A 69,849-nucleotide genomic window follows, 5' to 3' on the forward strand; every position below is an offset into this window, starting at 1 on the left:
ACAAATACTTTATCTGATTTGTCTTTTACTTTTCTCTATGTTTTCCTGAAAGTGCACTACTGGATCTAGCAGATCTAGTCCTATCAGATTTCTCTACTTGTACTCCAATTATGTAAGCGAGTTGTGTATAAATGATTTGCTCAGATCTTTTGTCGGAGATGACTTAAAATGCACCATTTTGTCTCGTATAATTTCAAAATTTTAGGGGAGGACCCCGAGCATCCAGTCTTTACTTGTGCTCCATTTCTTTGCAAGCGAGTAGTGTGCACATTCAACCGGATTTGCTCAGTTTTTTTGTCGGAGATTAATCAAAATGCATAAAAGCACAATTTCTTCGGTAGGACCCCTCTCCCTCTCTCCCTACTTGTACTACATTTATGCACGCGAGCAGTGTGTTCATTTGAATCGGAATTGCTCGGATTTTTTGTCGGAGATAGCTTAAATTGCATCATTTTATCTTGTATGATTTCAAAATTTCTTGGGAAGGACCCCGAACCCCCATCTCTACTTGTACTCCAGTTATGCAAGCAAGTTGTGTACTTATTCCAACCTGATTTGCTCAGATGTTTCGTCGGCGATAGCTAAAAATGCACCATCTTGTCCTTTATAATTTCAAAATTTCTCGAGGAACCCCCCGAACCCCCATGTCTACTGGTGCTCTAATTATGCAAGAGAGAAGAGTGTGTACATTGTACCTTGATTTGCTATGATGTTTCTCTAAAATGGCTAAAAAGCGTTTTGAATTGCATAATTTCACAATTTCTAGGGAGGACGGCTCCGAACCCCCACCTCGACTTGCTCTCCAGTTATGTAAGCAATTTGTGTGTACATTTCAACCTGATTTGCCCAGATAGTGTTGTCAAAAATGGTTTTAAATGGCTTTAAATGAACCATTTGCCTTGCAGAATTTCAATATTTCCCGGGGAGCTCCCCTGAACCCCCATCCCTTCCAGTACTCCAATTACTCACGCAAGTAGGATGTTCTTGTCAACCTGATTTGCTCATAATTTGTACGTTTGTAGACTGAAAATGACGTGTAGAATTTCATCTCAGGTTGAAGCCTTGAAACCCAACTTAACATATATGCCAGAATGAAGTAAAAATGTTTAAATTTAATGATTACTGTGTACCTAAGCTCATGACAGCACTTTTTCCGAAAAATTCTGCCTCGGTGTTTTTACAGGTCTGAAACATTGAAACTAGTGCGTTTCTATCCATGTAATTATGTAACGAATAATTTACTAGAATTTCTATAAACGAGTTTGCCCTAAATGTCTACATTATTTCTTTTCCCCAACCGTTAAAGTTTTTTTCTTCAGATATTTTCTTTTAATCTTTGTTGTTTTTTTTTTTACTGAAATTCAAGTATATGCTATATGGTACATTGTATTGGAAACGAAAAGTCTTTCTGCAGATAAATCTGATAGATTCGAAGCTTACTTATCATAATCATGTATTTAGAAAATGTCATACCTCTTTGGTTTATCCAAATTAAATTTCAAGTTCCTCAGTCCAGCCTCAGTAGCTTAATACCCTAAGAGCCCGTTTTACGGTATATATGTCACCTGAGCGCGGTGAAATGGTGCGTGAAGTTCAAGAAAAAATTCTAGTGTTGTCGTATCTTTGCATGTATCATGCAGTTAACGACTTCCTTATCATTTAAATAAACGTTTAATTAATTTACGTCAATATATTGATTAGATAAGTCAGTGTCTGGTCACATCACACGTTTGTTTGAATGACAACTAACAGGAAACTTGGAAAGACGCTCGAAAAATCCCACAAAGTACTGGCAGTAAAAACAGTTTGAACGTTACCAATAATAGCTTACAATATAAAACTATTTTAGCAGTATTTACGTGAATTTAGAAACGTATAAATGATAACTATTCGCGGTACATGCAATGTGGTATCTCGTTCACTTCTCTAAATCTGCCTTGGTTTTTTATTACGAGTTTTCTTAACAAAAAAGGAATGTCATACTCAACAGTGTCATTATAACAAAGAAAATATTTATCATCATTGCCTTTACCTCTTAAGAAAACTCTAAATGGCATGCAAGCTATTAAGTGCACTTTTAATAAAGTGCATACATCATCTATGTAAAATAAATATATACAAATAACATGTTTAGAAACTCACAAAACTAAAGAAGCTGTACACGTGCGTGTTTGTGAGTGTGCACATGTGCGTGCGTGCGCGCGCGCGCGTGTATGTGTGTGTGAGAGAGAGAGCGTTCGTGCGTCTGCGTGTGCATGCGTTATTTCAGTCTTACTATGAATAAACTAGATTTTTCCAAAGTTACAGAGGATTTGTACTTCATGACGGTTTATATCAAGCTTCATTATTAAGGCAATTTACCCTCGATACTACGTGAACAACGCCTTTCAATGTTGAATGGCAAATTAGTAAAAGCAACTAATTTTCATGTGTTTCTATAACATATAATCTGTTAGTAACTAAGTATAAGAACTATAGCCAGCATATCCTGATATCTTAAAATTTTCTTTTTACTTTATTGTCGTTCTGGAGGTCAGTCCCTTTAAAGCATTTAACAGCCATGAAATAATAGAAGGAAAATTGTTTTTCATGTAAGATAAAAATATCTTTCATTCTTGCTATGCCACTCTTGTGAAAATAATGATTTGACACCACACTGAAACAAACAAAATAATGTTGCCTGCCCAACATCACGTAAAAATTGTGTGCTGGTACATCATCACGTAACACGTTTACTGTACTTTTACCTATTTGTCGCATCATTCATCATCCTCATAAATTATGCGTTACATTGATGACGTTAAAGTAGCTCAGCCATCAATCACAAAGTTTACTTTGAATAGCCACGAATATCCAATTAGAAAGAGTATCATATTAAATTTGATATCCACTGCGCATCTTTCAGTGTAATAGTTTATTTTTAGATTCTAGAAAATCCTCATCAAATGAATTTAGCTTAACTAAATATATAAAACTAATTGCGTTTATAGAGCTACATTCACAGTCAAATGCCATGTACATCAGTCGTTTATTGTTGTTGGTTTTTTTCTCTTTTTTTTGTTTGTTTTATATTGTTTTGTTGTTGGTGCAGTACACACTTGTACCACGCTTTACTTGTCTTTTTGTCGTACGAAAGCCTAGCAAGAGCAAGGTCCTAGACTGGCTGCTGATGACAAGATAATATCTTCTCTGTTTCCAACAGAAACAAAGTCGCAAGTATATGAAGATCACACAACTATTATATAGGTAAAAAGAAAAATATCATGATAAAAGCATGAGTGAAAGTAGTGAGCTTCTTTATATATCTCAACATTGACTTAATTTATCTTACTTTATTAGCTCACCTTGAGCCTTTCTCAAGATAAGCTTTTGTGACCGCTCGATGTCCGTAGTCCGTAGTCCGTCGTGCGTCGTGTGTCAACAATTTATAAAAAAAAATCTTCTTCAAACCACTGGGCAGATTTACACCAAATTTCACAGGAATGATCCTTGGGTGGCCCCCTTTCAAACTTGCCCAAAGAATTTAAATCAATGCAAAACTCTGGTTGCCATGGCAACCGAAAGGAAAAACATTAAAAATCTTCTTGTCTGAAACATGTTGCATTGCCTAGTGGTCCTCTACCGAGATTATTCAAATTATATCCCTGAATTGAAAAGAGGCCCCACCCTGGGGGTCCCAAGTTTTACATAGACTTATATAGGAAAAATCTTTAAAAATCTTCTTGCGTGAAACTGCAAGGCCTAGGCTTTTGATATTAGGTATGTTGCATTGCCTAGTGGTCTACTACCAAAATTATTCAAATTATGCCCCTGGGGTGAAAAGAGGCCCTGCCCTGGGGGTCCTAAGTTTTACATAGACTTATATAGGAAAAAGCTTTATAAATCTTCTTGTCTGAGAGTTCAAGGCCTTTGATATTTTGTATGTTTCATTGCCTAGTTGATCTCTAACAATTGTTCGAATTATGACCCTGGGGTGAGAAGAGGCCCCGCCCCGGGGGTCACTTTTTTATACGAGTTATATAGGAAACAATACTTCAAAAATTATCAGTATGAAATGCTGGGCTGTAGTGCATTATTTTGTCTAAATTTCAATATATAGGAGTGGGTATCCCTGTCATTTTAGTGGGGTCAGGGGGCTCTCCCCTAGAAAATTGTGAAATACAGGATGGTGGCCTCTGGTGCATTTTTGGGTAATATTATTCCTTTGCCAAAATAGTTGGGTGCAACTTTATAAAGGTCACTTCTCAGCAAACTGGGGATGGGGGAAGGCACGGGCCCCCTGGGTCTGGCCCTGGAACCGAGCCATATTTTTAGATATAGACTGCGGCTTACCGTACGGTACGGGGAACAAACTTTAGATAAGACAAAGAAGCTCGGCTCTGAGAAATTATCTCCCTTTAAAATGTACACAAAACGGGTTTTCTCGTTTTGTTTTAGATTTCTTCCTGATTTTGCAAGAAGGATACAACAACCTCGTAAGATTTTTGGTGAGACTGATATAGCTATCATTCTATTTTATGTGCAAGTGAACATGACCTAGTTATAGTCCCAAAATCAACTTCGTTCCCATCAACTTCGTTCCCAGATCAATTCGTACCCGTTTTTGTGTTATGATATAAATTAAAAGAATTAGATAATAATTCAAGGCATCAATATCTGCAGTATGATACAATATGCAATAAAACTCAAATATGCGCGAAGGTGTGATTTCCTTCGGATAGCCACATCGTCCTCTCTATTCTTTTTATAACTAAAGTATTTTTACTTCATTCGATCACACGCAGTCATTTTATACTGGATATAGAACATAAAGGAGACTTACATAAAAGACTGAATTGCCACACTCTTACCACAATTCACCATATCGCTTTTTTTCATCATAGACAAATGTAATTTTAATTCTGTAACCCGCGCGGGATGTCAGTTCTGCGCTAATAGCAAATCCTGAATTTAAATATATTTAATTTATAAAACATATCATTTATGTACCTTTTAAAAATGTAGTAGAAATAGATAGAAACAAGAGTGGTTTCCGTCATAACGAGAATGAAAAATTATATGTTTTATCTGTGCAAGACGTATGTCCTGCGGTAATAGAAAGTTTTAGCATTACTCCGATAATTTCATATGCTATGTCAACTTTAATTTTGTTATTACAATTACAGACTAAAATTGTAGCTAGAATATAAAGTTACTTCTACATAATTCCCGGGATGACGGTCCTGCACTAATCGCAATTCCTGAAATGTCAACAATATACCAAATATATGTCATTTCTTACAATTATAATTGATTTTTTTTTCATGCTTTTATAATGCAAAATAAATAGAATAATGAGTAAATTCCATCAAAACGTGCACCAAAGTTTACATTTTGTAGCTGCGCAAAATGTGTGTCCTGCTCTAATAAAAAATCTGAAAATTACTCTGTTTACTAGAATATCTTTCAAAAACCATGTAAATTTTATCATTGTTTTACAGGCTGAATGTCTAGCTTTAGCCAAAATGAATATCTTGTTACATCTGTAACTGGCGCGGGATATCGGTCCTGCGCTAATAGCAAATCCTGAAATGATGCCGAAACTTCAAATATATAATTTTATTTCTAAAGCATTCTATTTAATATATACTTTTTTTCTAAGAAAAAAAAAGAAGAAACAAACTGTTCTAGTGGTAGAAAATAAATAGAAAAGGGAGTGATTTCTGTCATGAATAATACAAAATTTTACTTTTTTTCTCTGCGCAAGATATGTGTCCTGCGCAAATGGAAAATCCGGATATTACTCCGATAGCTTTAACATTGCTTTACGAGTCCAAACTAAAATTATAGTTTCTGCAAAGCAGAATATAACGTTACGTCTGTAACCTGCGCAGGATGTCAGTCCTGCGCTTATAGCTAGTTTGACCCTTATTATGCTGGACACGATTGATTCCGCCTTTGCTACTCGTTGAGTTGGTCGGCCTACACATGGTTAAACAGTTAAAATTATGGAAAGAAAACATATGGCATTTCCTTTGCGTATATAGTTGATTAATCGTGAACTTGTGATTCAATCAGTGTTATATTTCACATTAAGGGATAAAATAATTTTCAGTGTTTTTTTTTTTTAATTGGTGACGTAATACTACAATAAACATTTGTTAGCTATAAACTCTTGATAAACAGAAGAGAACAGAACATATCTTTTATTAGCTTTGTACATAATACATCAAAAAAATAGAATTGACATTTGCATAACATATAGTATTACATCAGGTCTGACTATATGGTAAAATTATAATTAATTTACAGATTATGAAAAGGATGATCATATAAAGCGCAAACTATATGGACAGGCGATCTATGAAAATGTATATATTATCTTGCTTTGATGATAAATCTTCTGTAGCGAATTCCTGTGAATGTTCAGTATTAGAAAATAGTGTTTATTTCCTTAACGTTTCATTCTAATATGCCTGCCTCTGTTAAAACACTCTCACGATAGAATGACGTCACGTTAACGTGCGTTGACGTCAAAGGTTTTGTTGCGACAAAGAAAAAGCGCTTGTATATTTATCTATTGTTTTAGATTAAGGGCATACTAGTATTGGAATCGAAATAATTTATTAATTTATAGCAAAACCATGTTTTAACACTCTTTATACACTCGGGCGTTCATACGTCGTACAAAAAAAAATCACTCGGGATGCGCCCTCATGCTATTATTACGCCCGACGTATAACAGCCCGTCGTACATTAACATACATAGACATACATCTGCGCAGATAACAAATGTAAAATTTTGTTCTCGTTATGACAGAAATCACTCTTTTTCTATTCATTTTTACAGTACTCATTTGAAAGTTACCTAAATAGTGTGTTTTATGAATGAAATATATTTGAAATACAGTGTAATTTCAAACTTTGCTATTAGCGCAGGACCGACCTCCCACGCAAGTTAAGGTGTAACATTATAGATCCATTTAGATTTGTAAAAAGAACTATAGTTTTAGTCTGTAATCGTAAATCAAAGTAAAAGTTAATATGATTTATAAAAGATATTCAAGTTATCAGAGTAATTTTCAGATTTATTATTAGCGCAGACACACATCTTGCGCAGATAAAAAATGTAATATTTCGTTCTCGTTATGACGGAAATCACTCTTTTTCTATTCATTTTTTACAGTATTTATTTGAAAGGTACATAAATAGTATGTTTTATGAATGAAATATATTTGAAATACAGTGTAATTTCAAACTTTGCTATTAGCGCAGGACCGACCTCCCACGCAAGTTACAGGTGTAACATTATAGATCCATTTAGATTTGTAAAAAAATCTACAGTTTTAGTCTGTAATCGTAAATCAAAGTAAAAGTTAAGTTAGTTAACATGATTTATAAAAGATTTTCAAGTTATCAGAGTAATGTCCAGATTTATTATTAGCGCAGACACACATCTTGCGCAGATAAAAAATGTAATATTTCGTTCTCGTTATGACAGAAATCACTCTTTTTCTATTCATTTTTTACAGTATTTATTTGAAAGTTACATAAATAGTATGTTTTATGAATGAAATATATTTGAAATACAGTGTAATTTCAAACTTTGCTATTAGGGCAGGACCGACCTCCCAAGCAAGTTACAGGTGTAGCATTATAGATCCATTTAGAAAAATAGTTTTAGTCTGTAATTGTAAATCAAAGTAAAAGTTAATATGATTTATAAAAGATATTCAAGTTATCAGAGTAATTTCCAGTTTTATTATTAGCGCAGACACACATCTTGCGCAGATAAAAAATGTAATATTTCGTTCTCGTTATGACAGAAATCACTCTTTTTCTAATCATTTTTTTTTTACAGTATTCATTTGAAAGTTACATAAATATTATGTTTTATGAATGAAATATATTTGAAATACAGTGTAATTTCAAACTTTGCTATTAGCGCAGGACCGACCTCCCACGCAAGTTACAGGTGTAACATTATGGATCCATTTAGATTTGTAAAAAACAACTATAGTTTTAGTCTGTAATCGTAAATCTAAGTAAAAGTTAATATGATTTATAAAAGATATTCAAGTTATCAGAGTAATTTCCAGATTTTCATTTAGCACAGGGCACCGAACACATATCTTGTGCAGCTACAAAATATAAAATTTCGTTTATGTTTTGATGAAAATTAGGTCTACTCTTTATTCAATCGATTTTGTACTATAAAATAATAATAATAATAATATAGATAAGATCTGTAAGAATTTTCTTTTAATTCTGTGACTTTTTTATTTCATCTTTTATCTTAGACATGTAGAGAGATATGCTCCCGTTGGTAAAAAGAATATTATTGTGAAATTTCAAGATATTTCAATATAACAAAAACAACATTTTGCTAAGTGTGTGCTCGGGTGAAGTAGAAAATTATAAAAATAGCCTAAAACATACCAGAGGACGACATGTGCAAGCGGTAAGAAATCACACCTTCACCCATGTTTGGGTTTTACTGCATCTTGTATAAGATCGGAGGTATTGAAACCTGGTGACCGACTGCCGTGAATTTACTGATGTAGAAACAAATTGATGACACATTATTTAAGTACCAAGATATTCAGCATTTGACATCTATATTTATTAATAAATTGACCAACTGCATGATTTATCAAACACGAAATGCAAATTTCTGATATATAAAGTTACATTTGTTATTTGCGCTGCGCATTTGGTAAATCGCGCAGGTTAAATTTATCCTGCGCAACGATTGGTAAATCGTTGCGCATATAACCAATGTACAAATATTTGTTATATGCGCTGCGCATTTGGTAAATAGCGCAGATTGGTTATTTGTGCTCAACATATACGTGAATGACGTCACAGAGAATGTAAAATGATTTTAAATCCAGCATTAAAATTTTTGCTGATGACACTAAGATTTATGCACCAGCAAGTGATTCTGATATTATGATACTCCAAGATGACTTTAATTCTGTCATGAAATGGGCTGAAACATGGGAATTGAAATTTAATGTTGATAAGTGTAGAGTTATCCATTATGGGCATGCAAATCCTCAAAACGGGTATAAAATGAGTAACAACAGTCTTAAAGTGGCACAGGAATAATGTCTTGGTGTTATGTTTGATAGGAGGAATTTATCTATATTCCACTGCATACAAACCCCCTTCAGGGACCTACTTATGCTTTCTCCTAAGCAGTCATTTTCTGACCATTGAATATAAAATATAGTGTGCCCCGAGTGGTTCAGGTCACTGACTTCAAATCACTTGCCCCTAACCGCTGTGGGTTAGCAGGGCTCCAGATAAGATGCGTATTAGCGTAAATTACGCTTTGAAATAATGCATATACGCATGTCTGATCACTTTTAAGCGTATAAAAACGTATATGAAATTACAGGAACATACGCAATGACTTTTTACTAGCGTAAACAAAATCTGAACCGTCTGGATGCTTTACGTAACACAGCACAGTCGGCATTAATTCTCCTACATTGAACATACACACGCATTGAATAATACTCTATAAACTTAGGTTAAACTATAATATTTATAAAACACTCAATGCGTGTGTAAATCAAATTGTTGGGAATTAATATTGATGGTACGGAAGTGTATTTTAAAGCGGTGTCAATTTAAAATATCAACTTTCGGTGTGGAGTAAACAACAAAAATGTCCCTTTCTAAGAATGAAAAAAGTGAACAAACACTCTAGGCATATTTTAAACCAACAAAAATGATCCCCAAAACATTAGTTAAAGATATATTGAATATTCTGTTGGATTCGGAAGCGAAGCCAAAGCAAGCCAATGGAGAAAAGCAAAAACTTGAATTCTGAATTGAAACTGAATTGCAAACAAATTCATTGGTGTTACACCCAATAAATATGTTATAAAACTGATTTCTGTATTTTTCATATTTACAAATTTTGAGGAGTAAAATTACTCGTAGTCAGTTTCAGATTTTACCATTTTTCTCATTCACAAAAATTATTATGAGTAAATACTCATAGGCCAAAAAAATTATCTGGAGCCCTGGGTTAGAGCCTCGCTCGGGTCATCATGTGAGGAAGATATCCAGCTAGGTGGTTCTACCCAGGTCCCCACTCTTGTCTGAAATAATGCCCGGAGGGGTACCTGGGGTCTTGTTAGGCCAATCTGCCATTCTTATGTAGCAAAAGGCTACAAACTATCAACAAGAAATGCTAAAAAAAAAGAAATAATGTGTTCGATCAATACATTAACAAACTATCCATGCCCTAAGAGTGATTTTGGTAAAGTTTTTGAAATCATCAATTTTATGTTCAAGATAATAAAAAGATTTACAGAGAATGACAATTTTCTTTGTATTACAGGTTAAATGCGTATTAAAGTATTGTTAAAACCCTTTCAGGCAACACATTTGAACTGATCACCTATCGTCTGTTGTTTTACTGCCTCTTTTTTTTTTTTCCCCTCCTCTTGTCAACATTTTTCTGCCCAGAATCTGAGTAACAAAAAATAAAAAAAATTCTGGCCTCATGTGAAACGCAACTCATACAGTTGGTTGATGACCAGTTGCCAGAGCCCTTGTTGCAAGCCAGCAGTAAGACCTTATTCTCCTTGATTTTAGCAAGGCTTTTGATAAAGTTAGTCACACTAAACTGCTTTACAAACTTCATGAGCATGGTATCTGAGGCTGCAGTCTTGACTGAATTCGCTCTTTCTTAATAGGCAGAACCCAGGTGTTTGTTTTCGAGGGCGAGAAATCTGTTGAAATTCCTGTGACATCTGGTGTGCCCCAAGGGTCTGTCCTGGGGCCACTCCGCTTCCTTCTATATATTAACGACTTACCTGATCATGTAAAATCCCAGGTCCGACTTTTTGCTGATGACACAGCTGTCTATCTTACTATCAATAATACAACTGATTGCAGTAAGTTACAACAAGATCTTGACACCCTACAGAAATGGGAAAGTAAATGGGAAATGCACTTCAACCCAAGTAAATGCCAGGTTCTTAACATCTCACAAAACAAACATACAATACAACATGATTATATATTGCATGGCCAGATCCTTGAAACCGTAACAAATGCTAAATACCTTGGTGTAGACCTAACAAACCACCTCTCCTTTAACACTCATATTAACAAAATCTGCACAACAGCAAACAGAACACTTGGTTTCATAAAACGTAACATCCAAACTAAAAACACAAAGGTTAAAGAAATAGCATATAAAGCTCTTGTCAGGCCTCGGGTAGAATACTCATCCACAGTCTGGTCACCCTACACTAAACTTAATATCAAGAAGATAGAAATGGTACAAAGAAGAGCAATCAGATGGATATATACAACAACTATTCCACATATGACAGTGTCTCAGCTATGCACAATTCTCTCGGTTTAAGATCTTTGGAGAACAGAAGAACTGATGCAAAATTGATAATGTTTTACAAAATTGTCCATTCACTAGTAGCTATTCCTGTCCCAGCATATTTTGAGAGACCAGGGAGACTGACTCGTCAAACACACACCCTGGCCTATAGACAAATCCATACAGTTTCCAGTTACTACAAATTTTCCTTTTTTCCAAGTACCCTGGCCTTGTGGAATAACCTCCCATCTGAAGTTGTTCTCCTGCCTACACGTACGCACTTTCAAGCAGGCAGTGTGCCAACATACATGCAATTAGTTGTAGCAAAGCGCATTTTTAACCTGATTTTACTAAGTACTCTTGTCTGTATATCTAACACATAACTTTTTATGCCCCCGAAAGGAGGCATATAGTTTTTGAACCGTCTGTCTGTCGGTCTGTCGGTCTGTCCGCATTTTTCGTGTCCAGTCCATATCTTTGTCATCGATGGATGGATTTTCAAATAACTTGGCATGAATGTGTACCACAGTAAGACGACATGTCGCGCGCAAGACCCAGGTCCGTAGCTCAATGGTCAAGGTCACACTTAGACATTAAAGGTTATTGCATTGATGGGCGTGTCCGGTCCATATCTTTGTCATCGATGGATGGATTTTCAAATAACTTGGCATGAATGTGTACCACAGTAAGACGATGTGTCGCGGGCAAGACCCAGGTCCGTAGCTCAAAGGTCAAGGTCACACTTAGACATTAAGGGATAGTGCATTGATGGACGTGTCCGGTCCATATCTTTGTCATCGATGGATGGATTTTCAAATAACTTGGCATGAATGTGTACCACAGTAAGACGACGTGTCGCGCGCAAGACCCAGGTCCGTATCTCAAAGGTCAAGGTCACACTGAGACATTAAGGGATAGTGCATTGATGGGCGTGTCCGGTCCATATCTTTGTCATCGATGGATGGATTTTCAAATAACTTGGCATGAATTTGTACCACAGTAAGACGACGTGTCATGCGCAAGACCCAGGTCCGTAGCTCAAAGGTCAAGGTCACACTTAGATGTTAAAGGTCTTTTTTCATGATAGTGCATTGATGGGCGTGTCCGGTCCATATCTTTGTCATTCATGCATGGATTTTAAAATAACTACGCATAAATGTGTGACACAGTAAGACGACGTGTCGCGCACAAGACCCAGCTCCGTAGGTCAAAGGTCCTAAACTCGAACATCGGCCATAACTATTCATTTAAAGTGCCATCGGGGGCATGTGTCATCCTATGGAGACAGCTCTTGTTTTCAGTCTCACTTTATCACTTTGACATCTCACTGTCAATACTTTTGTATAAATCTTTCTCTTGCACTGACTGCGCATCTAATAATACTCGAAAGGGGAGTTAAGCGAAGATAGATAGATAGATAGATAGAAAGATAACAAAAATAATGTAATGGACACATTTTCCATGCATGATCATCATGCAAACAACAAAAATGATTGGCACGACTGTTTTGGGAATAACGAAAATAATCAGCACGACCGTTGTACGCATAGCCTCGGCCATTTACATATTGAACAGGGAGTGTTGTTTCCCGTGATTTCCCCCTTTGATATTGCTACATAAGTTTTAGTCTAAATTTACCTTAAACTTGAATATAAATGTTTTACAGATACTAGCATATACTTGCAGGTGCTTATACTTCACTCAGCAGGCCATTTTCTCATCATTTTGGGAATGCCACCAACACTGGTACAATTTGGAAAATACCTCTGTAATTTTTCATAATTGGGAATAATGGAAACTTAACAAAATATACTTGATTTCCTTTTGAATAACATTTTAAAATGTGTGATGGTATGTTGATAAATGTTTACTGAATTTAATGAGTAAAAGTTAACAAAATAGCAAAACTATGTTATAAAAAATGTTATAAAAATCAGTGGGTATAACTATTGTTAGACTTAGAGCGGCAGCTGGAAAGTTTGAAAACGGCTTCTTTTCAGAATTTTGGACTGAAAGTCATTGCATGGAAAATGATGTAACTAAGAAATTGAATGGTCACTTTAACGTTTTTTATCCATAAACAAGATAATTATAGCCATCTTTTCGAATCACTTAATAAGCTTGCTTGCAGTGATTTAGAAATAATAAATTTGATGCAAACACTCTCTTCTTCTCCCTAAACTGTGTCTCCCCACCTCTCTAAATTCGCTTGAGGGAGAAAAGACTTCCGTCATAAAAGGTCTAGCTGTTTCCCTGCCATGCATAGGTAAAATGAAACACTGACAAACACAGGCTAAATAAAGTGTTACTACACATAACTTTATTTCTTTATAATTTTGTTTCAGTTGGAACATTTTGTTTAATTCGTATGGTTTGTACCCAACCTTTTATCCTGTACACACATTTACCGAAGTATGTGGGTTCATGTACCCACTTTCCAAAAAGTCGGTGGGAATGCTACATACCATAAAATTAGAAATTTTATTGAGGGATTTATTTTTGCTATTTTCAGTAATTATAGTTTAGTGAGAAAATGGATACTTGTGCTAGTGTTTTTATTGTAATAAATTATATTAGATAGAGGTATTACATTAAGAGTCTCACAACTTTGCCATTGACTGGGAAAATGCCTACCATGGTTGCAAATTTCACTTTTTAGCTGCATCAGAACATCTGATTTTACAGTATTGTATGCAAACCAGTTTACAAGATAAGATTCTTAAGATATAGAGTAACAGAGATTTATTTTTTGTTTCTTTTGTTTTACAGACATGTGACCTACCCAGAAAATATGAAGAGACTCGGCATAAAATATATACAATGTCTTTGTGAATAGATCAAAATGGCATTTCTTCTAGAAGCTCAGGAACAAAAAATAGAATATGTATACCCATTTATATGTGGGCTGTGTGGGTTTGGCTCCAGTAATATTGATATATTTCATCATCATTTTGAGACACATGGTGAGCTTGTACCTAGTAGTGTGTTCCATCTCTGTGAGCTGGAAAATACGAGGGATGATGAGGCAGAAAGTGAGTTGAATATAGGATCATACTGTTGTAAGACTTGTAACCACACTTTTCCAACAGTCTGTCATCTCCAGAAACACCTCGATGAGGACTCGAGCTCTGATAAATATATTATGGACCTTCAAACAAAAACCGCATATCCTCTCACAAGTCAGTGTGCATCTGTGCTTTCTCACTCTTTTCTAAGTGAAAGTAATCTCTGGAAAGACCAAATAAATCCAATAGACAAAAGTCTGTCAGGTAAATGGTCTTCGAACACAAAAAATACCAGAAATGCATCTCCAAAAAAAAATGTAAAATATGTGAGAGCTAGAAGTAGTGGTGGAAAGTCTGGACCCAAACAAACGCCTGAAAAAAGGCTTGATTTGCATTCATTTCAAGAATTACTCCACGAGGCTCAGTTAAACCAAAAAGCTGCAAATAATGTATACAGTACTATAGAAGATATAGATTATAGTAATGATTATGATGATGATGATGATGATGATGATGATGATGATAATTCAAATGTTGTTTCCCTCATACAAGAGGTGACAGTTGGACAGCATACTTCAAAAAAGTCAAAAACAAAGAAGACATCTAAACATACTAGGGAACCAAGAACTAAACTTGGTGAATGGATAAATTGTAAGTACTGTGGTCTTTCCTTTAGGAAGCAAACACAAAGATCAGAACATGAAGAAGAACATAAAACTGTCGAAGGTAATTTGAAGTATGCTGCAGAAAAACTATGCACATGTGAAAAGTGTGGATGTGTGATGCTGAAGTTAAAATTGCACCTTCATGCATGTCTATTCAGTAAGAGGATTAGACGACCCCGTGCAAAGGATGGGGAGCCAAAGAAGACTAGGGATGTTACAATCACTCCTTGTCCTTATTGCGACAAGAAAGTCAAAAAATACTTCTTATCAGTAAGTATTTTATATTAAGTTAGTTTGGCTCGATTGTAGAAAAAGTCTGAATCACTCAACTTCCTTGTACAGCACTTGACTTAGTTTTTCAAGACAATTTTTACAGGACCAGTCAGGCTTGATATTAGCTTGTCCGCAGCTCACTTTATCTTGCTTGTCTCAGTGTAACGTAAATGTATATTGATATCAAAATTGATGATATGGCTATAAGCAAGAATTAATATTTATGTTCAGTTAGAATTTCAATTTTACAAACATATACTTCAGATATTTAACCTTGACAACCGAGGTATCCACTTCAGATGTAGACACCTGTCAATCTACATCGTATTATGATATGATTGAAACTTTGCATTAAAAATATTTTTGTCAAAATATGTTTATGGATGTTGTGTCAAAAGATTTTTTCTTCAGATTGTACTTAAACATTTCAGCATCATATCAAGGAAGTTCATCAAGAACATGAGCCTGTGCCGTGTGAGATATGTGGAAAAATCTTCAGACATAAGTGTAAGAGCACAAAATTCCTATATAACATTTTGAACAAACAAGGTTTTAGAAATTTGAGATCCCATCCAAAAATGACTCTTGCCACCAACAGGCTTAAGGTTAATTATAGAATTTTTTGGTAAAAGATCTACCTCAGATTTTGCTCATGACAAGAGGCATTCCAGATTTCTTCATTGGCCCCTTTTAGGAGCAGAAAAGGTTCAACATGGAAATACCTTTAAACAGGTTCCTTTTATGAGCTTGTTGATGGATTTTCATCAAACTTGCTCTGTATCATCATTATAAGGTCCTTTCCCAATCTTTTTACAAATGGAGGCACTTAAAGAGCTTTTATTAGAAATACCTTTCAACAACTTTTTCTCATGGACCGCTTGCTGGATCTCTATCATTATAAGGTCCTCTCTGAAGCCTTGTCAAATTGAAGCACTTTCCCCATTTCAGGGGCCTCTAGAGCTAAAAATAGAAATTCTTTTAAACATGTTAAACAACTTCTCACAAACACCTTCATGGATTTTCATCAAACTTGGGCTGTAGCATCATTATAAGGTCCTCTCCTAATTTTGTTCAAATGGGAGCATTTGTCCCTTTTAGGGGTTGCTAAGCTTAACATGAAAAAACTTTTTCTCATAAACTGCTTGATGGATCTTAATCAAACTTGTTCTGTAGAATTTAAACATTTTCTGGTTGCCAAGAACTGGAACACTGGTTATCAGGCTTGCTTATCGCTGTGGTCTGTCTGTATGATTTCTGTATGCCTAGATATAATACCAGAGGGATGTGAGTTACCAGCCATTCCTTAACAAGGATCGCATTAAGGATATTTGTGTTTTTAGCTCGACTATTCGAAGAATAGGGGAGCTATCTTACTCGCCCCGGCATCGGCGTGAGCGTTAGCGTCACACAATGTTAGTTTGTGTACCACCCCAAATATTTTCAAAGTCCATTGAGATATTGCTTTCATATTTTGCATACTTGTTTACCATCATGACCCCAGTCTGTAAAAAGGGGGAGGCAACTCTATCAAGCATTTTGACTGAATTATGGCCCCTTGTCGACTTAGAATATGCTTATTGTAATGTTAAAGCTTTACTCATATATACTTATATTATACTATCAAGGACTGAGAATAGTCGAGTGCACTGCCCACTGACAGCTCTTGTTCCAGGAAAGCCCTATGTTGCAATTTAAATTTTACATAAATATTGTTACTTATAACAGCCATCACAGTGATCACATTTTGACCATCAAAATAACTCCACAACTTTACATGGGAGTAGCAGTTTGATGTTCCTTAAAATTATGTATATGTTTTCCAATTTGGGGTTTGTATATTGCTGCTCCACAGTAAATGGGCCAATTGTGTTAGCATCAGAGGTAAAAAATAAAGTTTCAGGTATCTGGTCACTTGTTGCCCTCTCCTAATTTAAAAATTGTTCAAATTATTACCCTGGGGTGAAAAGAGGCCCTGCCCAGGGGGTCCCTAGTTTAACATAGTCTTACATAGGGAAAAAAAAATCTTTTTGTCTAAAAGTTCAAGGCCTAGGCCTTTGATATTTGGTATGTAGCATTGCCTAATGGACTTCTAACAGGATTGTTCAAATTATGCCCCTGGGGTGAAAAGAGGCCCCGCCCTGTGGGATCACTTGTTATACGAGTTATATAGGAAAAAATACTTCAAAAATTATCAGATCATATTTCCTAGACTGTTCGATTATATTTACCTGATGTACGCAAGTGATGACGGGTCACCTTAATGTGACCTTGACCTACTTACCTACTTCCTTGTTTTTTTTAGCTCACCTGAGCAGTTTTTCTGATCGCTCGATGTCCGGCGTCCGTCGTCTGTCGTCTGGCGTCTGTCGTCTGTCAACATTTAGCTTGTGTATGCGATAGAGGCTGTATTTTTCAATTAACCTTCATGAATATTGGTCAGAATGATAACCTTGATAAAATCTAGGCCGAGTTCAAAAATGGGTCATCTCGGGTCAAAAACTAGGTCACTAGGTCAAATCAAAGAAAAACCTTGTGTATGTGATAGAGGCTGTATTTTTCAATCAATCTTCATGAATATTGGTCAGAATGATAACCTTGATGAAATCTAGGCCGAGTTTGAAAATGGGTCATGTCGGGTCAAAAACTAGGTCACTAGGTCAAATCAAAGAAAAACCTTGTGTATGCGATAGAGGCTGTATTTTTCAATTGATCTTCATGAATATTGGTCAGAATGATTGCCTTGATGAAATCTAGGCCTAGTTCGAAATTGGGTCATCTCGGGTCAAAAACTAGGTCATTAGGTCAAATCAAAGAAAAACCTTTTGTATGTGATAGAGGCTGTATTTTTCAACTGATTTTTATGAAATTTTGTCAGAATGATTACCTTGATGAAATCTAGGCCAGATTCGAAAATGGGTTATCTGGGGTCAAAAACTAGGTCGCTAGGTCAAATAAAACAAAACTTTGTGTATGCGATAGAGGCTGTATTTTTCAATTGATCTTCATGAATTTTGGTCAGAATGATTACCTTGATGAAATCTAGGTCAAGTTCAAAAATGGGTCATCTGGGATCAAAAACTAGGTCACTAGGTCAAATCAAAGAAAAACCTTGTGTATGGGATAGTGGATGTATTTTTCAACTGATCTTCATGAATTTTTGTCGGAATGATAACCTTGATGAAATCTAGGCCAAGATCGAAAATGGGTCATCTTGGGTCAAAAACTAGGTCACTAGGTCAAATCAAGGAAAAACCTTGTGTATACGAAAGAGGCTTTATTTTTCAACTGACCTTCATGAAATTTAGCCAGAATGATTACCTTGATAAAATCTAGGCCGAGTTCGAAAATGTATCATCTGGGGTCAAAAACTAGGTCACTAGGTCAAATCGAAGAAAAACATTGTGTATGCAATAGAGGATGTAGTTTTCAATTGATCTTCATGAAATTTGGTCTGAATGATTGCCTTGATGAAATCTAGGTTGAATTTGAATATGGGTTATCTGAGGTTAAAACTAGGTCACTAGGTCAAATTAAAGAAAAATCTTGTGTATGCGATAGAGACTGTTTTTTTTCAATTGATTTTTATGAAATTTGGTCAGGATGATTGCCTTAATGAAATCTAGGTCGAATTTGAATATGGGTCATCTGAGTTCAAAAACTAGGTCACTTGGTCAAATCAAAGAAAAAACTTGTGTATGTGATAGAGGCTGTATTTTTCAATTGATCTTCATGAATTTTGGTCAAAATGATTGCCTTGATAAAATCTAGGTCGAGTTTGAACATGGGTCATCTAGGGTCAAAAACTATGTCATATCTAAGAAAATGCTTGTTTTATCGCAAGAGACCAATTTTTTGGTCCAATCTTAATGAAAATTGGTCAGAATATTTGTTTCCATGAAATACTAGGTCAAACATGTTTTACACTGTTATGGTGTGTTTCTTAGGTGAGCGACCTAGGGCCATCTTGGCCCTCTTGTTTATGATACAGCCTTAAAATTTGGATGATATGTACAGTTTTGCATACCGATTTTAAAACTGACTTTCAGTGACCATGAATGTGACCTACAGACCTACTTTCTTGTCTTTGAAGCTTTAGCAAAGAAATTTGTTCAAGCAAGCAACTTAACTCAGGTGAGCAATATAGGGCCATCATGGCCCTCTTGTTTAAAAAATTGGCCCATATCCTGTGCAGCAGGCAATATATCAGTTATTTCAATCGGTCAACCGTGTCATGCATAAAGGATGAAAGATAAAGACAGAATTATAGGAAATCCCAATAATTAAGTGTGTGCATGTTTTGCATATAAGTAACATTATTCTATACCTATTTTATCTATCCAATCGCGAACGTTCATTTGCAACACGTGACTGTACAATATATTACGGTATTTGGATGCACGTGTGTACAAAAATCCTGTATTTTCTGTATTTGGACACACGTGCGTACAAAAAAACCTGTATTTTCTGTATTTGGACAGTTCAACAGTCCCATGTTAAACATACGATAAAGCCCAAAACGCATGAAAATGTTCCCAATGTTAATCTGATGAAGTAGGCGCTCTATGTACAGAGTTTGATTACGCGTCTTGAAATCTGGATTTAATTTGATTTTTTTTTTTGTTTAAAACACACAAAAACAATTCAAGGGATAACAACGTTATCTGATTTAGATATTAAAACGTTCTTTAATAATCAAAAACTTAAAAATACAGTAAAAAGGATCATCAGATGTTGGAATATTTGAAAAGTCGCTAATAGAAGCCGTTCCGGACGAAACCTAGAAATTGGTATCAGCCCTGACTGTCTGAATAGCTACCTCAGCAGTTTTTATTTAACGGTTAAGAAACAAAATGGAGATTATGAATGGCAGCGGAGGGCGGTCAGCATCCAAAACATGTCTGCTCTATAATTCAGTTTTTGTCGGATCTTCACCAAACTTGCTGACAATGTTTGTGGGCATTACATCCCGGCCAATTTCGATAACCAGCCGAATTGTACCAGGCACTCTTTGATTATAGTCCTTGAATTACTCGAAAAACGGGGAATTTAGCCTTGTCCGCTCTTTTAAGTCGAACAGTTTTCATCCGATCTTCACCAAACTTGCTGACAATGTTTGTGGGCATAATATCTCGGCCAAGTATTATTACCACCCAAATCGCCAAATGGCTGTTGTAGGGAGGTTGCGCCATATACTTTTTTAAATGATGATATGCAGAAAAAACAACATTCAATGAATTACATATATTACGTATGAAGTGAAATAAATATAGAATAAAAAGGTTATTTAAGGTATAACATTGTTCTGTATAATATATATTTGCACTCATACCAAGCTGGGAAAAACTAGAAAAGGCAGGAATACAGTATTCAGTGAAACATTTTTAATTTAAACTATTATTATAGTAAGATAAAATAGATATAGAATAAAAAGGTTATTTAACATTGTACTGTACAATACAGAGATATATTTGGACTCGTACCCAGCTGACCCAGCTGAGAAAACCATATTGAGTCCAAATATATCTCCGTATTGTACAGTACAATGTTAAATAACCTAATATTATACAGAAAGTACAGTGATGTTAATTTTATATCAGAAATTTTGGAAAAAAAAAAACACTTTTCTTTGGAATAGGTTCCTTTATTGATACCAAACAAACATGTCAAAAATACTGAATTATTTCTTTGATATATTTCAGATGCTCTCTATAAACATGGAATATTACACAAAGGTGAAAAGAGGTTTCCATGCAGCAAATGTGGAAAGCGATTTTACACCAGATCTAAACTGAAAAATCATATGATAATGCATGGTAATGCTCGAAACTACCAGTGTGAATTGTGTCCAGCAAATTATAAATATTTAAGAAATCTAAGGTTTCACAAAGAAAGAGTACATTCGGAGAGTAAGTACACATTTTGAATAGAAAAGACACATCTGAGAAATAGGTTGAATCTAGAATACGAAGACTATGGACAGCTATCTTACTTGACTCATGTTGATATCAGCATTCACATCTATGTCTGCACCTTGGTTTTAAGTTTTGGTGGACTTTCACTGTATCACTGGAATTACTTGATGGATTTGTTTTCAAGCTTAATATAGTTGTTGCCCATTATCATTCACAATTTTACACCAAGGATCATAACTTGCATACTAATATTGAATGGCCCCTTTTGTGTCTTTCCCCAAGTTTTTTGGGAGGCATTTATATTACCCTTGTCGATACAGCTGTCCATGCATCAGAATTTATGTCCTACATATCACAAAATGTATTTGATCTAGACTCGCCATCATTATTCAGCATGTGAAGTTGTGCACTTGGAGATGTATTTGGAATATCACTCAATAAGACAAGATTTATCACCCTTTATTTAGTAAGAATATGCATAAAGAGCTTTTTTAAAGTTTGTGTATTGCATATCTCAAAAATTTGTTGATTTTGGGTCATGAAAAATTATAGGAATGTTATGATGTTCACCTGGGCTTTTATCAGCTAGACCAGAGTTATAGCCATTGACTTTTAGAGTTCTGATGCACTTTTGTGCTGTCTCAGTTATTACAAAACAGATCAGATTCAGCCTTTAAAGATTTGTTCTGCATCATCTTCTTTCTGTATCAAGAAATATGCACGAGTTCTGCAGTGGAAATATTGCGCGACCTGAGGAATGCAATATTATTTTGCAAAAAATGAAGGCATATTTCTCGAAGCAAATCTAATAATCTTTTTATTACATATGCATCTACACTTTAAAACTATATATAAATGATACAAATTTGTTATTAAGCCTCTGTGAAAATGAAAATTGTCGTTAGAGGACTTTTAAACATGACGAAATTCATGAAACTGACGTCACCGACACCCCCCCCCCCCCCCACCCCTCCCCGATATGAAATTTGATCATCAGTATGGAAAAATATGGACATTTATGGTTTCATTGAACCTTAGCAGAGTTATCAAATGAGTATGTAATAATAAAACATATGACATGTTACACCATTCCAAAAGATGTCTTAAAATCACTTTGAAATGTACGGATCTCTAATCATCGGCAAGTATCTCGAAAACAAGCATGCAGATCTATAAATTTTATTTCACCATATTATAGACTCATATTATGGTCAAAATTTTTCAAATCAGTATAGCAAAAAAAAAAAAAAAAATCAGGTCTGCAACATCAGAAGACAGTAAGTAAAATGTAAGAGTCATTTGGTTGAATTTGAAAATTGGTTGAAATAAACATTTGGTTGAAAACTGTCAAAAGTTTTCTACATGGTAAGCTAAAACTCAAAAGAAAGTAAGGTTACTGATTTGCCAGAAGTAATGCTTTATTCATTGCAACATATTTTTGGAATTTGAAAATATAATTACAGAGGCAGAAGCAATATTCCTATGTGAATTATGTCCCAAATATTACAATTACAAGGATGGTCTTGGTCAGCATATGAGAAGAGTCCACAATATCTGGGCCACTCCTGAAGGTAAGTTATGCATACTGCAGACTTAATATTCCAGTAAGTTTAGGTGGCCTGCATGGCAGAGTGGTTAGGCAAACATTAATGAGCCACTCCATGAGAAAACCTACATAGTGCATTTGCGACCAGCATGGATCCAGACCAGCCTGCGCATCCCTTCACTTTCAAACCCTATTGCAATTAGAGAAACTGTTGATTAGAGAAACTGTTGGTGAACAGTATGGATCCTAACCAGACTGTGCAGATGGATCCATGCTGGTTGCAAATGCACTTTGTTGGTTTTCTCATGCAGCGGCTTAAATTTTATTTTCTTCTCAGTTAGTCAGTCACAGTGTCATTCTCGGTACGAAGTGTTGTTGTGATCCCAAACATGTGTGGAGTAATGCTGATACAAATTTGGTAGATGATACAGTGTTGAATTTTGATGTTATTTTTTCCACCTTTTTCTGCTGGCAGTAGAGCTCAGTGGCCCTTCTGGAATTTTGTTTGGCATAGATTTGAACCTTGGTAGTTCTGCAGTCAAAATATTGCATGACTTTAGGAATGCAATATTATGCCATGAAAGAACGAAAGCATATTTCACTGGTGGGCCACTGGTCTAGTGGTAACACGCTTGACTGCCAGTCCAGAGGTCCGGGGTTCGAATCCCAGTCCAGGAACTGGAAATTTCTGAGATGCTCCTGAGTGTTTCCCACCTGACTTAGAGGCCTGTACTGGTTCTTCCCAGGAAAGACAGCTTTGCGCGTATCGGTGCTATACACTGGGCACGTTAAAGAACCAGACTGTCTATTCGCAAAGAGCTTGGCTAAGTTAGCCGGACAGGACTGTATCTCGCTCTGTTCTCTCTGTCTGTTCTGGGGGCTTTCTCTCACTCTGTCCCTCTGGTCAGATCGCTCTGTGTCTGTACTAGTAGAGGATGAATTTCGCACCGTGTGGCTGCGTTTGGTACATGTATATGTAAAGCGCCTTTGAACATGTTTATATTGAAAAGGGCGCTGTATAAATCTGGTATAATAATAATAATAATAATGATAGAGCTGCTGACAGATAGCAAGCCAGCAGGAAAACATTCAGACATAAAAGTATATAAACTCTTGTAGAATTACATCTAGGGCTGACAGGTTAGTGATTTGGAAATAGTTGGTTTAAACATCTGTGCTTGAAGACATGTAGCCTAAATTACTTTGCCAGAAGACACACAGTCTAAACTGTTATATTTGAAAACATGCAGTCTATACAATTGTACCAGAAAACACATAGTAAAAATTATTGTGCCTGAAGACAAACAGTCAAAACAGCTGTGACCTAGGACCAGCAGCCTAAATATTCTGCCTGAGGACATGAAACCTAAACAGTTGTGCCTAAAGACACATCCAAAACAATTATGCCTGAGGACATGTGTGCCACAAGACACACAATCTAATCTGTTTAGCCTGAAGACACACAGCCTAAACATCTGTGCCTGAAGACATGCAGCGTAAAGACACATCTGACAGTTTTATTTTCCTACAGACAGAATGTCTTTAAACTTTGTGTACTGACTGAAAAACAAGTTTAAAAACAGAAATATATATGAAAAATCTGTACACTGGCAGAGATGTTTAAGCTGCAGAATTGTTTAGGCTGCATGTCCTCTGGCACAATTGCTCTGGCTGTGTGTCTTCGGGCACAGTTGTTTTTGTTGTGTGTTAAAGACATATCTGACAGTTTTCTATATGTATATAGGCAAAACATCTGTGCCTGAAGACATGCAGTCTAAACAAGTGTGTCTGAAGACACACAACCAAAACAACTGTGCCTGAAGACACAAAGCTAGAGCAATTTTGCCAGAGGACATGCAGCCTAAACAAGTGTGCCTGAAGACACACATCCAAAACAACTGTGTCTGAAGACACAAAACTATAGTGATTGTGTCAGAGGACATGCAACCTAAACAAGTGTGTCTGAAGTCACACAGCCAGGGCAGTTGTGCCAGAGGACATGCAGCCTAAACAAGTGTGTCTGAAGACACACAGCCAGGGCAGTTGTGCCAGAGGACATGCAGCCTAAACAAGTGTGTGTGAAGACACACAGTCAGGGCAGTTGTGCCAGAGGACATGCAGCCTAAACAAGTGTGTCTGAAGACACACTGCCAGGGCAGTTGTGCCAGAGGACATTCAGCCTAAACAAGTGTGTCTGAAGACACACAGCCAGGGCATTTGTGCCAGAGGACATGCAGCCTAAACAGGTGTGTCTGAAGACACACAGCCAGGGCAGTTGTGCCAGAAGACATGCAGCCTAAACAAGTGTGTCTGAAGACACACAGCCAGGGCAGTTGTGCCAGAAGACATGTAGCCTAAACAACCGTGTCTGAAGACACACAGCCAGGGCAGTTGTGCCAGAGGACTTGCAGCCTAAACAACCATGTCTGAAGACACACAGCCAGGGCAGTTGTGCCAGAGGACTTGCAGCCTTAACAAGTGTGTCTTCAGACACACAGCCAGAGCAGTTGTGCCAGAGGACATGCAGCCTAAACAAGTGTCTGAAGACACACAGTCAGAGCAGTTGTGCCAGAAGACATGCAGCCTAAACAAGTGTGTCTGAAGACACACAGCCATAGCAGTTGTGCCAGAAGACATGCAGCCTAAACAAGTGTGTCTGAAGACACACAGCCAGAGCAGTTGTGCCAGAAGACATGCAGCCTAAACAGCCGTGTCTGAAGTCACACAGCCAGAAGGCATGCAGCCTAAACAAGTGTGTCTGAAGTCACACAGTCAGAGCAGTTGTGCCAGAAGATATGCAGCCCAAACAACTGTGTCAGAAGTCACACAGCCAGAGCAGTTGTGCCAGAAGACATGCAGCTGAAACAACCATGTGAATATTTCACATCCAGCTTTAAGCATTATAGATGAACATTAACTTGCAGGGTTCCTCTTTTAGCTACTGGTTGAAGTGCTTTATCTCAAATCACTGCTCCTAAGGTAGTGGGTTCTCGTCTTGCTTGGGTCATCATTTGTGGATACCTTCAAGCTGGCTTGCAGAAGGTTGATGATTCTACTCAGATGCTTTTCTGTGCCTGAAATGATTCCCAGAAGGTCAACTTGGGTCTTTCTCCACCATCAGTCAGAGTAAACAGAGCTTTGAAACTCAAAATCCACCCCAAAACAGAAAACAGCACCAAACAGACAAACTGTTTCCTGCTTTTGAAATTTATTAAAAGCTAGTGGTTCAAAACAGTGTGTGTGTGTAAGGGGAAGGGAGTGGGGGGGGGGAGTGAGTGTGATATTTTTAGAAATATTTTGCATATTGTGACATGTATTTCTAAATTCTTAAAATTGTATACAAGTATACCCTGTTTTACTACATCTAACTGGTTTTATCTGACTGTTTTTTCTATAATACCTATACTTCTAGATCCAGACAATCCAAGAAAAGCACCAGAGAAATCTAAAGAAATTTACAACTGTGATATATGTGCAAAAGTATTGCATACAAAAAAGGGATTGACAAATCATTTGAAAAACCATAAAATTCCCGAGGGGGAGAAACTTCCATTCCTTTGTGATGAATGTCCACAGAGGTACTCGAGCAAGCTGGGTTTAAAGAGACATAAAGAAAGGCAACATACAGCAACAGGTATAGTTATTTAACATTTACCCTGCTGAATTTCTAAAATGGACTGGTCTGTCATTCAATTTGGGCAGAACCATTAATTATTTGAAGGGGTGTTCACTGAAAATTTACGGACTGAATAGCGAACAGTGCAGACCATGATCAGACTGCACGGATGTGCAGGCTGATCTTGGTCTGCACTGGTCGCAAAAGCAAAATCACTTGCAGCCAGCAGGCTAAAGGTTGAAGCAAATTGCTTATTAATACACAATTTTCCTGACAATGATTGTTTCATGAAAGTGACCTTTGGTCTTACATGTAGCTTTTAAAACGGAGTACATTGTCTGTATTCAGCAACACTTTGACTTTTTGTTTATAGCAAAAACTGACGAAAATTTGCTGTATCTAGAATGCAGCTTTATCACTAACTGTGCTGTTTTAAAAATGACCAAGCAAATAAGGAAAATGTAGCATTGTAAAGTATTAAGTTTCATACTTAGAAATGTTGATGACCGCTTTGTTAGCATCTAGGGTAGTGGTAGAGCACCGGCTTTGAGTGTGGGTGGTTGTGGGCTTACTCCCTAGCTTAGTCATACCAAAGACATGAAAAATAGTTAAGTAGCTTCCACTATTGGTGCTCAGCATTATGAGGATAGTTCTGGGTCAGCCCTGTGTCAGTATAGTGAGATTAAGTTGGGTATCATGTCATTTGTCTATTGCATTATATTCCTGTGAGGCAGCACTATAAAGTTGGGCATATGTTCACTGCTACAAGTAGACACTTTTATTTATATGACTAAAAAATTGTTGAAAAAGTCGCTTAACTCAAACTTATATCCACTATCACGTTGATAAATACAGACCCTTACAGAGTTGTAAACTGTCCTCCTTGTATAAGTATAAACACAGTGTTTTGAATGAAGAAAAATACTGAAGTTACTGAAATGAACATTTGTAAGAGACTTGCAATGTATCTTTAAACATTAAAATATGTTTAGTATGGTTAGTTTAAGTTTGATTCTTTTGTTTTGTTAATTCCTTTTTTACATTGTTAAAACTGATAGCAATAAAGAAATTTGTCTGCATTCATTTACTCAGATTGATTCATTGAGAATGCATAACATTTCTCTCAATATATTTCTTAGATTTTATCAAGGAGTATAAGTGTGAGCATTGTCCAAAGGTGTTTACAAGTCCTGATTCATTGCGGATGCATAAGAATAGAAACCACAAACCAGGAGACAACTGGCTTCTTTGTGGATGGAAAGCTTGTAGGCACAGGTTTAAAGAGCAGTCTGAGCTGGAAGAGCACCGTAAATGTCACAAAGGTAAACGATGATTTTTTAGCTCGACTTTTCGAAGAAAAATTAGAGCTATTGCACTCACTGCATCATCTGCATCGGTGTCTCCAAAACTGATGCAGACACTGGAAAAAACTCTGTATTTTTAGATTTAGGATAATATTCCTGCTTCTGGGTCAGCAGTTCGAATTGTCGGGCATTGGCTGTCTTACAGACAGTCTTGTTTATATGAGACCCCCATGTGCCCCACTGTGCGTTATTTCATTATAGGTGGGCACCTTGGTAGAACCACCAGCCCTCCATAAGCCAGCAGGATGGCTTACCCACATTAAGAATTCAACGCCACTGAGTGAAGCTCGAATTTACATCAGTGAGGGGCAAGTGATTTGGTGTCAACAACCTTAACCACTTGCTCACTGAGGCCCCGCAAAGTGAAAGATGTATCAAGTGTTAACATAAAATATCTATTGTTTAATATTAGACAGCTCTTGTTTTTATGCCCCCGAAGGGAGGCATATAGTTTTTGAACCGTCTGTCGGTCTGTCGGTCTGTCAGTCTGTCTGTCGGTCTGTCAGTCTGTCCGCAATTTTCCTGTCCGGTCCATATCTTTGTCATCGATGGATGGATTTTCAAATAACTTGGCATGAATGTGTACCACAGTAAGACGACGTGTCGCGCGCAAGACCCAGGTCCGTAGCTCAAAGGTCAAGGTCACACTTAGACATTAAAGGTCATTTTTCATGATAGTGCATTCGTGTCCGGTCCATATCTTTGTCATCCATGGATGGATTTTCAAATGACTTGGCATGAATGTGTACCACAGTAAGATGACGTGTCGCGCGCAAGACCCAGGTCCGTAGCTCAAAGGTCAAGGTCACACTTAGACGTTAAAGGTCATTTTTCATGATAGTGCATTCGTGTCCGGTCCATATCTTTGTCATCCATGGATGGATTTTCAAATAACTTGGCATGAATGTGTACCACAGTAAGACGACGTGTCATGCGCAAGACCCAGGTCCGTAGCTCAAAGGTCAAGGTCACACTTAGACGTTAAAGGTCATATTTCATGATAGTGCATTGATGGGCGTGTCCGGTCCATATCTTTGTCATTCATGCATGGATTTTGAAATTATTGGGCATGAATGTGTACTACAGTAAGACGACGTGTCGCGCGCAAGACCCAGGTCCGTAGGTCAAAGGTCCTAAACTCTAACATCGGCCATAACTATTCATTCAGAGTGCCATCAGGGGCATGTGTCATCCTATGGAGACAGCTCTTGTTGTTATGTATATTTTGTAGTCTGTACTTAATGTATTTACAAAGTATTTTATTAGATAAATTTGAAAAGAGTAAAGCATGTATGAGCAAAATAGGAATTGAATTGTAGCATTTAGGGCAGTTTCAAGGTAATCATGTCCACCTGGTAATATGAACATAAGCTAGAATTGTACACAGGTTAAACTATTGAAAAAATGACAATTTCTTTAGAATGGAAAACAGGTCTTACTGCGACCCTTGTATCCCTTTAGATTGAGGAATGATTTGTGTCTTGATCTTGCATACAAAGCCGAAATAACTGATTTGATGTTATAGACATTGGCTAGAAAATACCAAGATGAAAAGAGGAAAGTTATAGTTCACATGCTACAAGTTTGTATTGAAGGTGTTGGGAAAATATGATCTCTAGACTCTTGCTATTTTTAAGGACATGTCCTTATGATACCAACTGCTGTGGTATTGAAATTTTATATGGGGTACGCTAACAGATAGTGGATGTTTTGTTTGTAAAGCCGAAATTGATTGCTATACTAGAAAATGGCAAAATATGTTTGCTGTAAAACTGAAGGAAAAGAAAGTTTAGACCGCTAAGAAAGTTGGTTTTGTTTACTCCTATTCACATACAAATGTATTTTGTTTACAGATACTGTAGAGTTTATCTGCAAGGACTGTGGTAAAAGCTTTATGACATTGAGTGGCTTAGCACAACATAATCGAAGACTGCATCCAAAAATCGATAAACTTCCAGGTGAGACAATATAAGTTGAGTTTATGTTGCTAGTAATCGGGTACAGTTTCACAGACTCATACACACAATTTTTAGATCAACTATATGAAGTATATTGAGAGCTATCCTACTCGAATCGGTGTCCTTATCGATATCCGAGTTATCATCTATTCTGAATTCACAACTTGGTTAAAGTTTTGTTGCATTTTCTCTTTATCTCTGTAATTACTTGATGAAATTGCTTCAGATTTAAAATTCTGGTTTCCCATCACCTACATTATGTGACACTAGAGCCATAAGTCTCACACCAGTATTTCATAAAATGTCTCCCCTTTTAACTTAGAATTTCTGGTTAAAGTTGTGTTGCACTTGCACTCTATCTCTGTTATTAAATGGATTTAATTCAGACTTAAATTAGTTGTTTCACATCATTACTCGCGTCTCATGGCACAAAGTCCGTAACTTTGGCACCATGAATTATGCCCCTTTTTTTCCTAGGATTTTAGTTTAGTTTTGATGCATTTTCACTATATCTCATTTATTACATAAGGGATTTACTTCAAACTTAAAAGTAAAAGTAAGTGTTCCACATCCTCACCCACATCATATGACACAAGGGCCATAACTCTTGCAACAATATTTCAGAATTATCCCCCTGTTTTAGCTCACCTGAGCACAAAGTGTGATCACCCTGTGTCAGTCGTCTGTTATCGTTTGTTATGTGTCATTAATAATTTGACTGTTAACACTCTAGATGTCACAATTTTAGCCCAATCTTAATGAAACTTGGTTAGAATATTTGCCTCTATAAAATCTTGGACAAGTTTGTTATTGGGTCATCTGGAGTCAAAAACTAGATCTCTAGGTCATTTAATCGGACCTTGTTAACACCCTAGGGACTACATATTTTTACCTCACCTTTATGAAACCTTGTCAGAATGTTTGTCTCTATCAAATCTATGACAGATTTAAAACTGAGTTACTTCAGGTTAAAAACTAGGTCACCATGTCAGAGAATAGCAAAACCCTGTTTTTTAAAGACTGTTTTAATGTTGGCCAGAGCTAAAAGTAGAAAACACTTCTTCTAATGAACAACTTGATGAATCTGAACTAAACTTTGTTGCATCCTTGTATGGTCATTTCTCAGATTTATTTGACTGGTACTGTAAGACCCTTTTTAGAGTCCACTAGAGCTAAAAAAAGAAAAACCTAAGGATTTCTTCATGAACCACTTAATGGATATTTACCAAACTTGGTTTGTAGCACCCTTGTTAGGTTCTTTCAGGTTTGTTCAAGAAGTTATGCTAGGCCCCATTCAGAGTCTGCCAGAGATAGAAGGGGAGCAGGGATACAAAGTTTGACAAAAACTACTTTTTTCTCTGCCTTTTTGGCATAAATCTGATAAAAATTTCTAGAAAAATAAATTTGCTGAAATGTAACTATAGAAAGACAGAAGGTAAATTGCATCTGGTGTTCTGTTGATGAAAGATATTTCAATATCTTGCTGAAACAGATATCCTCAGTATAGTTTCTTAGATCTGAAATGTTATTTTCAGCAATGTATGGGATTTATATTAAGGACCTGTTGGAAGAAAGCTTTAAAAACCTTGTCATATCAGATGAGAATTGTCATTTTCTTACAGAAATTTTTTGAGAAAATGGAATGTATAATTTCAGCCATAAAATATACAAAAAAAAAAAGAAAAACGATCAAACACCCAAACTAAGATTTTAGTCTTCCATTACCATTTCAGAGGTTTCTGAAGTAGATCTACAAGGTCATATACAAGCAGCAAATCATGGTGATGACACTCCTGTAGATGCCAGTGTAAATGTTGATGATACAACTGCAGTAATGGATGCTTTATCTTCCCTGAAAGATCATTCATACATCAATGGAGATATCTTTACAGCAACTCCAGTTGTCTTTGAAGATTTTAATATGTCAGTACCAGTTGACGAAGGTAAGAAATCCTTATGATTTATTTTGAAACAAACATGAGAGATGTTTTACCAAACATATTTATACTAAAAGGCGAAACACTACAAAAATTTATACTAAAAGGTGAAACACTACCAAAAAAAAAAAATAGATATAGAATTTCTTTCTCTAATTTTCTTGAAGTTAGCTTTGAAGATATGCAGAAATTCTAAATTGATAACATTTCCCTGTTTTACTCTCATATTCATAGTATTCCCAGAATGTTGAAAATATTATTAATCAAACCTTGAAAAAGACTCACAATGTCTAGTAATTAGCATGCATACGTATGATATTTGAAAATGCTTCAATTTTTATTGTTCGTTTAAAGCAAAACTTCAGTTTTAATTGAACAAATAAACTTTTAAGAACATATTGACAAAAACATAGAATATACTTGATGTTTGAAACTATTTTGTTTTAGATGGTAAGACAGGGATAGATGCTGGAATGCTAAGTGAAGGTGTCACCTATATGGATGTGCTTCAAGAACCAAGCATTGCAGTTAGTGACCCATCTGCTCAAGAAAATTCTAATCAGAGGACAGATTCATGTACAGTTGTTAAGACTAGGGGGAAAGCTCTTCCTGAAAGGGAGTGTGTTTCTAAATTAAACGTTGTACACTTGAAAAAACATCAAAATCAAGGAACAGTTGATAACTCAACTAGTAAGACTATTTCAAATGTAAATGCTGGACAGAAAGCCGAAGTACTGACAACTTTGGTAATGAAACAAGTAAAGGGTACAGATGATAAAACAGTATGTGCTCCTAATGTGGTTGGTAAGAATACTGCTAAAAAAGCAGTGAAATTGTCTATAACATCTAATAAAAGTAACCCTGGTAAAGGACTAAAATATCCAGTAAAAATACTGCTGAGAAAGGTTTAGTTATCTCCATGAAATTGATAAGAATAAATGGGAATTTTGAAGTATCACATAATGTCCTTTTGGTTGGAAGTGAAAATGTTGCAGCAGATGCAAACCAGTGCAGGGGAAGAAACCCTTCCAGGCCTTTAAATTGTTAGCATTGTGGAAAAATGTGTGTATCATTCTGTTGGCTTTTGGACTAAATATTTCTCATTGTGTAACACACCAAGTACTGGTATATACAGGACTCTGAAGAAGTGAACACTATATCAAGCATAATGTGCTCACTTGATGTACATCAGCTTCTACTAAATATGTCTTATTGTTATGTTTTTATGTTTGATACTGTAAAATTTAATTTTTACTGGACATGAAATTTCATGGTTATGGTTAAAACAGCTATTTTCTGGGGATTTGTATTTGTGGATTTCAAATTTTGAAGAAAAAATGTTTGGTTATTTTGCTTTTTTGTTAGGCTTTAAGTATAAATGATTTCACAGTATTAATAGATTTTAGAAATGTTATGTGAATTAAACCTTTACCCTGCTAAATTTCTAAAGTGGACTGGTCTATTCAATTTGGGCAGTACAATTTATTATTAGAAGCGGGCGTGCAGGCTGATCTTGGTCTGCACTGGTTGCAAAGGTAGAATCACTTGCTGCCAGCAGGCTAAAGGTTAAATAAATACTTAACAGGTAGGGTATGATAACATTTACAATATTGAAGCCTGTTTGCTGTATTAATCTCTCTTATTTATTATTGACAAATAAAGAAATTTTATTTTGAGATTTAAGAAACTTAAAAGGTTTTGAATTTGAAAAAAAAATGACTTGAATGTCTTTTATAGTTACAAAAAAACGATATTATTTTTCAGGGTTTAACTACTTATTAGCTCAACTATACGAAGTATATATAGAGCTGTCCTACTCGCACCGACATAGGTGTCAGCATCCTACCACGTCCACTCCTAGGGTTAAAGATTTGATGCACTTTCTCTTTTTAGCTCACCTGAGCCAAAAGCTCATGGTGAACTTTTATGACCGCCCAATGTCCGTCGTACGTAGTGTGTTGTGTGTCCGTCAACATTTTCTAAAAAAATCTTCTTGAAAACAACTGGGCAGAATAGCATCAAACTTCACAGGAATGATCCTTGGGTGGCCCCCTTTCAAAATTATTCAAAGAATTGAATTCCATGCCCAACTCTAGTTGCCACGGCAACTGAAAGGAAAAACATTAAAAATCTTCTTGTCCAAAACCACAGGGCCTAGGGCTTTAATATCTGGTATGTAGCATCATCTAGTGGTCCTCTACCAGGAGTGTTCAAATTATCCCCCTAAGGTTAAATATGGTCCCGCCCCGGGGGTCACATGGTTTATATAGACTTATGTAGTGAAAACTGAAAATCGTCTTGTACAAAACCACATGGCCTAGGACTTTGATATTTGGTATGATGCGTTGCCTAGTAGTCTTCTACCAAAATTTTTCAAATTATGCCCCTTGGGTTTAAAGAGGCCCCACCCCAGGGTAACTTAATTATTATATGAGTTATATTGGAAAAATATTTTAAAAAATTATCTGATCCTATTTCAAAGACTGTTTAATTATAATTACCTGATGAACCCAAGTAATATGATGTCACTTGACTGTGACCTTGACCTGCTGACCTACTTTTTTGATTTTAAGATACAGCCTTGAAATCTTGATGACATACCCAGTTTTGCACATAGATCATAAAACTGAATTTCATTGACCATGAATGTGACCTACTGACTTTCATAATATTTTAGCATCAGTTTGACTTTTGAAACATGTAGCTTATATTACTCAGGTGAGCGATCCAGGGTCATCATGACCCTCTTGTTTCTCTTTCTCTGTAATTACTAGATGGATTTGCTTCACACTTAAAATAGTGATTCCGCATCGTCTGGTACAAGGGCCATAACTCTCTCACCAATATATTATGAATTATCCCCCTTTTTACTTAGAATAGAATTTCAGGTTAAAGTTTTGTACACTTTCACTCTATCTCAGTTATTACTACAAGGATTTAATTCAGTCTTAAATTGTAGTTGTTCCACATCGTCACTCATATCATATGATACAAGGTCCATAACTCTGGCACCGATTTTTGCATGAATTATGCCCCCTTTTTTTTCCTTAGAATTTTATGTTAATTTTAATGCAATTTCACTATGTCTCTGTTATTACAGAAGAGATTTGATTCAAACTTAAAACATTTGATCGACGTCATCACCCACATCATATGACACAAGGGTCATAACTCCGGCTTCAATTTTTCATGAGTTGTGCCCCCAATTTAATAGGATTTCTGGTTAATGTTGGTGCATTTTCGCTTTATCTTTGTTATTATGTCTCCCACCACACAGTGGTGTGGGAGACATATTGATTTACTCCAGTCTGCATGTGTGTGTGTGTGTATCTGTCTGTCACAAAGTTTGTCCGCACTCTAAGTCAAACATTTCACATCCAATCTTCACCAAACTTGAACAAAATGTGTTTGACCATAAGACCTCGGCCAAGTTCTATAACTAGCCAAATCAGTGCAGGCATATTGGAGTTACTGCCCAAAAATTACCGAAAAATTGGCCTTTTTACTCTTGTCTGCACTCGAAGTCGAACATTTGTCATCCGATCTTCACCAAACTTGAACAAAATGTGTTTGACCATAATACCTTGGCCAAGTTCGATAACTAGCCAAACTGGTTCAGGCAGTTTGGAGTAACGACCCTTGAATTACCGAAAAATCGGCCTTTTTGCTCTTGTCCGCAATCTAAGTCGAACATTTTCATCCGATCTTCACCAAATTTGAACAAAATGTGTTTGACCATAAGACCTCGGACAAGATCGATAATGAGCCAAATCGGGCGAGGCATTTTGGAGTTCTGGCCCTTGAATTGTAGTGAGTAAACGGTATATAAAGACTGACTTGCTATTTAGATGAGTAGGCAGTTGTGGGAGACATTCGCTTTTCTCAAAAGCAGCTCTAGTTTCTTAATGATTTTGATTTCGTAAGAATATCAATAATAAGTCAAGTTCGAGACCTTATCATCTGGGTAAAACAACTACTAGCCATAAATATTTTGTTGGCAGACGTATAGGGCGCCAGAAAATGTCAGCATCCTCATATAACATTGTTGCTATAGCAGCCTCGGGGATATACAGTTTTCAAACAAGCTACATCGGTGGGAATTTCATCGGGAAGTGTTCATAAACACTTAAAATTATCGAGTGTCGGCAAGGTAGGCTTTTCAAAGAAAAGTCCAAATGGTGCAATGTCGGAAAAAATTCTAAAAATCTATAAAAATGCATATGAAAGGAGGTGTAATGAACTTCTGACAGGAGATGAGACATTGGTATATTAATTCGAACCTCGGAGGTGTATAAACAAACAATGGTCTAGGAAAGGGCAAGAACAATCACTTCTCGCAAAATGAACTTAAAAAGTTGCAAATGGGTTCTTTAATTCCAAAGGTTCCGTTGAGCAAATACTCTGTGTACAGGCAGATCTATTACTGGAACGTTTTACAGGGACAAGGTTCTAAAATCGGTAAGAAAGCATTAAGTTAAGGAAGCGGCTAGGGGTCCACTGAAGCAAATTATGACTGGGCTTCGTTACTATTCCAGAAGCGCACTTTGTAGTGCAATATAATATACCAAGGAATAGCTACTCCGCAGCTTTAAGGGCATGAATAGCCCGGTTCAGTAAGGATAAATTTATTGAGGGACTGTTGTAAGCAATATGTTTAAATACAGGTTTTTCCACATTTTATATGGACAGTCTCAAAGTTTCTGAATTCCCCTCTTAAGTAATTATGATGAATACCCCCTACTGCCCGCCCAATTAGCGCAGACAGAACGCTTGCCTACAGAGCACAGAATAGTGAGTTCGATCCTCGGACGAGGTGTCTGTTCTCTGACGATTTGATAAAAGGCAAAGTGTATGAAGTCATTTCGTTCTCCACCTTTGATTCATGTGGAGAAATTGGCAATTTCTTGCCGAGAGCATGATAGTACTGGTACAGAATCAAGGGTCACTAGTTAGGTTAACTGACCGCCGTTACATAACTGAAATACTGTTTGGAAATGGCGCTAAACTCAAAACAAGCAAGCTAACTAACAAACAAAATACAGTTACTGTTTACACTTCCCAGTCTGTATTCCACAATCGAGCGTAATCTACATGTAGTTTTCGTTTATTCATCGCCGCACCCCTGCCAGGAACATGAACTGCGTAACTCTACGTTCACAGTACTATTCAAATCTCTTCTCTCATAAAACAGTTCTTATCTGGAACGCGGCCCCAAGTTATACATGTACAATCCAACCCCAATCATTGCGTGACTTCTTAGGTAAGTCACCGGTCCATAGTTTGTGCTGTTGACCGGTCTAAAATTCAAACTCAACTTACGCGCAGCTAAAGTAAAAAGAAAGAGTGGAATGAACTCTGTTTTTTCCTGATGACATGTAATGAATCACGTTGGTAGGTGTGAACTAAACCGCTGTAGACATTCTTTTAATCTTTTAACTCTTATCTTGTCATATATAAGACGGCCATATATTCATACAGGCGTTATCGGAACCACCAAGAACTTAATATAGATATATCAAGGACGAAATCCATGCGCTTTGCTAGTGCCATGATTCGACCTTATACTTCCCTGACTATCCTTATCTGATAAAGGGCTACAAAAAGGACAGTTACCGCCAAAATTAGTAAATATACAACTCATTCATTAACAAGCCAGTCAGTGCAGTGCATTTTAACACCGTCTAGTCTAAAATGTCATCCCGTTCAGTTACTTTTTTCGGCGACGCCGTCTAAATTCGTTTTCGCTACCTATGCCACGTGATTTAAGTTTGCAAATCATACTACTTGATAACGCATTATAGATAATTTATCAGAATGGAAGATTTATGCAACACGCTGCCTGATTGGACGAGAGTGTCAATTTCTTTCACTCTGTTGATTGTGCTACGCTGAGTGAAATGTAGATAAAGCGTTTATCCTAAACGACGCTGTTCACAGTTTTAAAGCTAACTTTGGCTCAGTATATTTAGCAAGAATATTGATATATCTCAAAATGATAAGTAAGTTTGATAAATATGATAAAAACCTGTTCAAATACCAACATATATCAAATTAAAGAAAGAGCTGGGTCAAATTATAGAAAAACGACGTCATACTCGGTTCAAAACTGGGTCATGTAGGGACAGGTGGGCGATTCAGGACCGTCATGGTCCTCTTGTTTGACCATGTAATTGTGTATAGCATCTGTTTGGACAACTATTTCATTTGTTTTTATCATAAAAGTTTAAGCCTTATGGGACTTATAACTGGTCGGGTACTAAAATAATGCCCGTACTACATGACTTTGTATTGCACGAAAACCCCGTGAACATTTGGTAAACATTGTGATGATTATAGGTTAGCTATGAGTGTCTAAACACACTCTTTCCTAAAACTTTCTGTGGGCGAGTAGCTTCAGAGTCACTAAAACAATACTGTCTTTAGGATATGAAACAGAATAGAATACATCTTTTGCTGAATATTCTAGGATATCCTTTAATAAAAAACAAGGATAAATATCCAACAGGGAAAGCCACGTTAAAAAAAACTCCCCAAACGTCCACTCAGCACGTGGACGCGCACAAGACCAACAAAGACACTCACATAAAGTAAACACACTAACACAAAACGAACACATAAAGAAACACAGTGGGGCACCGCCTTGGAATGGTCAGTGGCAAAACCACCACTGGGGAGCTTAAACTGGTATATGGTGCACCTAACCTCACTCTTACCACCACCATGTTCCAAAGTCACAGGACAGTATAAATAAAGGTTATCCCCACCAAACCCTAACATACGCAATGGCAACAGAAGGTATGTTATATAAAACACAAAAATGCTCTTGTATATTTATATATAAAATCATTCCTTTTGAACCTAAATCTTATTTTCTCAATGCCTTTGCAGAATATAGAGTTACAAGGGAAACATCCTTAATGACCCGAAGAAAAGGTTATGAACTGACATGGGCTATGAAGCACTAGAATATGTAATATTGAAAGAGAAGCGAGCAAAAAGTCTTGTGAGATTTTATTTAAGTTCAATGTTGGAACCGGTATACAAAAGTATTTCTTTTCTTTTCTGACAGCCCGCCCTTAATTTTCTGATGGTCATCCTGGTTGTAAAATGACTTAGGTAGGGGGCCAATAGCGTCTACCATGCACCCCACCACCACTAGACTTTTTTTTTTCATAGGTACCAAATTGTTCGGCAGGACCAACCCTTTCGAAATAAAAAATGTTCCCATGAAAAAACTCTTCAACTATATAACTTTATAAGATTTCACTGTTTCCATGGCAACCGTTCATTTTTACTGACCAAGATATGACTGATTATTCTCTAAATGGTAAATGGTCGTATTTTCGGTGTGTGTGTGTGTGTGTGGTGGTGGTGGGGGGGGGGGGGGGGTGCATGGTAGACCTCATTGGCCCCCGTACTAACTCACTTGCTGTGATTTATGTATTAACAGAACTTTAAAGAAGAACAAGAGGGCCATGATGGCCCTATATCGCTCACCTGAGTAGAGTTGCTTGCTTGAACAAAGCTAAAGCTTTAAGATCTAGGCCTTCTGGTTTATTTTTAGCAAATTTATGAAGATTTCCCTATGTACAATCAAGTAACCCCTGGTGCTGGGTCAATTTGATCCTGGGGGTCAAGATTTGAAAATTTTTTGTAGAGGTCCACTAGGCAATGCTACATGTCAAATATCTAAGCTCTAGGCCTTCTGGTTTATTTTTAGAAAAATTTGAAGATTTTTCTAAGTACAATCAAGTAACCCCATGGGACGGGGTCAATTTGATCCCGGGGGTCATGATTTGAACAAATTTTGTAGAAGTCTAATAGGCAATGCTACATATCAAATATCTAAGATTTTCCTATATAAAATCAAGTGACCCCTGGGGCAGGAGTCAATTTTGACCCCGGGGATCATGATTTGAACAAATTTTGTAGAGGTCCACCAGGCAATGCTACATGTCAAATATCTGAGCTCTAGGCCTTCTGATTTATTTTTAGAAAATTTTGAAGATTTTTCTATGTACAATCAAGTAACCCCATGGGACAGGGTCAGTTTGACCCCGGGGGGTCATGATTTGAATTTTTTTTGTAGAAGTCTATTAGGCAATGCTACATGTCAAATATCTAAGATCTAGGCCTACTGGTTTATTTTTAGAAATTTTTTGAAGATTTTCCTGTATAAAATCAAGTGACCCCTGGGGCGGGGTCAATTTTGAAGCCGGGGGTCATGATTTGAACAAATATTGTAGAGGTTCACTAGGCAATGATACATGTCAAATATCTAAGCTCTAGGCCTTCTGGTTTATTTTTTAATTTTTTTTTGAAGATTTTCCTATAGAAATCTATGTAAAATCAAGTGACCCCTGGGGCGGGGTCAATTTTTATCCCGGGGTCATGATTTGAGCAACTTTAGTAGAGGTCCACCAGGCAATGCTACATGTCAAATAACTAAGCTCTAGGGCTTCTGGTTTCTGAGAAGAAGATTTTTTAAGATTTTCCTATGTAAAATCAAGTGACCCCTGGGTCGGGGTCAATTTTGACCCCGGGGTCATGATTTGAACAAAATTGGTAGAGGTCCACTAGGCAATGCTTCACACCAAATATCTAAGCTCTAGGGCTTCTGGTTTTTGAGAGTAAGATTTTTTAAGTTTTTCCTTTTGGTTGCCATGGCAACCAGAGTTCTGCATGGAATTCAATTCTTTGAATAATTTTTAAAGAAGACCATCCAAGGAACATCCCTGTGAAGTTTCATCAAAATTGTCCTGTTGATTTAGGAGGAGATGTTGTTTAAAGGAAAGTGTGGACGGACGGACGGACGCCGGACGGTGAGCGATCACAATACCTCACCCTGAGCACTTTGTGCTCAGGTGAGCTAAAAAGCATTTTATTTTATTTCGTCTATTATTTAAAGAATATGGTATTCCGTCACTAGTAGATGGTGCGGATGGAAATATCTGGCCCTTGTATAACGACAGAGGCCCTCGACAGAGACTCGTTACCACCTAAACAGCTACTATTATTATCATTATTATTATACCAGATTTATATAGCGCCCTTTTTATGGTAAACACAGGGCGCGAAATTTCGCGAAATTACTAGAACAGTGGACAGAGCGATCTGACCAGAGGGACATAGTGATATAAAACCTCCAGAACAGATAGAGAGAAATCTTTTTAGATACAGACTTGTCCGGCTAACTTAGCCTAGCTCTTTGCGAATAGACAGTCTGGTTCTTTAACGCGCCTGGTGTATAGCACCGATACACGCGAAGCCGTTTTTCATGGGAAGAACCAGTACAGGCCTCTTAGTTAGGTGGGAGACACTCGAGAGCATCTCAGAAATTTTCAGTGCCTGGACCGGGATACAGCAAAGGCGCTTGAAGCTCTATCAGTAAATATATGCATTACTATATCCCACCCACCTAATATACTACTCTTCAAGAGATCTAACCTGCATATACTTTTTATTGATAGAGCTTCAAACACCTGTGGATACAGTTACACTCTAGCCAGACTTCAACCTGTGAAAGATAATAAATGTTCGGACTGCATCGCGGTTAGCCACTATCCGACACTACGAGTGGCAACTGTTGAATTCTGAGGAGACATAAGCTGTGATATGACAACTGAGTATTTTGGTTATACATGTGAGTTTTGATACGAACTAAAAGAAAATCTAATTGGATATTTACGCAAATACGCAGCCTATCTGTTGCTTGTCACTGGGGAAATTAATATCTGATGTCATGTAATAAAACACTTACTAAAAGGCTTGACAGTCAATAATCAAAACTATTATCGCCAATAGTTTTCCTGTTTAAACATATGGCGTCTTGCACGTGAAAAATAGGGCCAAACATATGACGCCAAAAACAAAATATTCAATATTAAAGTTATCTAGAAAAGGAGGACAAAAATGTGTCTTACCTCAGATGTTAGTATGAATTTTTGAAAGAATTTTGAAAATCGGCCTACTAATAAAAAAGTTAGAGGACACCCCTCTACTTTACACCCCTTCTTTTCTAGCCGGGCCCTAAAGCTGTTTCCTTTCCTGCTTTTTATGAATTATTTGATTTGAAAAAGACATGTTTAGTGTAACTTTTTCGATTGTTTAAAATGGGAGGTGATTGCAGTTCTAGCCTTTTACTTGTATCGTGGTTTTCTATATAATTTGTCTTTTACAGGGTACAGGAGACAGTGATCTGTTTCTTCATTTAATTTTCAATATTAAATAAGAAATCTTTACTTCTTTCTTGTCAGTCCGTCTGTTGTATATTTCAGAAAATAAAAGCATATTGTAATGTAGAAGTAAAGGTAAGTCAGCCCAGTTATAAAAAAACCTTTGAATTCATGTAACGCAGCAGCTCAAACCACTTTCTTATGATCGACATGCTACTGTTAATGTCTACGTATGTGTTGTACATTAGGTAATATGGTAAGGTAGATAATGTAAAAATCGAATCGGGTCAGACATCAATCAAACATTAGATATTACTTATTGATAGTTTGTAAATATGTTTTGAGCATGCGTTCATATAAACATACAATATGCAGCAACATTTTACATGCATTTTGACGATAAAAACATGGTGTATAGTTTACTTTGGGTATAGTTTAGGGTGTGCAAATGAATAGAACATTATTACTAAGCATCGAGTTTTTACTGTTGTCTTGTGTCAAAATGATGCAATGGCCAAACCCGGGTCAAAATCCCGGGAAAAGTGCAGTTTATGTGGGTAAAAAGTCCAAAACCGTCACTAACAGGATCGGACACGCCGTAATACATTGCAGTTGTATCCACCGCCCCGGCGTTGGAATCATTTTGGTCGATTATTTCATATTTTTGACAATTCGGCGATTACGAAGAAATAGTTTTTGTTTGATACGCTGTAATGCAAAGGTAATTAGGGGTCTTTTGTATAGAATACTGCAATTGTAATCGAACTTCTGCAGTAAACGGCAGCCCCTTATCAAACTGTACAGAACTGTTAATATTATTGGCAAGGAATTGCGCTGAACAAGTGTTTGTGGCTGGGAAAATACATATGCGGGCTCCTGCCTCACTTGTTGTTTCCAGCTAATCGTAAGAAAATAAGGTAAAACGCATTAGAAAACTTACCGATTACATTCACGCGGCCATATTTATCAACCGTTTCTGCGACGAATCCTCCACCGCATCTGCGAAAGTCAGTATGATATGGGCCACTTTAAAAAAGTAAAAAAAAAAAAAAAAATAAAAAATAAAAAATAATTGAAACTTAGCTTTTTTCTGAACATTCGTCTCGAGGACAGCGGTCAAACTAAAATTATAATGCTAAGACGGTCTGTAAACTTTGGATTTTATGCTGCCGGTATGTTCGTCCTGCAGAATTCAGTATTGTAATCAGCAGTGTTGAATAACCTCGTAATATACTTGAGACTGTGAATGCATTTTTAATCCGACACAGAACAATAGACTGCTTGTTTCTACGCAGAAATGCCTTAAGGAGTGATGTCAAATATAATGTCAGGGTTTGATATGATGGCGTCTCGGGACTCCATGCGTCCAAAGTTCAGTATCTTAAACAAATAATCTTATTTGTATTAAATAAAGCCCATTTTGAAGGACATAAGAACGAGGTAGAGGTATGTAATACAGCGATGATTTAAAGAGTATTGCCCTCGTGGTTGTTCTCTGCAGACCTTGAGCGGTCTTTAGAGATGGTACGTACCCAAATAAATCAAAGGGGGACAACTCTTAATTGATCAATAAACTGAAGCCAACATTAAACATTGATCAAAAGTGAAAGAAAAATCAGATAGGTCCTTTTTCAAACAACTTATCAGGCAGACAAAATATGACCTACATTTGTTTAAATCCCTTTTTATTCAATATACAATATGCACGCTTTTCTCATGACTTACACTGACAGTTATTTTGTGAGTTGTAGTGAGGTCCTGATAGAAAGTTTAGTAATGCATGAAGATTATATAGAATAATGCATACATTTCTTTGAAGAAAATTAACGACATTAAGAAACGTTATTAAGTTTTGATCTTTTAGCCAAAGTTGTTTATTTATTGTTCTCAATGGTGATACATTGGTTTACACAACATTTATCTATATCAAAATGTAATATGTATATATCCAACAATGAGAAATAACAAAAAAAGTTAAACTGGTAACACAAAAACGCATTGTCGTCAAATATAATTACAATGCTTTAAGGTAGTGGTTGTAATTACTACATGTTAAGGTAGCTGACAGGTAATGAATCTATGTAATGTATTTTAAGCTTTCTCAATTTAAACATTCTCTGGAGGGAACTAGCACGATCATATGCTTTCCTTGAAAATCGAATAAATGCTGAAAAAGCATATGGAGATTACTCTGTTTGATGATTTTCGTTACAGGTCAACTACCCTAAACAAACTAAAAGCTGTTTTATTTATTGTTGAAAACAAAGTAATCGGATAATTTCAGATATCAACATTAATTTAAAACTTAAACTGTTTACACAACTTGAAAAAAGGTTTTTGTTGGGGCCTCTCATTTACAAATATATCAACAATTATCACCTCAATTGAGTGCATTCATGAGTGGAAAATATTGATGGTATAGTGGACGCAACTTGACCCCGATGGTTGACCTTTGCATTATAATACATAATAAGGCACAACCTATTATTGAAAAGGAGTGTACGTAAAACACGAGCTGCACGAGAAAAAGGAAATATAATTTTGTGTAAATATAAATTAGTGTATTGGAAAGTTTTAACTGATCAAATGAAAGTATATATACTTTGATACTGCACTGTATACAAACTAATTCCATATAAATATACACGGCTACCCTAAACACCCTTGATTTCTATAATGAAATAACCGATATGAATAATCAGCCTAAGGTCAACCATCGCGGTCAAGTTGCGTCTACTATAAAATGGTGGAGGGGTTTGTTTACAATATAAAATCTTTAATAACTACTTTAAGGTACATTTTTGGTATGGTTTTGGTAAGCTTATAATAAAGAGCATGTCATTCTCTTTCACTCAGATTTTTATCAAGCGTTTTAGACTCTTGGATAGTCTTGGAATTTGACTTTATTAAAAGACAAAAGGAAGTTCAGTATAGGCTCTTTCAAAATGTTGAAAGTAGAGTAAACTTACCTTATACTCTATTGAATTTATTTAGCGGTGGGAGCTTTTGATATAGACTATAATTGGTTAAGTCCTAAAATCTTTGAAAAAACGGTTAATACAAGAGTTGTCCATTTTGCTTCAGATATTTTGAGAAAGTCATTTTTTAGATATCAAATATTTCTATTTTTGACATGGAGAAGAGGAAAACCATCAATATATTTAGAAAATTGGTGCACTTAGCTATCATTTCACTCTGAAAAAAACCTATAAAGATGAATTTGAATTTTTTAGGTACCATCTCTACGGTCTTCTGTGCATGTCCGGAAGTGATTATCAATCGGAGCGTATGGCAAAAGTACGCAAATTATTGCATGTTCGCACGCATTTAGTGTACAATTTGTATAATATACTGACTAAAGGTAAGGGTTAGGGTTACCACTGTTACAACATAATATATACATTAAAGATACTTATGAATCCAGTTTATACCGGACTCTGTAATTTATCACAGGCGCTCCAGGTCTTTTTAGCTCACCTGTCACATAGTGACAAGGTGAGCTTTTGTGATCACCCTTCGTCCGTCGTCCGTCGTCAGTCAGTCCGTGCGTGCGTGCGTCCGTGCGTCCGTCCACAATTTCTTGTCTGCACGATAGTGGTTTCAATTATGATTTTATTTTAACCAAACTTGCACACAACTTGTATCACCATAAGATCTCGATTCCTTTGTTGAACTGGCCAGATCCCTTTATGGGTTCCAGAGTTATGGCCCCTGAAAGGGCCAAAATTAGCTGTTTTGACCTTGTCTGCACAATAGCAGCTTTATTTAGGATTTGATTTTTACCAAACTGGCACACAACTTGTATCACCATAAGTCTTGGTTCCTTTCTTGAACTGGCCAGATTCCCTTATGGGTTCCAGAGTTATGGCCCCTGAAAGGGCCAGAATTAGCTATTTTGACCTTGTCTGCACAATAGCAGCTTTATCTATGATTTGATTTTAACCAAACTTGCACACAACTTGTATCACAATAAGATCTTGGTTCCTTTCTTGAACTGGCCAGATTCCATTATGGGTTCCAGAGTTATGGCCCCTGAAAGGGCCAGTATTAGCTATTTTGACCTTGTCTGCACAATAGCAGCTTCATTTATGATTTGAATTTAATCAAACTTGCACAAAACTTGTGTCACCATATGATCTTGATTCCTTAGTTGAACCGGCCAGATCCCATAATGGGTTCCAGAGTTATGGCCCCTGAAAGGGCCAAAATTAGCTATTTTGACCTTGTCTGCACAATAGCAGCTTCATTTATGATTCGATTTTAACCAAACTTGCACACAACTTGTATCACCACAAGATCTTGGTTCCTTTCTTGAACTGGCCAGATTTCGTCATGGGTTCCAGAGTTATGGCCCCTTAAAGGTCCAAAATTGGCTATTTTGGCTTTTGCAGCCATATAGAGACTTCATTTATGGTTTTATTTGATAAAAACTTCCAAAATAACTTTAACAACAATAATTCTTGGATTCCATGACAAATCAGATCCAAGCGTAGGTTAAGAGTTATTTTATATCTGATTACCTCCCCTGATTCTAATCAAAATGGATTTATATCAGTAAGTACTTATAGGACTTATTTGAAATTTCATTATTGTCATTAGTTGGACTGAGCCAATCAGGGTAGATAACTATGGACTGATTTTATGTCAAATTACCACCCTTTATTTCAAATTAAAATGGGTATATCTCCGTAACTTATGAAGATACTGATCTGAAATTTCATTTATGTCAACAGATTTATTTGGCAGATCCTTCTTTTGTTCACTTACAATATTTTTTTTTTAAATTACTTCCCTCTCACGTTACTATAAGGCTATATACCAATAAAAGAAATTGTTCTTTGTTTCATATAAAATTCAGCTACTTCAGACCAATTTTGTTACAGTTTCTAGATTTTCACTCTGTCGTAGACCTATTTTCCACAAGATATCCATACATTTGCTTCAAGAAAACGAAAAGAAAAAGGGGTGTTGAATAGTAGGCAGTGAAATGCAAGTCAACTGAAGTCAGGTACCCTCATATTGCCGCATTTCAGAAAGCGGTCCGCAGAATAAACACCCTACTTCCGTTTTCAAGTAAACAACTCGAAAACATGCGAGTATTAGCATGAAACGTGTCGTATTTTATGTAAAATTCATTCCACGAGTGAAATAATGCCCATTTGGCCCCCGATTTACGCCCTAATACGCGAAAAATGGAAAAATTAGGATCTATTTATTAGGGACTTCTTTCGACTACACCACGGAAGCACATTTTAGACCGAATTACTGCATTATAACCTATAAATAGCTTATTTTTAGTCACTTTTTTTTATTATTGGCCGTAGGGAAAAACTGAGACCACTTTTCTGTGGTACAACATGGATGGTACCTCCAATTTTTAGGTGTATTTTGACATATATGTACCTTGTAAGAATTTTTTTTTCTTTTTGGTTAAATTTCTTCCCTTTGCTGTTACTGTTCTTTGGACTTAGATATTTTTTCTGAGGACCTTCTTGTCCTCAAGTGCAATGATAACAGGTGAGCGATATAGGGCCATCATGGTCCTCTTGTTTCCAGGCCGGATCAAACTCGATGCAACGTGGCATGTGCCCCGTTAGATCTAGACCTGCCAAAATCCACTGAAACCAAATACAACCCTGTCACTGGTTGTAGATGAAGATAGGAATATCCGGTTTGAAGGTAATTGTTTTGATGTAACAAGGCTCTGCCAACTTAGTTATCATTTACAGCACAAATGTCATCTGGAATGATGTGTAACGGAGCCATACAGGTTTTGCCAGCATGGCTTAAATCACTGGAAAGGCCGGTGTGCAAATAGTACACTTGGAGCACTTGCACTGTAATGATAGTCTAGACTAAAAAACAAATGTAAAAGTTATACATAGGTTCCACTTTAGTTCTGGATAAGTAGGCCTATGTTTGGGGGATATTACCTCCATACCCAGATTGTGCCCAACACCCTTACTTGTCGGATATACGTCTTGTAAACTGCCGGGGACCGCTAAAATGCATTTTACCCACACTTCACTACGTTGTTTTGATGCGGCAATGCACGAGCTTTAAATGTACATGAATGCCTGCCGTAAGTCTTGCTTTAAATCTTTATAAATTTGCACACACCAGCAACTGTTATAATCTGACTTGCACAAGACAGATGAAATTACGTGATATACATGTAGGCTATGCCTTTAGAAAAGAGTTTCTATTAAACTGATTGAGTAGTACAAGTAACGCGTACTCTATCTACGAAGAAACATTTTGGCTTCAGAACTGTCACATTCCCCTGAGTAATCACAGGGCCTATACCTTATATCATACTTTATTCTAATATGAGTAAATAGTACATAAAGTAGGTTCAATTCTATAGTGACTTGTTCTTATCTAATGCACGCAATGATTTAGAAAACAGGCCATGTTTTAGTTTAAATTGCTTATGTGTTGTTTGCGACAAAAAGCTACGTACTGCCTCGAATAAAAAAGTTTCAAACGAAGAAGACGTGACTACTGATTGTTGTCTTTATACATATATGTATTAGATCTATATATTGACCAGTTCTGAAATTTGTTCTGGAGAAGAATTTGGTATTGCTGGTCTGTAACTAAGCCTGATATCTAAATTAATTTCCCAGTGACAGTTTAAGACGTTCGAGTATGTACAACCTATAATATGAACAGGTTGCCAAGTCATTTGGAACTCTTAAAAACAGGGTCGTCTTATCGGTTATTTTCACAAAGAAGCTTCGATATTTGAAGGCACTCAAACGTATGTTATTTTAAGTTTTGTGTCATTCATATAGTTGCGGATCGTATATTTAAAATGATTGCGTCTTACAGAAGTACTTAAGTATCAACTTAGTTTCCATCGTAGTAGATCTGGACAGTTTAAATTAGTATATGCAGGTCTGTTATGAATAGGGTCACTCTTTACATTCTGTTTGTTCGTGTGAATTCATGACGAAAACATTTATTTCAGGCCGAACATGAGAAATGCTATCATATATCTTGCTGTGACAGTATTTACGTGTGCGGTTTCAGAAAAAAGATTTCTTGTGAACAATAAGTGTATAAAATGATTTATTATCACATTTATAATTTTGGGAAAACATGAATATGTGCTGCCAATAAAGTACAAGTCAAATGGTTTATCGCGGCCAGAAATTTGTACAAACCGGACAGAAGTTGCGAAATTGTCATTTGTGCAGGAAAGAAGCGTTTACCGTAATGTCCAGTACTGGACAGGTATAGTGACCATGCACGGACACAGCCAATTTTCTCAGAAGGGGGCCGATCCCCTGCCTCCCCCCCCACACTGGACATTTTGAAATTTAGCACTTCATTTTTTGCATTCTGGGACAGTTTTATGGACTCACCTGTTAAATTTGGGAAAATGATAAAATCAAGCTTTCTTGAAGGTAAAATTCTTAGTTTCTTTTAGATAAATAATATGAATTATGTCGGGGTCGTATGTAGCAGCAGCCGCATATACTTTACATGCAGTCCTAATGTTGCCTTTTTCGAAAAACATTTTCTTTCCTTCTTGTCTTGTCCGGACCCCCGGTACCCCCACTCTGGATCCGCGCATGGTGACATATCATGCTTTCTGTTTATGCAGGTAAACTTGTGTTTTGGTTAAATTTCAACAGAGCACAATTGTCTGAACAGTGTACAAACTCATTAATGTTTTTTCGGGCAAGGGTGGAAAAAAAGTGGTAAACAATGAAAGCAGTAACAGCTTTATTTAAAAAAAAACAATGAGACAAACATTTCTAACATCTTTGGACCGTTCAAAAATCCCATGTTAAACATACGATAAAGCCCGAAACGCGTGAAAATGTTCCGAATGTAAATCGGCTGAAATAGACGCTCGTATAGTTAGATTATGCGTCTAGCTTGATTAAACTAGACGAGCCTACTTACTTATTACTTGAGGATGAAAAAACGTGTTTTTAAATGTTGCTCTAAAACAAGGGTGGCGGTTGAACTACTAAAAGTACAACAACAGTTAATTCACAACAAATCGTACGGTATGTTTTTATAATCAATAGAAGCTAGTCGTATTTACGCTTATGAGACCTGTTTCACCCATAAGTAAAGAATTCACAGGTCCATCATGAAATATTTTCCCCAGCGTGCAAATACTTGTCCTATTCAATATGATCGCGGCCTCATCGGCCGCGATCAATAATGGATGTTGATTCCTGCCTCAGCCATGCTGATCAAACGAAAATAGTTCGATTTGACGTTTCGGAGTCTTCCTCAGGACTGTGATGTCTGGCGGGAGGTCGTATCCTCAATTAGCATTCAGATCGGGGCCCCTCCGTGATTTCAATCGCGTTTTTGATCTTTCGTCTCACGGCCGACAACCCGGATGTTATTCATTGAGTACCCAGTATCTTTACAATGTTCACCCGCTGATGTACTCAGGTTCGCAACCGTCACAGTTGATCTTGTATATGACTCCGCATTGTTTTTCAGCTGGGGTAAGGTCTTTTTGCACTAATTTTGATCTTATTGTGTTAAATGGTTTGTGCTATGTTTGCACTCCATGTTTTTAAACACTTTTTGTAGTCTCTCTGAGATACATCTAGCATAATCGGAACTGCTATCCGTTTCCCTATCTTTTCTAAACTTTTCTTCTCCTTGGTCTTATCCTTCTCTTCTGGTATTTTCAACATCAAATTCTTATAACCATTTGCTTTAAGCACCTCTGATATATGTTTTTTCTCCGCCTTGATGTCTTCTGGCTCACTGAATACATTTTCTGCTCTATACATGACTGATCTTACAACTGATCTGATGGTTCAAGTCAAAATTTAGATACTGGTCTGTATGGGTGGGTTTCCTATAGATTTTCACTTTTGTGGAGCAATCATCATTTATATAAATACCAGTATCCTAAAAAAGGGAGGTAATCGTTTTCCTCATGTTTACTGGTGAATTTGATATCCTCACCGGTCGAGTTGATGTGCTCAGTGAACGAGTCTATCGAGTTCTCACTTATTTTCTTGAACGCGTCGTCCATGTCACGTCCACCATTGTCACGTGACGTCACAGTCCTGAGGAAGACTCTGTGACGGACTAGAAGTCAAATCATGCCTCAGAAAGGTAATAACTATCTACGTTAAGCCAATAGGTATGTCACAGATGTTTTATTGACAAAATCAGACAAAAGATGGGTTTTTTTTTCATCCACAAACGTGTCGCGTTTCGAACTTGTTCTATTTTATTCCCGCTGGTATCTATATCTTATTATTACATTTTTTCTTATATAAATCGCCGGTCAATAGTTTGTGCTCTTGACCGCACTAAATTGTGTTTGACTAAAGTCAAAACGTGAAGGAGAAAAATTGGAAAATGTATTGGTACTTGAGGAACAAAGACCATTTGTGATATACTGTTTCGTTTCTTAAAGTTTTGAATCAAGCCGAGCAAACCTATGTTTGAACTATAGACAGATCATTGAAACAAACTATAGATAGACGATTTATATGAGTCATTTAATATACTCTCACCGAATGTCTCGCCGGTATATAGTCAAAACTATTGTCCGAGGTCATAAACCATTGGGTTACTGTTTTATTGCATGATATCAGAAATAACTTTCTATATCTTAATGCAGCATTTTATAAACGGATGATTTGCTGTACTTTCATCAACAGAACAAGCTTATGGTAGTTCCTGTTCGGAAGCAAGTGACTGTGTTACTGCAAAGGCCCAATGTTCGGGAAATTCTCATGTATGTAGATGTGACTCACAGTTCTATCATGATACAGACAGCGATACCTGCAAATTAGGTATGTAGCATTTAAATATCTATATTATCAAGGACTAAGCTCCTCCTTTTAATACTCTTCCCAGTATCAATAATTAACTTTTTCGGATTGCAACATAGTTATGGCCTCTTAAATGACATTTTTTATTTACGTTTTCCTTTTCGAACTACTTTTCCTGTATAACTGGCTGTCTGTGAATGGATCTTAAGGGTTATGAATCTGTAAGAAGATCCAGTTAAATAATTTAAGTGGAGTTGCTGTAATAGGCCATCCCCAACCCCTCACCCACCCCCATTAAACGGAGAAAACTTTGTCCGGACTTTACAATGTTATTAGGTTAAATTGCCGCATGTCGTTCGGTTCATTACTGCTCTGATAAATGAAGTCCAGTATGATTTTTATCCAAACATTTCAAGAGCATGTAAAATATAAAAATAAAACTAGGCCTCCTTGTTGTTAATCGTCTAATTTACTACACTTCATGGTTCAGATGATTATGTATGTAAGCACTCCATCTGACGCCCTCGTGGTTCAATTTCTGCCCAACTAAACTCCGAACGATGACAAATCGGACGACAAACCACTTGAAGGCCTTTAATCTTTAGTAAAGTAATAAAGTAAATTGTTTATATTTCGGTATAGATTTAGGTAGTCCTTGTGCATTGAACTCGAGCGACTTGAGTTCAGTCAAAGCGCAGTTGAGAATTGATGAAGGATATAAAACCAGAATATATATAGACACTGAAGGCCATTCTACATTTGGCATCGGACACCTTATTACACGCAACGACAGAGAGTACGGAAAATTTCCTAGAACATATGTGAGCTCAGCTAGAATTGAGAGCGTATTTGACGCAGATTTAGCAGCTGCAGTTGTTACAACACACTCTATCTTCGCAAACTGTTCTTCGTGGCCAAGCGAGGTAAAACAAATAGTTGTAAACATGGTCTTCAACCTAGGAAACAGACTACGGGGTTTTACTGATTTTATAGCGGCAGTCAACAACAAAGATTGGGACACAGCAGCTGACGAGATGGTCGACAGCATATGGTACAGACAGACCGGAGACAGGGCTAAAAGGCTGGTGGAGCGAATGAGAAATATCTAGATTTTAACTCGCTGTCTGTTTAAATGACCCTTTTGACAGAGTAAAATTAAAATGTGGTAATTATTTTTTTCTTTAGATAATTAAACTTAAAAAGCTTATATAAATTCGAAAATTATTCATTATATTCAAAATAAAAGCTGCAACATAGGACTTCTTTCCCTTTTCTGAGATATTCGCAATAAATATGAGCGAATTCAGTTCAGTAATTGGTCGCAAAAACAGTTTAATCAGACAACCGTTTACAATAATAATAATAATAACTTTATTTAAAGAGGATAACATATTTGGCTATAGCCAGTCTAACATATGGTCCTCTAACATAATAATGTAAAAAATCATCCTAATATATACAGTGAAATGAAAGACATGAATAAAAATAATGTATTATGAACAAATTAATTCTTAGTGACATAAACAGTATGTAGTACAATGAACAGAGATTAGATAGGATAAAATTATGTACAAGTGGTGAAAGAATAAATGTTATTTGTAATCTGCGCACTAAAACCCTAAATACCCTTTTGTGAGAAAAATACGGGAAAGCGTTGGATTACATTTAAGGAAATAATATTGTTATTATGTCACATATGTGATAACAGATATAGACTAAAGTAAACATAATAACACTAGATATAAAAATGCGAACATTGCAAGTCTGTTACTCTTATTGATAAGACATGAAAGGAGATAAAAATGAATAAGAAAGAAAAAACGATAACAAATAAGAAGAAAAATATTTTTTTTGACAAAATTGTCATATGAATTATACATAACTAATTAGATAAGAAGAGAATAACAAAGAAAGCAGTGCCACAAGTAAAGTGAGTTAAAAAACAACAACACACATCAAGAGAAGATTTGTAATGAATAATGAATATATATCTTTATAAATGTATGTAAGAATGTTTTTCGTGAAACTTACAATGTCTGAGAACTCACGAGTGCGAAGAATGAACAGTTTACACCTATGAATGATATTGTGGATGGTGGTGGTCAGAGAAATGGAATGCACAAATCAGGAAATAAGGAAACGAACGACCATAATAGCACCCTTCCCCTGAGGCTATCTTACCCCTATTGCCAATACCAGTGCTGAAAGCCTTACATGGTACGCCCAGACGGGCTGCATATAGAGGTTCAAACCCCCTGGTTAATGGTGCCATCACTAATTCTTTTTTTTTAAAGAAACAATACTACACACTGCCCAACGAGTTTACAATACCCATGGAGCCTGTACCAGTAAGTATGGAAATATGTAAATTAAGTTTGAATTAATTGAATAAAAGCGAGATTGTTTATATAGTTTCATTTAAAAGATACAGTTTAAGGTGTTTTTTTTTTAAATTGACTCAGAGTTTCGCGATTTCTGATTTCGTAGGGGAGTCCATTCCACATCCTGGGCCCACCAACCGAGAATGACCTATCATATAATGCTGTTTTAGATCTAGGAACTTTGAGATGTTCATTTGTGACCGATCTTAAGGTTCTATTGTTAGAATAGGAAACCTTTGTGTTCAATTTATTAATGTATTGCGGTGTCATATTATTAAGTGATTTATAAGTTAAAAGACATGTGTGATAGGTTACTCGTTTAGTGATTGACAGCCACCCCAAGTCCCTGAACATGTCCGCCGAGGGTGTCATAATGTCACCTTTAAGGATTATCCTAGCGGCACGTTTTTGAAGTTTGGACAGTCCGTCTATGTTGTAGGCAGAAGTACCACCCCAAACGACACAACCATAATCAAATAGAGGAATAATGTATGAATTATAATATACAGTTAAAGATTCTCTTGGAACATATTTAGAGAGTAATTTGAGTAATGTTATTTTACGTGAAACATTGATGCACAGTTGATCTATCTGTTTATTCCAAGTTAAGTTGTTATCAATATAGATTCCTAACAATTTTTGAGTTTCTACATGAGGTAATATTTTATCATCATATGAAATATCTATTTGTGGTGTTATTGTGGTTTTTTGTACAGTACCTAAGCTCATGACTGAAGATTTTTCTACATTAACCACCATGTTGTTTTCACTGCACCATTTATTGAATTCATGAGCACTATTTTGTAAGTTTGTTGCGACTACCGTATGGTCTTTATTATGGGTGTGTATCGTTGTGTCATCAGCAAACATATCTGTATCACAACTATTCATAAAAAGTGGTTAAGTCATTTATAAAAAGTAAGAAAGTACAAGTCCTAATACAGAGCCTTGAGGAACCCCTGATTGAACTAAATTTTTATTTGACATTTCGTTATTAGCAACGACATATTGAAACCGTTCTTCTAAATAAGATTTGAAAAGAAGCAATGAACTATGACTTATATGATAATAATTCAATTTTTCAATTAAAATTTCATGATCAGCTAGATCGAACGCCTTTCTTAAATCAAAGAATATAGCACCAATTATCTCTCCGTTATTTATGTTTGTGAGCCAATTATCTATGAGTTTAACTAGCGCAGTTTGACAGGAATGGTTGTGTCTGAAGCCTGACTGCGATGTCTGTATCAGGTTATATTTGTTGAGATAAGCAAATAAGTGTTTAGTGACATGTCTTTCAAATATCTTTGAAATTGTAGACAGTACAGAAATAGGTCTGTAATTATTTGGATCAGATGTATTACCAGCCTTCTGAACAGGAAATACTTTAGCTGTCTTGAGGCATTTCGGGAATTCATTGTTGATTATTGCTACATTGATTAGATCCGTTATGGTCAGAGCTATGACGTTTGATGTTAATTTAAGTATTTTTGGGCTGAGATCATCAATACCCGTTGCTTTCTTCGAATCTAGATCATTGATAAGTTTTAAAACGTCAATTTCCTTAACAAATTAATGGTATCTGAAATTTTACATTCGGAGGAACTTTATCTTCTACAAATTGAGAGAGTTTTTCAAAATTTCGGTTATCAGAATGAGTTTTTTCTCTTGTTTGAAATTATATTAGTAAAGAAATTGTTTAAAGTGTTGATAATACTTCCTAGATCTTCAATCTTGCATCCATCAATATCAATACTTTGTGGAATAGAATTTTGACTGCCTTTTCCACTGATATCATTAATATGTTTCCAAAGGTATGAGTTGTCCTTGTTGTTATTTATAGCATTTGAAAAGAAATTTTGCTTACTTTTCCTTTTTAGTGTTTTAGTTTGATTCCTCCAATACATTGTATTTATATTCTGACCAATTTTTAGTTTTATGATAGTAATCTCTTTTCTTCTGTGTAAAGGTAATATCCTCGTTTAGCCAACTAGATCATTATGCACACCGATTATTTCTCCACTTGATAACCTTCAGTCCTGTAACAGATAATTTATCATTAAAGCAAGTGATGTGCACTGCGAAACGTTAAAAACGCCTCATCTAATTATCCCATGAAATGGCCTTATGTATATATATTTATGAAATGTGCATGGATATAGGACGCTGTTGCAGCTTTCTTCTGCAGGTACATACAAAAAACTGCATGATTTCAACACATAACGATATAGCCATGAACAGTATCAGTCAAGTTTCCTGGGAAAATACAACATGTTGAAACAAAATACAATGATATTCATTTACTGGTACATATTCGCAAATAAAGAAATGAATGAACTTTTGAATCTTAATCAGATGCATAAAGAACATACCAAGTTTACAACACACAGGTCTTATTTACTTGATTTAAAAGAATAGAAATTTTATTTATTTATGGACATATTTCTCTTCGCAAGAACACAGTTGTGTCCTGATTTTCTTTGATGATGTCTTTTAAACCAAATGTCGGTCTACACAGTGTGGTCCAAAAATAAACAGAAGTTAACAAATAATTGGATTTTCATATATATAAAGACCTTATTTTTTCAAGTTTTATTTTCATTCAGCAAGAAGGTCATAACCCCATGTGGTACATATACATTATATTGCATGGCAATAGTAAACATTGTATCAAAACACAATAAACAAATAATACTGTTCGTATAATATAACAAGTCTAACATCTCCAAAAATTTATCAATGTTACAATCTGACAAAATGATAACGAGATTTAAAGCAATGCAGTTGGTATGTTTTAAAATTTTCCAAGGATGAAAGCTATCTAAGGTTATCTTTACTAGACTGCATTCCACGGATGACCGTTCTTGTAAGAAAGCGAAAGGGCCTTACAAGATTCGGCTTGTGGAATCTTCACCGAAATTGGCAAAACCATTGCACTAACATTTTTGTAAATAATCTTATTCAAATAATGATATTAATACAATATAGTGAAAATAGTGACAACTATAAATGATTAACACTTGTATCATTGATGCGTTTCAAAAAATAAAATGATTCTATTTATGGCGAATTAGGTCGGATGCCGTTGCCAGATATGAGCTACCATAATATTATCAAATCTTGGGTTAAACTATTACGTAAAAATATATAGAAGGAAAGTGTACAGTATGCTTTATCAATATACTTTGAATTGCACATATAGAAACAACTGGTGTTCTTTGATAAAGGATTTATGTGTATGTTGGGTTTTCTCGAAACATGGATTTTTCAAACTGTAGGTGATACCAGTATGTTTTTATGGATAAAAGATCAGATCCTACAAAATTGGAATGAATGATTAAACGATACCAGCAGAGCTATATTCTGTAGATAAATATATTTCTTTATTTCCTCCAATAATGGAGAGCATAACGTATATACATGAACAACATCTGCGCAGTAATGTACATACAAAATAACAATTAGTTATACAATTATTTCAAATAAAAAGCATTAGCATTCATGGGCTGAGTAAAGTGAAAATCGAAAATAAACGAAATCAAAAGTTGAACGCCTTGAATACCAGGTGCTTTGAGAAAACAAAGTATTACAGGAGGAGTTTATGTCATTTAACACCACTATATGTACAGCCTAAACGACGAAACGAAAACGTTAGACAGCTACCAAAGGTGTATATTAATTTATAACTTGTAAAGAGATTTTGGATAAACTCCAGTAGAAAAATAATTGAAAGAGACATGCTAACCGATTAACACATTCTAATTGAGCTGTATATTACTGTAACTATAAGAAAGTATAGCTATATAATTTAATTTAACAGTATACGTTTAATTATTTTTGCAATGTGGTAGTGATTAAATTGCTATCTCTAGGGAGCTGTGTAAAAACCCAACACTGATCTTTTGGAGACAACTGGAACAAAAGCTTAAACCTTTCTACTCCGCACGAGTCTATGACCGAGTCCCACAACTGAGCACGTAACCTCGTGGCAGAAATATACGTAACGATTCATGTCTTGGACAAAAACAGATACTATGTACATTTGCGTCATGACACTTTCTACACCTCTGTAGTAGTTTCGGCTAATTCGGCGCGTCGGGTAATTCTGCGCACCTTCATTTGCATATTCACGTAAACACTGTGATCTCTGACGTCAATAAGCGTTTGTAGATGCGTTTATCCGACATTTTTACAACAATTTACACTGTTAAACAGTAAAAGAAGAGCTTTCCAGCATGAAGTAAGTATTTTCCAAAGCATAGCTGTTCAAAATCCACCAAAGATACTGCCTTCCTGAATGAAATTTGGTAAACCCCAACTTACTTTCATTTTGCTTGACAGCTTTGACAGCTGTGATTACTGACCCGAAACGAGTTAAAAATGGCTTCCTCGTTTAATGTACACAAATCAGAAACGCCAAATAACATATTTCCCTCTGTATAAAGCAATGAAATGCAATTGTTAATGTGAACTCCTCAAAAATTCCCACGAAAATGAAATCCAATGAAAAAGATGAACACTTTTTTTCAAATGTCAACATTGTATAGACCTGGAAATCTATAGTATGTATCATTATTTTAAGGTTAAGTGTAAGGTCATACCCTTAAACTGTTATTATCATCATTTGATAATGAAATTCATAGTTTAAACTGTATCTGAAGTGTAAACATTTGACTGTGGCCACTAATGGAACCTATTAACTCAGTACTACAATGCCATCAAAGTTCTCAGATCATTATCCACAAACCACTAATACTTTTCAAAGGGTATAACATATCTGGGATAGTTGAAATATAAATGACTTTCAGTAAGCATGCGCAGGAATTAGCCGACAGAAGTGACGTAATGTAAACAATATGGTTTGTCAGTTGCAAGTGATATTTGACCCAGTTTCATGGAGGTAAGTTGCTTTCAAATGTTGCAAGAGGTTAAGGAAAGATTCACTCTTCACAAAAATGATAAAGAATTGTTTACGCATATGCAAATGATGAATCTATGTGTCAAAGTTGGTCTTAGGTGCGTCAAATTACCCGACAGCACAGTATATTCTCTGCTGATAGCATAGAGCCTACGAAGTTCTTTAGAAATACACACATAGATAACAGTTTTGGGGTTTTCTTGGCCAACAACCATAGTTTTGCTAGTTTTCCTGCAGGAAGAATTGGTTCTAACTCGGTCCTGTTCTCACAATGTCTGTTTATTCTTAATCGTTGTTCTACTAGAAACAATATTTGTGTCAATAATATTTTTCAGTGCTAACTTTGAAGGAGGACCTCCAGTCTACATATTTATGTAAATAATCCTCAATTTGATATTTACATAAGAGTCTGTATACATCCGGTATAAAATCACGTGTTTGTCGATCGTAATCCAGGACTCTAGTCGGTGTATGTAGGAATAAATGCTTGGCCAAATATCTACGTGGTAAGCGGCATAATTGTCCAAAGAAGCGAAGCTTTTTCATATCAATAATTGATTCTACAGATTCTACACCGCTTGCGCTTAACGAGAAATCTGTCGCTGTATTTTATTTGAGTTGTTGCATAAGTCTTGGCTAGAGGGCGTGGACGGTAGCATGCATTTCCACTACCGTCCAAGAACAGGCTCAATCAAACCGAGCCTGCAACACTTTCGTTTTTGTCGTGTTGAGCGACCTGTGAAGTTTCCACTTTTCTCTATTTTATACAGAATCTATGAGTTCTTTCCAATGTAAGAATATGCGTCTTTGAGTATGTACTCCACAGTTCACAACCGTACAGGGACTTTGACAAAACAACTGATCTATAAATAGTTCTTGACGTATCTGGATATAGCAAAACTGGGTGAAGTCCACTACTAACAATATTCAGGAACGCACCACGAAGTTTGGTACAGACGTCATACATAGGTTTTTGCTCGGATTAATATTTATCAGTCACAAGTCCAAGGTGTGCATAAAACTCTGCCTCACAGACTTATTCGTTTCCTAATAAGAAACTTCGGTTATCATCACCAACATTTTTTTCATTAAAAACGATCACAGCACATTTACTGACATTATACATATATCTCCATTTCCGTGCGTAATTATAGCAAATATATAGCATTTTATCAAGACCGTAATTGGACAGAGAAACCAACACCATATCATCGGCCACCGTTGGAGCGCACCCATTCATATTATAGATACAAAACCCACGCCCACAGTTTTCTAACTGTTGTATAAGACCATTTATAAACACAAAGTAGAATAAGGGCCTTCCTTGACGGGTTCCTTGCAGCTCCGGAAAACTACTAGAAGTAAGACCTTGATACCTTACGCGACTTGTAACATTTTGGTACATGGTTTTAAATGCTAGGATGGTGGTATTATCAATGTTAGCTTCAATCAGCTTATAGTCCATCGTGTCACACATTATCAAACGCCTTTTTTCCCATTAAGGAAACACACGAAGAGTTTTGAAGAGTTTTCACGCAAATAATGAATACACTCACGCAATACATATGACGTCATTAAGCACCCCAATTTCTCTTGGAAACTACCTTGCTGTAAACTCAAAGTGTTTAATAGTTTCTCTTTACATCTGCATAATAGTATGATTTCAAAGACCTTCAGGCTTAAAACTACTGAAGACAGGATTATTGCTCGGTAATCGTTGGGATCATCCTTGCGCTTTTTACCACTTTTGTGTATTGTAACAATGATTCCACGTAACATATCGCAAGAAGATATGTTTAGCAAATGTAAGGTGTTCATAAAAGTTTTATCTTCACCACACGCTTTGGCTTTCAGTAGAGTTTTAATAGCTGACAATATAACCTCCGGCACCACTCTTGCATTTTCATCGGCTGTAATATTGTTAAAAGTATTGTTCACAACACTTGTAACGGTCATTTCCACTGCTCATCAAAATCTGTTGATTCTAACGAAGAATACATCGGTTTAAAATACAGCTCCATCGCTCTGTTAATTGTTCGCGGTCTCTTATTGCACGGTCATTAAACTTAATGCCAGACGACATTTTCGATTGAAGCTTCTTTTTTCTGCATTTAACAATTTTCCAAAATAGATCCGAGTCTACTTCCGCAGTTTTACCAAGCTCTTCGTCCATCAAAGCTAAGTACTTTTCCACACAGTTTCTATGCACACGTCTAAACAAACATTTAGCGTTCTTATAATTGACAAAGCTTACGTTAGCTTTATTGCGCGGCCTTCCTACACGGCGCTATATATCACGAAGTAATACCATTTGTCTATGAAATTTTGTGAGCTCACCAGTCCAGTATGGTTTTAAGAAATGACAGAAGCGTCTTCGCGATAAGGCTTGCCTTGCATAGTTTACTATTCTTTCTGTGAATAAAATTATGCTGTGTCAATTGATTTCATTTTCATTGATGACATAAATTTTCCAGATTTTGCACTTCCAAATGCATTAACCGGCTATCAGATAGCAATAAAGACTGGTATTGCAATAAGTTGTCATTATCAACCTTTTTCCAGTTCATAGCATGCATAACTGTTTCAGTTCCGTTAGTACAACAATCTTTATATAGTTGGAGACTAGTGATAATTGGTCTACGTCTAGACACGTTTAAGTAGTGATAATAAACTATTTCACAATGCAACAATAAGGTAAGTATTTCTTTAGGCAAAAAGATATAGTCCCTATTTCCATAAGACACAAAAGTATGATTGGCCCCACTGTAGCTGGGTAATGTGTTCACTGCACAAAGATTACAATCTGACAAGAAGTCGACAAAGTATCTATTACGACCATTTAAAGAGCTACAGTCACACCTTACATTAAAATCGCCTATAAAAATAGTAACACCGCTTGCGGAATCCATATACAAATCATAAAGTTTGTCTACATAATCAGTGAAAATTCTCAGTGAGTAAAATTAACATGGAAAATACACATGAAAAAGGAAAATAAATTGGTAAGGTGAAATTTGCAACTAAATGCCTACAATACGGTCGTCATCAGTACACATAGGAAGTATAACATTATCATATTTCTTACAGATATAAAGTAAATGTGCTCGATTACCACTGCCGAGTTTCTGTTTTAATAAACTAATTGTAGTACAATTTGTTGGAGTTTCCTTTGCACAATCTGTAAATAGTTTGCTCACCGTTCTTGCTATTCTGCTGAATGAGCCTTTATACTAAATTTAGACAAAAATGTTCTCAATATAATAAAAGTAAGTAATGCAATTATTTAATTTTGTCTATTTTACGACTTCAATCCATATACAAAAAATCACAATAGTACTACTTACAAATGATTTTCTTTGTTATGCAGATACCCTGACAGAACTTTGTTGTATACTGTCAAATCATCCAAAGAGAAACAAAATAATTAATGTAAATTTGATTTGATATTTGACCACATATCAATAAAAATGCAATATCAGCACTCCTGGAATAAAAGCAAAATATACATCTGTATTTTTTGTGACTTTTTAAAACTTGGAAGGAAATGAAATGAATAAAATGGTGTGTTTGCAATATCCAGGTCTTTGTTAATTGAGAACATCCTTGCATTTATAACAACATAACTTTTTGTTCAAATGTGTGAAAAAAATAAATCAACTGCTTCTAGTTCTGGTTTGGAAATATGTTGCTAAAGTATTGAGAGGGCGGTAAAAGTTTATTTTATTTTGATAACCGAAAATATAAACAGTGTGCTGAAATACCCTTCAGTCATAGCGGTGCTACAACAACTTTTTCAGTCCGAAACGAACGTAATTCCTACATTGTGTTTTACTAGTAATAGTTCTAAATAGGTAATTAAGCAAAACTTCCGGGCTAGTCAGATAATGGTGGAAAGAAACAATCCTCTTTTTTTCCCAGTTAATGTGATATTTTCATGTTTTATGTAAGCCAGTTTCTGTTTTCATTTCATTATGGACCTATAGTTGGCATTTTGGTAGTATTTTCAAGAGGATTTGTTGCATTTATAGAAATGTAAACAAATTGGAAGATATTCCATAGTGTTGACCTGTCAGACAAAAATCCCTCTTAGTTGATATATGACCCTATTTTCTTGGTGTTTTTAGAATGAAAATAAGGCTAGTAATTATTTTTTACAAATGGGCCTGGCTATGTGTTACAGCTCCCAGAAATGTGTTAATTTGATATAGAACATTTGGCATATCTATTTATTACTGTATTACTTATAATCACAACAAGGCAAACAATGAGATTTCTCAAGAAATATCAATGTAAACTGTATGTTCTCATGAATCGAAGCAAATATGAAAAAATTTAGAGGTGGGGTCCTACTTCTTAGAATAGAACGGGCAAATACGTTGGTGAAACGGCAAATTTAAGACTTTGTTCTTTTTGCTCGCTTGGTGCTACTGAAGATGAAACACATTTTCTGCTTGAATGTAAACTCAGTATCATGACTTGAGAGGTAATGTGTTCGAAAATATAATCTCGTGTGATTTATATACAAGTTTATCTAACGTACTGTCATTTTCTTTCTTGTTAAATGAATACTCAAAAAAAGTATCAAAATTTATATTTCAAGCCTACTAGATCTGGAAGACTGTTTATTATTCGTGAGACTTAATTTCAGTGCATATGAATGATACTTCATAAATCGTCTCACATTGATATATAATCATACATATATTTATTCTGTAACATTACATTTAACATTTGTTTTTCACTGTATGTACTTTATGTACAACTAACGATTATATGTCAATCAGTTATTCCAACATATACTATATAATTGCATCTAACGATGCAAAAACTGTATATACATTATCACGTACATTATGTTTCTTGTTTTATAAGGTGACAGCCTTCTTTCATGCCTTTGAAATATTAAGTTTATGAATATGTAATGTACATGTCACTATGATAAAATATTTACTTACTTATAAACCAGAAACAAATGCAATATTTTCAATTGTATTTCATTATGCTGAATTCCAGTTTAAAACACAAGATACCCTCTAGATGGGATATGAATAATAAAGAGTGAAGGCACGTCTTATTTTCTTTATTATTTGTTTATTATGGCCACTCCAAGTCCAGATTGCTAGACCATCTAATCGGGTAACCAGCTACATTGTGGGAAAGAAAGCAGCGACATATGTTCTACACAAAGATACACTTACAAAAGAATAACCAGATTTTAGGCGTGGCGTTTCACTTTTACTTTCTTGCACATCACAAGATACCAAAGTGACCGACGAGTGATATTCTACATCACTCTACGGGTGATCATAATAATATCAAAATATCCAACGAGTATAACCGTAATAATAAGGAACACGTGACATTCCAATTTAATTTCTCACCAACAGTAATATAGTACACAATAGACCGATTGACAACGAGTGGTATCATCCATTGCTCTACGGGTTATCTTCATTATAATGAACAACATCAAACGAGTCGGGGATAAAGGCAAGGCACTGTAGCTGAAGCAAGGCTGTGTCAAAAGTCAGCAGAAGCTATGTATTCAGACATAATCAAGGCTATGTAGAACTTACGCAGGGTATGTATAACTGACGCGACGCTATGAAGATATTACCTTTGTGCTTGGTCAATACCTTTCTTACACAACCACTCACTGTACCACACACACGTCCATTGCAATTCTGGATTACCAGCAGACGACATGTTACTAACCAAAACTAGCCTATGCAATTCTCCGGTTGCAATTCCGCGATTAACGCTAGTAACACGTGTTGACCGGAAACCAGAACCAGAACCAGAGTTAAACTGTTGGTAACAAAATACAACTAAGATCTCGTCCGTTCATCCGCTGATCATTGGCAGACCTCTTCCACGGAAACATGTATAAGTGACTTAAAATGATTAAAACAAGCGAAGTATATAGAACTGCTTCCTGTGAATATATAACATCCAAGTGACCACCCACCCCCTGCCCCCTAAAAAGAAAGAAAAAAAACCCAACTGATTGTCAACAATCCAAAATCCATAAGCAGTAATTACGCACACATCGTCGTCAGGTATACTGTAACATTTCCAATAACTGAAAGTGTGCCTACTTTGAACGACATAATTGATAGTTACAATTTAATGTGTAAAGAACTCTTGGAAATGATCAGTCACTATAATATAGTGCCTTGACACAGATAACCTAGATACATGCTGAACTTCTTTAATATTTTTAGGAGGAGGTCTGCCCCTAGACACGTGGTATGCCAGGCCCACCGGTGTGTGAATACGCCCTGATGCCCATGAACAGATTCCCAGTTATAGGTCAAATAGCTCTGCTGACTTGTGAATGACTGGGGACAGTCAAAGGCTAGGGGATTAAACTCAGACTGAAAATCCAGGATGGAGCCCGTATGGCGGTTGTTTGTCAAACCTTTGCAGATTTCCGGCATCTCCTGCAGTCATTATGGTCCCATACGTAATGGCTTCACCTTTCCTCTGGATTCTACCATATTGTGACCGAGAGGGGGATTCAGATGCTAAGGCAACTCAGCTTCTCCACACAACATGCCCATTTTTTGTGCACTGTAGAGGAAACTCCAGATACGTTTTCAGCGTAGGACCAACACGGGGAATGACATTTACCGATTCTAAGCCCGAGCTGAATTGCCGTACAGCCAGGAGCCAAGAGTCATTCTCGACGGTGAGTCAAACAAGGCTGCGTACTAGCTCCGACATTTTTTAAAAAAATCTTCTTTGCCCTTCTCCTCAAATACGCTTTTGGTACATCCATAGACGGTGTTTACCTCCATTCCAGATTTGAGGTCTTCGTCTTCCATAACCAGCAGACGTCATGTATAATACAAATAAAACGACCAGTTTACCTAAAATTGTCATCGTACTGTTTATCACACTTCCTCTCTTCTAAAATATGTATTGTACACTTCTTTCACTCTAATTTGCCAAAGTGACGCGTTACGTTTATCTATTCTATGATATGTGTGGTATACACCATTCACTTATATTTGCTTTACTTTTATCTATTCCATGGTATGCGTGGTATACACTCTTCACTTATATTTGCTAAAGTGACGCGTTACTTTTATCTATTCTATGATATGTGTGGTATACAAACTTCAACTTATATTTGCTAAAGTGACGCTTACTTTTATCCATTTTATGATATGTATGGTATACACCCTTCACTTATATTTGTTAAAGTGACGCGTTATGTTTAACTATTCTATCAAATGTGTGGTATACACCCTTATTTATAATTGTTAAAGTGACGCCGATGCCTCGAGATTTTTAGTATGTTCAGTAACTCAAGACGTCATCTCTTGATTTGCTGGTTCAATAATGTCTCTGTCATACTTGTATAAGATCGGCAGTATAGTATCTTTCACAAATACTACACAGAGCAGTGAAATTGTCCAATATTAACATTTCTCGTAAGAAATATCATTAACAATTGGTTTAAACAATATTATTTCCAAATATGCATTACATACAAACATATATTAATGTGACAGGATTGAGAAATAAGCTAAAAGCTTGTTTCAAAACCTCTTTTCCTTTACAATTGATCTGATATAATCTTTTTTTTTTCAACTGCATTGGTGTGTGTCGGGTGGTCAGAATAAAAACAACCCGTTACGTAGTAGATAGTAGTAGTTCAACTGAGAAATTTCACGCGGTTTTCGGGATATACGAAGCCAAAATGGGTATATAGGTTTTTTGATAATGCAGAAAGGGGTACCAAAATTGGTTTTGCATTACAGCGAAGGGGATAAGAGTACGTACTTCATTACGAAATAAAACGGCATTACGAGAAAAAGTAACTGTCATTATTTTAATTCTAAAGTAGTCTGTATTACTCAATATTGGAAAAGATACAATAAACAGGTATACTATGATCTACAGTTGAATTATTATCTTTCACATATAAAACTGAACCTATGCCCGCAATTTTTGCATTGCCATTGAAAATTTCGATCAGCATTATGAGTATTTCTGAACATGCAGACGCAGCTCCCTTCATGCCCTGGTTTGTAGCTATTTGGTTCACCCATATCCCAATCGGTCATGTAGGCATTCACAGGGGTGTGGTTTATCAATGAAAACTGGTTTTCGTTTTGGAAATCCTTGGCACCAATCCAATATGCAATTTCATCGTAATCTGAAAACAAACAAGTCGATTATTTTATTTCATTTAGGAGATTAGAGGAATGTTCCGTTAGTTTTATCTTATTATCTTATTTTTAGGTAGTTCTGCACGTTGGGATAAAAAACTTTTCTACAAAGTAGAATTTGATCAAACATTACTTTTTTAAAACTTTTGAATATACTTAAAAATTCTGCAAATAAGAAAGGTAGGAACATGTGCCTGAACTTTGGTAAACTGATTTGAAAATTATGGACCTCAATGTTTCTTAATAGAAGTCTATGTGAAAATCACACTTTCGATGACATTTTCGTGGACAGAATTTTTTCTATATTATAGATTTGAATGAAATTTCTAACAATAATGAGGTTACTGGGACACTTAAAGAAGCATCGTAGTGTTATATTGGAGATTCATTCATTTATTGATATGTCGCTGCGCGCAACCTATACAATACGTACATAAACTTTTACAAACTTAACTTGATAACATGTGCTTCATACACTGGTCAAGTGTCCCAAGCTACCCCACCCAGTTACCAACTTTACACTAATCCTATTGTCTATACGTTTTGATAATCCAAAATGTATAGGTCCGTTAGTTTTCAGCATAATATTTAATCTATAGAAGTATAATAACGCTGCCGTTTTATATAAATGTACTCACGGGTTTCCATTTATTCATAGAATAATTATTAGGTCTGTATTCCTGGTCCAGGCTTTATTCTACGTTATCGGGATAAATGGCGTTCGTTATGCCATTATTTCTGGTTTATCCAGCGTGCAGAACTACCTTAATGGTAAAATCAGTTATCATATACTTTCGTGGGCATGTCTTTTCGTAGTTTAGACCAAAACAGCTAATTAGCTGAATATTTGGTCTTCATCTTTTTGAGATGAAATGAATGAATATTTTATTTGTTCATTAGGATTAAGTTTGCGGATTTGAGTGTTATTTTTTGAAAATAAACGTTTTGAATAGGAGGCTAAACATTTTGAATGTATTTGGACTATTAATACCTACTAAACATATAGAAAGGGATGTAGTCTAATATGCAAAAAGTCTTTTGCACGTTTTGGGAATTAGATGGAAAACATTTCTACTTAAAGTCACATTAGCGAGTAAGATATGGAACAAAAAAATGCAAAGATGTTCCCCTTTGTGAAGAAAGCATCAAATTTTGCATGAAATTACTTTGAGGTATCCTAAATCCTACAAGAGGAGGAGACACGCTATATCTGCCCTGGAACCTCCTTTCAAATCAGTTTAAAAAGGGAGGTAAAAATGTTTTGAAAATGATAATTTTTCCTTTAAATTGAAATGATCTATAAAGTAATGTTTCATGTGATCCAAACATGGATAATATATAACTAGCATAGACAAACAACCACTTGGTATTGACAAATATACAAAGTTTACTACAAAATACTCTTATTTCTCAATATACATACTGAAAAGGGAAGTAATCAGATTTTACTGTATGTTTAATTTTAAAACTGCGTATGAAAAGATGTTTGTTATGAAGAAAGAATGAATGTTGTATTGAAGTATAATAATGTATACTGGATCAGAAACGGACTACATATACAATTTGTTGGCTTGAATAGACCAAAACATGAGGCCCCAAAGGAGAACATCCTTTTATTTATTTCAATTAAATGTATCTAGAACAATTTCAAAAATGTTAATTCATTACCTTAAACAATTGTAACCCTTGACACAAAATTTATTCAATTACATTTTATACACATTCAATATACATGACTCAGGAAAAATAATATCAGGTCATTGAAGAGGAAATTGTTAAAAATCACATTTTAAGGGCAAATTAATTTATTTCAATCGTTAAAATATCATATTACTGAACTTAACATAAGTAAAGAAACAGAATTGATGAGTCCTATGTAAAAAATACCAGAAAGTAAAAAAAGTATTCACATGTTTAGGTCCACGAGTTAACCTATAAATCTGCATTTATTAGGGCAATAGATTTATAAAAAAAGAGAGACCCTGCAATTGATTATTTTTGTATATTACATAACAATATAATATGACAGAATCATGTTTTCAAATCAAATGACTCATCCAAAAACCCATAAAATAAAAGAAGCTGATATTTACACCCTTTCAATAGATATCTTAGAATTGTAATACATGTAGGTTTACTTCTCTAATACATTTGTTTGACAAATTTATATTTCTTACACATGAATGTTATGTGTTATTTCACTGGCATTTAATTGGATCTATGAAGTGTACATAGTAATAAAAGTCAAATGTCATTACTGGTCAATCCAAATTCAACAGAATTAAGCAATGCAAGGGTCACAGACACTAAATAGAAAACTGGCGAGGAAAAATCATGGTAGTCGCAAAATGGTGCATTCAAAGAGTCCTCCTTCTTTGCTCTGTAGAGCTTTTTTCCCCTTCCTTCTTTACATTTTTTTTTTGCTGAAATCACATAACAGATCTATCCTTGAGTTATTGACAGCATTTTCGCAATAATATGATAGCATGACAGATTTATTATGGAAATGTAGGTCATACAATTTGGGGTATCATTTTAGTTGATATTGGAGTTGGTTTGTTTGACTGAAGAACATGGTCCCCAATTTTCTTTTGATGTTTTTTTTTTTCAGCACTGAAATATTCTTTAAGAAAATGTAAAAATGTAAGCTACAGACATTTAAAACGGGTCCTGCTCTGTGTTGTAGCCATTTTATATTTGTCAATTTTATCTAGAATAAAGAAGGCCAGCTATTTAGTATGTTCATACTTTAATGTCTCTCCCCAAACATGGCTCCATATATAAATATTAGAAATGTGAACATCAGGT

At 35.9% G+C, this 69,849-nt stretch overlaps 2 protein-coding genes and 1 long non-coding RNA gene across 3 annotated transcripts in view; 2 read left to right on the forward strand and 1 right to left on the reverse strand.

Moving 5' to 3' along the window:
• Positions 1-2,058, reverse strand: part of LOC128547056 (uncharacterized) — an 8,285-nt gene extending 6,227 nt beyond the window's left edge. Inside the window, exon 1 of the long non-coding RNA XR_008366298.1 lies at positions 1,474-2,058. This is a non-coding gene — a long non-coding RNA (uncharacterized LOC128547056). The remainder of the gene's footprint in view (positions 1-1,473) is intronic.
• Positions 2,059-4,361: 2,303 nt separating this feature from the next.
• On the forward strand, positions 4,362-33,292 carry LOC123531560 (zinc finger protein 28-like). The gene is made up of 10 exons (XM_053518717.1): positions 4,362-4,487; positions 14,108-15,278; positions 15,713-15,788; positions 20,981-21,187; positions 22,657-22,764; positions 26,152-26,373; positions 27,495-27,677; positions 29,573-29,677; positions 31,411-31,620; positions 32,062-33,292. The coding sequence occupies exons 2-10, from the start codon at positions 14,181-14,183 to the stop codon at positions 32,523-32,525; spliced, it is 2,673 nt and encodes an 890-aa protein (XP_053374692.1). The 5' UTR covers positions 4,362-4,487; positions 14,108-14,180; the 3' UTR covers positions 32,526-33,292.
• A 5,268-nt stretch (positions 33,293-38,560) lies between these two features.
• LOC128546716 (uncharacterized) lies at positions 38,561-52,727 on the forward strand. The gene is made up of 5 exons (XM_053517983.1): positions 38,561-38,650; positions 41,892-41,924; positions 48,465-48,552; positions 51,449-51,583; positions 52,205-52,727. The coding sequence occupies exons 1-5, from the start codon at positions 38,561-38,563 to the stop codon at positions 52,669-52,671; spliced, it is 813 nt and encodes a 270-aa protein (XP_053373958.1). The 3' UTR covers positions 52,672-52,727.
• Positions 52,728-69,849: the final 17,122 nt, after the last annotated feature.

The sequence above is a fragment of the Mercenaria mercenaria genome, chromosome 11, assembly GCF_021730395.1.
Source record: "Mercenaria mercenaria strain notata chromosome 11, MADL_Memer_1, whole genome shotgun sequence".
Classification (NCBI taxonomy): Eukaryota; Metazoa; Mollusca; class Bivalvia; order Venerida; family Veneridae; genus Mercenaria; species Mercenaria mercenaria.

What these genes read in the sequence shown, in the direction of transcription:
- LOC128546716 (XM_053517983.1), top strand. Translation starts at nt 38,561, where the DNA reads ATGGGCTATGAAGCACTAGAATATGTAATATTGAAAGAGAAGCGAGCA. An exon ending in ATTGTAATGTAGAAGTAAAG is followed by an intron (nt 41,925 to 48,464) that starts GTAAGTCAGCCC and finishes TAATATGAACAG; the next exon opens with GTTGCCAAGTCATTTGGAAC. An exon ending in ATATTTGAAGGCACTCAAAC is followed by an intron (nt 48,553 to 51,448) that starts GTATGTTATTTT and finishes TTTCATCAACAG; the next exon opens with AACAAGCTTATGGTAGTTCC.
- LOC123531560 (XM_053518717.1), top strand. Translation starts at nt 14,181, where the DNA reads ATGGCATTTCTTCTAGAAGCTCAGGAACAAAAAATAGAATATGTATAC. An exon ending in TCAAAAAATACTTCTTATCA is followed by an intron (nt 15,279 to 15,712) that starts GTAAGTATTTTA and finishes TAAACATTTCAG; the next exon opens with CATCATATCAAGGAAGTTCA. An exon ending in AAGGCAACATACAGCAACAG is followed by an intron (nt 26,374 to 27,494) that starts GTATAGTTATTT and finishes TATATTTCTTAG; the next exon opens with ATTTTATCAAGGAGTATAAG.